At 41.0% G+C, this 72089-nt stretch overlaps 2 protein-coding genes across 2 annotated transcripts; one reads left to right on the top strand and one right to left on the bottom strand.

The window, feature by feature from the left end:
- Positions 1–17279: 17279 nt before the first annotated feature.
- Positions 17280–40461, bottom strand: LOC307137041 (uncharacterized protein). The gene is made up of 4 exons (XM_079834521.1): positions 40330–40461; positions 32762–33046; positions 18416–19279; positions 17280–18332 (listed from the first exon to the last, which is right to left on the bottom strand). The coding sequence occupies exons 2-4, from the start codon at positions 32844–32846 to the stop codon at positions 18259–18261; spliced, it is 1023 nt and encodes a 340-aa protein (XP_079690647.1). The 5' UTR covers positions 32847–33046; positions 40330–40461; the 3' UTR covers positions 17280–18258.
- Positions 40462–44847: 4386 nt separating this feature from the next.
- On the top strand, positions 44848–49364 carry LOC307137178 (uncharacterized protein). Its single transcript, XM_079834676.1, has 3 exons — positions 44848–44973; positions 45976–46242; positions 46781–49364. Exons 2-3 carry the CDS (start codon positions 46158–46160, stop codon positions 47884–47886), a joined length of 1191 nt encoding a protein of 396 aa, XP_079690802.1. The 5' UTR covers positions 44848–44973; positions 45976–46157; the 3' UTR covers positions 47887–49364.
- The last annotated feature ends 22725 nt before the right edge of the window (positions 49365–72089 follow it).

Raw genomic sequence — 72089 nt, 5'->3', positions numbered from 1 at the left:
AGAGGCTGCTGGGGCATGACGTGGAGACACTGCTGGGGCATGACGTGGAGACACTGCTGGGGCTCAACACAGAGAGGCTGCTGGGGCATGACGTGGAGACACTGCTGGGGCATGACGTGGAGACACTGCTGGGGCTCAACACAGAGAGGCTGCTGGGGCATGACGTGGAGACACTGCTGGGGCATGACGTGGAGAGGCTGCTGGGGCATGACGTGGAGACACTGCTGGGGCTCAACACAGAGAGGCTGCTGGGGCATGACGTGGAGACACTGCTGGGGCATGACGTGGAGAGGCTGCTGGGGCATGACATGGAGAGGCTGCTGGGGCATGACATGGAGACACTGCTGGGGCTCAACACAGAGAGGCTGCTGGGGCATGACGTGGAGACACTGCTGGGGCATGACGTGGAAAGGCTGCTGGGGCATGACGTGGAGACACTGCTGGGGCATGACGTGGAGAGGCTGCTGGGGCATGACGTGGAGACACTGCTGGGGCTCAACACAGAGAGGCTGCTGGGGCATGACGTGGAGACACTGCTGGGGCATGACGTGGAGAGGCTGCTGGGGCATGACGTGGAGACACTGCTGGGGCATGACGTGGAGACACTGCTGGGGCTCAACACAGAGAGGCTGCTGGGGCATGACGTGGAGACACTGCTGGGGCATGACGTGGAGATGCTGCTGGGGCATGACGTGGAGACACTGCTGGGGCTCAACACAGAGAGGCTGCTGGGGCATGACGTGGAGACACTGCTGGGGCATGACGTGGAGAGGCTGCTGGGGCATGACGTGGAGACACTGCTGGGGCTCAACACAGAGAGGCTGCTGGGGCATGACGTGGAGACACTGCTGGGGCATGACGTGGAGAGGCTGCTGGGGCATGACGTGGAGACACTGCTGGGGCTCAACACAGAGAGGCTGCTGGGGCATGACGTGGAGACACTGCTGGGGCATGACGTGGAGAGGCTGCTGGGGCATGACGTGGAGACACTGCTGGGGCATGACGTGGAGACACTGCTGGGGCATGACGTGGAGACACTGCTGGGGCATGATGTGGAGACACTGCTGGGGCTCAACACAGAGAGGCTGCTGGGGCATGACGTGGAGACACTGCTGGGACATGACGTGGAGACACTGCTGGGGCTCAACACAGAGAGGCTGCTGGGGCATGACGTGGAGACACTGCTGGGGCTCAACACAGAGAGGCTGCTGGGGCATGACGTGGAGACACTGTTGGGGCATGACGTGGAGACACTGCTGGGGCATGACGTGGAGACACTGCTGGGGCTCAACACAGAGAGGCTGCTGGGGCATGACGTGGAGACACTGCTGGGGCATGACGTGGAGACACTGCTGGGGCTCAACACAGAGAGGCTGCTGGGGCATGACGTGGAGACACTGCTGGGGCATGACGTGGAGACACTGCTGGGGCTCAACACAGAGAGGCTGCTGGGGCATGACGTGGAGACACTGCTGGGGCATGACGTGGAGACACTGCTGGGGCTCAACACAGAGAGGCTGCTGGGGCATGACGTGGAGACACTGCTGGGGCATGACGTGGAGAGGCTGCTGGGGCATGACGTGGAGACACTGCTGGGGCTCAACACAGAGAGGCTGCTGGGGCATGACGTGGAGACACTGCTGGGGCTCAACACAGAGAGGCTGCTGGGGCATGACGTGGAGACACTGCTGGGGCTCAACACAGAGAGGCTGCTGGGGCATGACGTGGAGACATTGCTTTGGCTCGTCGTGAAGACGTTGCTGGGGCTCAGTGTGGAGGCAATGCCAGAGCAGTTTGGTAAATGACTTAAGAAATCTTTTCTCCTTATCCTTGTGTCTATACAGCCTGGGCAATGGAAATGGGGCGATACCCTGCAGTGTTGGTGGCATTTGTATATTCTGAAACCTAAAAAGTATTTTTACATAATAAAATAACATAATTAGTAGTACTTGTGGTGGTAATGATGTTTAAGGTTAAGTTTAATTGTCAACTAAAACATAAGAGTTTTGATATACTGTTGAATTTGTTCAATTGTCAAATGAGCTCTTACCTGTATAGTCCAAAAATGTATTTAAATGCACAATAATATGTGCTTTTCCCTCAGACTCAAGTCCTGTCTGGAAACGACAGACAGGACAGTGGAAGGATCCATGCTTATACTGTACGGAAAGTGTCTGCCCAGATGAAATTATTGATCCATGTACCTAATATAAAAATCAACATTAACACACACTAAATTATCACACTAATTTATCACTCACTATTAACAACACAAACTGCATACTGTACATTTCTTAAGCGTTAAAAGTTGAGGAAAAAACATGATAGAAACTCCATGAATCATGCTGTCTAAGAATCGTCGTTAGGATTCTATCTTTCCCTTAATATCAATGTCAACTACACACCAGAAAACAACATTACGCTTACATTTGTCATTAAAACGAAAAAAAATACATAAACTTTCAAACTAACGTTATATCAAACGATCTCGTATCGCATGATCGACTTACCTTCGGTGTCATTTTCTTTAGCGTGCTTTGAGTGTCGTGTAATCATGAATCATGCTGTCTAAGAATAGTCGCTATCATTCTATATTTCCTTTAATATCAATGTCAACTACACACAAGAAAACAACATTACACTTACATTTGTCATTAAAACAAACAAAAATTACGTTAAAAATAACGTTATTTCAAACAATCTCGACTTACCTTCAGTGTCATTCTTTAGCGCGCTTTGAGTGTCGTATTTTCCTGTCAGTGGGAAGCCACGCCCCCTTTTGGAGCTCCCGCCCCGTTTTGGAGTTCCCGCCCCCATTTGGAGTTCTCCAAGCTGCAGACATACCTACTTGGTCTCTCGCGCTTCTCTCTTCTGCGCATGCTCAGTGCGCGTCATTTTTCTTAAAGGGGCCGCATATTCTTAAACAGTATGGCAAGCCGTCTTGGCATTTAAAAGCTAGGTTTGGCTATCTGGAATTAACATTGTGGATATCAACAACGTCTTTCTGGCTAGTCCTAATTACATTTTGGATATTTGGAATTGCCATTCAAGATATCTGTAACGTAATTGCGACTAGTCGAAATGACAGATAGAGATATCAGTAATTCAGTTTGACTAGGCAAAACTGAATTACAGATATCTGCAATGACATCATTGAAACCGACATTAAACTCGTCACACATCTTAAATGACAATTGCAGATATCTGTAATTCCGTTTTTCCTAGGCAGAATGAAAGTCAAAGATATCTCAAACGTCATTATGACTAGTGCAAATTATTGTGCATGACGTTGTTCTATTTTAGATATCCATATTCCCCAGCTCCCGCCATAATCAAATAGGAAGTGGGTTCATTTCCTTATTTCTATGAATGGAAGAAGAAAGAAGCAGTCTTTTTTTTTTTTTTTTTTTATCCTTTATTTTACCAGGAAATAATCCCATTGAGATTCAAAATCTCTTTTTCAAGGGAGTCCTGGCCAAGACGGCAGAAAAATAAAATACATATACACACAAATAACCGAAAGAAGACATTTAACACTTTAACATCATCTCAACAAAATCACCAGCAGCACTCAATAACATCACATGTGCATTTAGTACTCAAATAGTCCTTTATTCTAGTTTTAAACTGTGTCATTGTCGGTAGATACTCAAATTTGAGCTGTTTCTGCAATGTATACCAGGAAAAAGGTGCAAAAACTTTAAAAGCACTTTCACCGAAAACAGTTCGCGTTCGTGGGATATCATACATGATTTGCCCATATGATCTAAGATTACAATTCCTCGTAGTGACTTTTTGAGTCAGAAGAGTACATAAGTAAGAAGGCAATTTACAAAGTATGGCCTTAAAAAGAAAAGTATACCAGTGCTCCAGCCTGCGATTGTGCAAAGATGGCCAACCCACACTCTCATACAAGCTACAGTGATGAGTACGGAAATTTGAATCAGTTACAAATCTCAGTGCTGCATGATATACTGAATCCAACATTTTCAAAGAAGATTGATTTGCATGCATGTATAAAATATCACCATAATCCAGCATTGTCAAAAATGTTGTTTGTATAAGTGTTTTTCTCGTACTAAAAGAGAAACAGCCTTTGTTTCTATAATAGAACCCCAACTTTACTCTAAGTTTTTTTGTTAAACACTCTATATGCTGTTTGAAAGACAAATTTTCTTCTAAAAGGAAACCAAGATATTTATATACTGATACTCGTTCAATTACTTTCTCATCTAGTGTAACAATTTGACAAGCATCTTCTATTTTCCTTGATTTATAAAAGCACATCATTTTAGTTTTATCTGCATTTAATACAAGTCGCAATTTATTAAGATTCTTCTGAATAATTATAAAAGAGGATTGCAGATGTTCTATTGCATTTTTCAAGGATGGGGCAGAACAAAACAAAACCGTATCATCCGCATAAAAATGACACTTTACTTTTGTTACATTCTGACACAAGTCATTTATATAAATAGTAAATAAAATGGGACCCAAAATGGACCCCTGGGGGACACCTTTTTGTATAAGTAATGAGTTTGAGGACACACCATCAACATATACACTTTGTGTTCTGCCATTCAAATAGTTGCCAAACCATTTGACAGCCTTTGAAGACATCCCAATATCCACCAATCTCTGTGACAGAACATAGTGGTCAACTGTATCAAACGCTTTTGAAAGATCTAAGAATAGAGCAGCACAATATTCTTTAGAATCAATAGCACTTATAAAATCATTTAACACTTTCATAGTAGCAGTAACGGTACTGTGTTTTTTACGAAAACCCGACTGTGAATCATTTAAAATATTTTTTGTTTCTAAATAGTCTTTCAACTGGTCACTTATAAGTCCTTCTAGAACCTTGGCTAAAGCAGATAGCTTAGATATTGGCCTATAATTGTTTGGATTTGATCGGTCCCCACTCTTTAATAAAGGAGTGACATATGCTGACTTCCATACACTCGGTATTAATCCAGTTTCAATAGTCAGATTGAAAATGTGTGTCAAAGGTTCTGCAATATGTTCAGCAGCAATATTTAAAAAGTAGGGATCCAACCCATCCGGACCTGCAGATTTCTTAACATTTAGCCCTCTAAGAGCATCACATACCTCCTGTGTCGAAATAGGAACAAGTTCAAGATTGATTGGTACATTTTCCCTAAACAAAGAGTAGTCCTCTGGTCTCCTCTGTTGTTGTGTTGCATGCTCAAACAACAACCCAGAAGATATAAAGTGCTGATTTAGGGAATCTAGCATACTTTTCCTATCTGTAATAATTTTATCATTGAACTTCAATATATTGGGCATTACAGCATCCCGAGAGTCAGAAGAAAGTGATTTTATAACTTTCCAAAATTTAGAAGGATTAGCTGAACTATCACATAATTCATGTACATAAAAATCAGATTTTGCTTTACGTATTTGAGAAACACATTTGTTTCTCAGGTGCCTAAAATGTTGCCAGTCTGAGATATTTTTCGATTTCTTTGCCATTGACCAAGCAAGATCGCGGTCATGAATTAAATCAGACAATTTCTCTGAAAACCACGGATTATCACGCCCTTTAACCTTATATTTCCTAAATGGAGCATGCTTGTTTATAATGTCCATAAATAGTGATTTAAAATATTTCAATGCTATTTCCGGCTCCGGTATCAAAATCACCCTGGTCCAGTCACAGAGATTAAGATCAATAAAAAAAGCTTGTTTACAAAACGACTTCAGATTTCTCTTAATTATAATACGCGGTTTACATTTTGATATCTTGGGATCTCTCACACCAGCAATAACGCAGTGATCACTCATATCATTTGCAAAAACAGCAGTAGATTTATATTTCTGCGGTACATTTGTTAAGAACAAATCAAGGAGCGTAGACTTTTCTGGATGTTTAGGATTTGGCCTAGTTGGTGAATCTATAATTTGAGTCAAATTCGCTGAATCACAAAAACTTTTAATTTGGTCAGATGCAGATGTTAGCCAGTCCCAATTTAAGTCCCCCATTAGAACCAATTCTGTATATTTTATAACTGACAAACAATCCGACAATGTGGACAATGTGTCCTTTAGCGCAGAAGGAGGTCTATAACATCCCGCAACTGTCAAAGCATAATTCTGTGATAATTCAATTTTCAACACTAACAATTCAAATTGTCTAGGCACAGACTTGGATAATTGTACTGTTGCATGCAAACAATTTTTTACATAGATCGCCACTCCTCCGCCTTTAGTGCGACGATCAGTACGGAATAAATTATACCCCTCCATATTAATATAACTATCAGGAGTGGATCTACCCAGCCAAGTCTCAGATAACACCATTATATCAACATTTGTCGATTTGGCCCAAATTCTGACCATATCAATTTTTGGTAGTAGACTTCTCACATTTATATGCACAAAACCAATACCTGACCTCTTTAAAAAATCAGCAGGGGTTTGCAACGATATCATATCTGTCACAGGACCTGGGTTAGGTTGCACATTTCCTGACATCAGCAACATAAGTGTAATAATACATTTCAACATGCGCATATTAAGACAGTGCTTTCTGCAGTTTTTAGAGTCCCCATTCATTATGATTTTGGGCCAAGAGTTTCTTTCTGCTGTAATAAAACAATCACTTAAAAGAAGCAGACTTAAGAGATGTTTTAAATTTCCCTGTTGTGAGACCAGCCTCATGCCATACATCCAGCTCCTTGACTGCCAAATCCAGACTGCTGTCATGTGCATAATCCGTGACCTTTGATCGTGATAACATATAAAGTACATTTAAAGAAACATTATAGTTACTCACTTGGACCTCACGGTGCACTTCATGCTCTGAGATTTTAGGCAGACAGAGCAAAGACAGAAAGGCAAGAATCATACTCGCCATACTAGAATTTGCACACCACCGAGCAGGGTAGCCGGAGTGTAGTTTGAAGAGACAGAACAGGGTATCCAGAGTGTAGCTAGTAAAAATCCCCAGGGTTAAAGCTGATAGATAGTGGAGACCCAGGCTGTAGATGTTTGCAGGTTTAATGGAGGCCAGATGGAACTGTAGATGGAACAAGGGACAGTCATGGCGTTGGCTGTAATCGAAAAAAACACCAGAAAATGACATGAAATTGAACGAGCCCTCACACAGGGGATTTGTGGAGAGAGAGAACGTCGTTCTATTGAAAACTGTGAAAGAAATCTCGGAAGAATTTAACATTTGCTATCACCTGACACAAACAACGAACTCAAAAGCAGTTTGGCTCAACTGAAAACTCTAATAGACGCACATTTTTGTTGTAGAAATTAATGAATCATCATTTCTTGCTGCCAGCCCCTGTCTAGCACGGGTTGCAGCATTAAAAAGATGATTTAAAACACTTTCTGGCTGCTCCGACATGCTAATCAGTGTAAATACAAGTTAATAGTTAACAGGTGCTATGTGATTTGATGCTTTGAACAACAAGCTCTGCTCCCGCCTAAAGTGGGATGTGGGTCTAATTTGCATTCAGATATCTGTAACGTCATTTCGAAGAGTCAAAACTCCAATTCAAGATATCTGTAATTACATTTTGACTAGGAAGAATGAAAGTTACAGATATCTCAAAATTCAGATATCTATGATCAAATTTCATTTAAAGATATCTATAACTTGATAACAGATATCTACAAAAATTACGACTATCCCTAACTCCAGTTTGAGATATCTACAAAGTCATTTTGACTAGTCATAATTCAAGTTACAGATATCTACAATGTCATTTCGCCTAGTCAAAACTTGATTTAAGATATCTGAAAAGGAACATGTAGATATCTTGACTTATGGTGAATTAAAGATATCTTGAACTTATCAAATTGTAGATATCTCAAACTGGAAATACAGATATCTACAATTCAGTTGCAGATATCCACTGTGTGAATTACGGATATCTGCAACTGAATTGTAGATATCTGTAATGATAAACCCCATACAAATGAATGGCAAACATGACATCATTTGTCCTAGGAAGAATGTCTTTGTTGATATCTGAAATGACAATTATGGATAGGAAGAATGTAGTTGCGGATATCTGAAATGTTCTTTTTGACTAGGCAAAACTGAATTACAGATATCTGCAACACATATCCAGTATAGCTTTTAAAAGTTAAAATTGCTTGCCATTATAACAGGCCCGGTTCCAGAATCAAATCACGCGTCCGAAAACCCCAATAGGTTGTTTGCACGTGACGTCACTGCTGTAGCGGGGAGCGATTTTCTATATAGGAATCACTAACACAAACTCAAAATGCCTATGTTTTGTGTGGTTTATTGTTGCTTAAATGGATCAAACCGAGAAACCACAAAGAGCTTTTACTGTTTACGTAACTTTTATCACTTTTTTTTACTTTAAAATGTGCCACCTTTAATGGCGTTTTGCATCTGCTGATACTGGACTTAATATGGATATCGGCTTACCTTTGTTTTTGACTTGGTTAAATATTCACTTTCTTCTTGGTATCGTTTGCAGGGAAGAAAATATTTTATTTTATTGCATGTTCATTTGATGTTTTCACTGACGTTTTGAAGAATTTGGTTCACAATGTTGATCTGGTTAATGTTACCGTGAAAACAGTGTCACATGCTGTGCTCTCGCTGCTGCTTCAATTATATGGTAGAAATAAAAATGTGTTCAACAAGCTGATAGAAGTCGATCTATTTCTTTGTTGGAAAGGTGTCAATGTAACTGAAGCTTATTGTTGTCATTGTAAATATTCACTTTCCCATATGGCCGCGCAGGATAATCTGAGAGGATCACATTCAGCGGACAGACACAAAAACTGTATTCTTTTGTAAATATTTATTTAAACAAATTACAACCAAAATCACATCTATGGAAGCTTCTGAACAGTTTTGAAGTGGCTGTGGCAAGTTTTGTTAATTCACAAGCCGAGTGAGAATCATACTCGCAAATGTAATGTTAATTAAACCAAATAAAATACAGACCTTTCAAAAGCAATGTGATTTTTTATTGAGTGACTGGCAGTGGGTTTAATCAGTGACATTATTACTAGATTTGCTATCCAGCATCTTACTGTCACCTCCTCACGCTGTTTTCCACCTGAACGATGGTGTGAGTTCATATGGAAATAGTCGATGCAGCATGAATGACCTACAATTTCACAATTACGAGTCGACAGAAAATCAAAATAACCTAAACTCACTTGCAGAAAGGCAGCGCGATATAAACAAACCAGCCCAGAACTCAACACGGCGTGGCAGCAGCTTCACATTCTCTATATCAGCCGTCTAGATGGCAGGCAAGTAGAAAAACTCGTCCTCTTCATAACATAAGGATCACGTCCAACATATGTTGTGATTTTCTGTTTATAGCTTTCTAAACCAGCACAATACGGACTTTCCTCCATCTCGTCCATTCTGTTTTTCACTTCCTGCCCTTCATCTGAATTTTGCGCGTCATCAGAACCACGTGATTGCAAACAACCTATAGTATCCAGCAGCAGCCAGTTTCAGAACCGCATTTCCAGAACCGCGTCCACAGAACAGGAAGTGAGCGACCCATATACGTTATTTCAGACGATTCCAGACGATGAATAAGGGTCTTATCTAGCGAAACAATCAGTTTCTGCGAGAAACCGAGCAGTATTTATGCTATCATTTTACCTCTTATCAGACGAACGTGATCATCTCTGAGCTCAGCCATAACTTCCGCTAAGTGAGGTCAAAATACGAGCCTGGTAATAGATATATCGATTGTAGATGCCTCATTCTACTGATCTGTGTAAGCGCTAATGAGGCATCTACGTATACATCTATGACCAGGCTCGTATTTTGACCTCACTTAGCGGAAGTTATGTCGGAGCTCAGAGATGATCACGTTTGTCTGATAAGAGGTAAAATAATAGCATAAATACTGCTCGGTTTCTCGTCAAAGCTGTATTCACTAGCAGAGACACAAGCAGATCTTTCAGCGCTGCAATTATTAACAGACAGTGTCACTCCAAGATTCTTAACTTTAGGAACCAAGGACACAGTTGTTAGGATAAATTTTATGGTACAATAATAAGAGAATATCCCTGTCAGATTCTTCAAACACAACATCCTGGAATGAGGGTAACAGCTCAATATTTTCAACATCCTCTAAAGGAAGAGTTTCAGATGAGAAGTAGCAATGCTGTTTTATATACAACATGTCAGTGGCACCATTAAGAGACATGGAATAATTTTTTTTGTCTTTTAGGATGTTGATAAATTCACCACCGAAATCGCAAGGCAATGGCATTCAAAGCTGTTGGTTCTGTTGAAAATGCCTCACTATTTGAACGTCAATATTTCTGTTGTTATTATGATACTGCCCTAACATTCCATTGAACCGTTCAAAAGAGAAGCACCAAAATAACAGGTCCATAATCTAAAATGCAGTCTTTCAGATGTAAATGCAGATGCATGTTAGGTGTGCATTTCAATGGCCCATAGAGCAACAAACTTAGACAAAAATAATAATAATTTGTTACATTTATATAGCGCATTCTAGGCACTCAAAGCGCTTTACATAGAAGGGGCGAATCTCGTCAACCACCACCAAAGTGCAGCATCCACCTGGATGCCATATTGCGCCAGAACGCCCACCACACACCAGCTTATGGTGGAGAGGAGTGATGATACCAATCATGTATATATATGGGGATGATTAGAAGGCCATGATGGGGGACCAATGGGCAAATTTGTCCAGGATGCCGGGGTTACACCCCTACTCTTTTATCGAAGGACATCCTGGGATGTTTAATGACCACAGAGAGTCAGGACCTCGGTTTAACGTCTCATCTGAAGGACGGGGCTTGTTACAGTATGGTGTCCCCATCACTATACCCACACAGAGCACAGGGTGAGCGCCCCCTGCTGGCCTCACTAACGCCTCCACCAGCAGAAGCCTAGTTTTCCCAGCTGGTCTCCCATCCAGGTACTAACCAGGCTCAGGCCTGCTTAGCTTCAGTGGGAAACCAGTCTTGGGCTGCAGGGTGATATGACTGCTGGTCATGATGTCTGCAAAATGACATCATAAAATGTCTGCAGATACCCGTCAGCTACTTCTAGCCTGTTTCTGGAGATAACTCGCGGGCATATGATTATGCATGCTTGTACAAAGTCAGACCACATACAATAATGTCTTCAATCAACCCCTTCAAACAAAACAGAGCATATATAGTAGTCCATTTTTTCCACTGATGTGCAGTAAATCCACTAAATCCAGAGGCAATTTTCAGAGGTATCCTCCCTACATCCTGAGGCACCTTCAAAGAGTCTATTCTTCTTTGCATTTCATCAAGGTTTTGGGTGCTCAATCCACAACCTGAATATGTGCCTGGCTGTTCCAATTATCCGATTATGCATTGGATCAATAACTACAAATCGTATAGCGTCGTAGTACTTGAGGTGAAAAATTTCAGACCATCTTGCACCATCTTTTCTGGGCTGCCTTGGTTGTGGCCTTCTCGGTCATTAGTGCCTTCAGTAATAGATGATAAATCAAGAAGATCTGCTGAATCTTGGTCCTCATGTAAATGCATGGCTTCTTCAAATATGCAGAAATCCCCTTGCTCTTGGTCTCCAATGTACTCTGTAACAATAGCTTACAATTAGCTTGATAACATTATGTATTTTGTCTCTGGTGGTTACTGTGATGGCCAGCTTATTCAAGCTGAAAATGTTGTGATTCTTGCAGATTGTGAATCAATTTTAACGCATTTTAATTTCAAACTTTACAGAAATCTGTAAGGCGCCTCCATAATTCGGAGAACAAGCCACACAAATACGATCCACAAACCGAGTAAGACTGCTTCTTCTATACTGTAAATGTTAGTTGAACATACAACTACAGGGATTTTAAATGCCAAAACTGAATTTCATTAATTATAACAAGGTGTCCTGTCCTCCAATAGCAGTCTGGGTTTTGGGAGTGGTTTTAAAAGAACAACCAATCCAGTTTGAGTTGAAGGACAGTACTCGGGTGCAGTGCTCAGATGTGGAGCAATGGAGCAATTGCCTTTGTGGAGCAACTGAATACTTTTTATGCAAGGTTCAATGTGAATAGCCCTGAGAAGGTCTAGGTCCAGAAAAATGCCAGTAATGTTCACACTCCATTCAGGGTGGATGAGCAAATAGTCATTTCCATTCTTTCAGGGTTGAAGCCAGGAAAAGCTCCTGAGAGCCTTATATTGAAGGAGTGTTGAGCTCAGTTAGGGGGAATGGTGGCTCAGCTGTTCCAATTGTCATTGAACACTGGCTATGTTCCCAACGCATGGAAGGAGACTATTATAATTCCTGTACCAAAAAAAAACAATACTAGAGACATGGAGAATTTTAGACCGGTGGCACTTACTTGGGTTCTTTGTAAATGTATGGAGAGGGTGGTAGCACTGCCAGTGTAGGTCAGTGGTTAAACCCACTTCAGTTTGCATACCAGTCGAAAAGGGGAGTTGAGGATGCTTGTCTAACTCTTTTAGACACTACCACTAGACATTTGGATGCTCCAAATTCACTTGTAAGGATTTTATTCATGGATTTTACATCCGCTTTTAACACAGTCAATATCTATTTATTATTGGACCGTCTTCAAAGTCTACAAGTTAACTTAACTCTGGTGCAATGGATTAAGGACTTTTTAATGAACAGACCACAATGTGTTAGAATGTATGACCATACATCCAGTAGTATTATCATAAATACTGGGGTTCCACTTATCTCCCATCTTATTTTCCATATACACAAATGAAATTATAAGTGGAATTAAGGGGATGTCACTTTTGAAATATGCGGATGACATGGCTTTGGTGGCCTGCATGATAGATAAGCAATCCCTGGCTGTATACAGGCAGTTTGTTGAATCTATGGTTGGATGGTTCCTTGACAGTTCCTTAATGCTGAATATAAGAAAGACCAAAGAGCTGTGCAGCGGGGGAGTTTGTCCATCCAAAACTACTACTTCTGCCCTTTCTGAACCACTTATGTTGGGGGTGGGCAGGAAGTGGAACAGGTTGAGTCCTTTACATATTTGGGGACTGTGATTGACAGCAAACTGTCCTTTGCACATCATGTGAACTGTATCTATAAGAAGGCTCAGCAACACTTATTTCCTCTGAGAAAGCGGAAAGGATTTAATGTTAGACAGGATATTATGACAACGGTGTATAGGTCACTTGTGGAACCAGTTATGACTTTTAATATTGTTTCGTGGTATAGCTTGATTTAATTAATCGATTGACAGTCCTAGTTCATCTGTGATAAAAGATGTCTCCCTTTACAATCACTAAAACGCTGTTGCTTTGTCAGTTCATCTCACAAAGTTCTGTTATAATCAATGAAGCTGCCAACAATGCTCAATAAATCTCTTACTTACATCCTGTCAACACTTTGTTTGTTAATGAGAGGTTTCGTGAGCCTGCTGCATAAAAACTCTGGTGTTTTGAGCATTGGGTGGATTCTGATTGGCCACTGCGTTCAAGAGATCAACAACTATGTCTGTGATTGGCTACATTGCTCACCACTGCAAAACCATACTGTATTATGCATTAATTTAAGCCAGAAACAGTGAACTCATTGAAGTATTTATTACAAGTTGTCAACATAATGATTACAATATATAGAAAATATGAGCACTTGTAAGGTTTTTCTCCAGTATGAATTCTTTGGTGCTGTTTCAGCCAGGCCCGGATTGGCTAATCGGGAGCACCGGGTCTGTTTTTTTGGCCGCGAGGGCCGTTGTTGTCATGGCACTGGGTGGAAATATGGATGCTGTCCCTAGGCTGCCTGCACTCACAGCAGCCCCAGTTTTTTATTTATTATTTTACTGCAGTCCCACTCTTTTTTATTTAATATTTTCTCGCAGCCTGCAGGTTAATGATGACGTGAGTGTCTTTTGACTCCCTGGCCCCGCCCCCAACACCGCACCTTGCAAGTTGCTCAAAATAAAATAAGTCAGATAAAAATAGATGATAGGAAGCGCAAAGGCGGCACTGAAAAGGCCAGAATAAAAAAGAAGAAAGCTTTGGAAACTGACGCGGCCAAATGTTCTAAGCTGAGCACATTTTTCCTCAAAAAAACAAAACAAATGAAGACGACGAGGCCGGTAAGTAAGCTAATGTTAAGGTAGTTAGGAGCAGTGCAAGATGCTAGCGACCGTGCAAAACAACATTGTCTGCAAACCACGTTCATGTATCAAACTTTTTCTTGTAGCTCTTCAGCAGCCGCCTTGCTGCTAACAGTGAAGAGCAAGGCCCAGTAACTTTACCAAGCTCCAGTCATGAGCCCAACACACCAGAATGGGCAGGTAGGATTGTCATTCAGAAGAAATAATAGTATTGAAGAGCCCTGCTCAATGAAAAATGCCCTGAGATAAGTAATGATACCTGATGATTCAGCAATAAACTTACTTGACTTGATTTGAAAGCTTTGTAAAAAGGGTATATTTGTGGTGAGAAATAAATGCAACAAATTTCATTTAGTGTCAGAAAGAGAGCCAGGACCCAGTTGTGAAGAGACTTATGCTCTCACTGTGAAAGACAGGTAAGCTGCTATTGTACCATAGTGTGTGAATAAGCAAACATTATCACTGAAAAAATGCTTTTCTTACTTAGTATCTAACTTGTTTCCAGTTCAAATATATAAATTATTCTTAATTCAAGATACATTTACTAGTGAAATGTGAAATGGCATAAGAAATTATGTCTTGTTTTCTGGAAAAAAACATGAACCTAACCTAAAAATGAACAGTGCAATACTTGTTTAATTCTTTAACTAATGTTCTCATATTTGTGAAAAACATTTGAAGTTGTAAAGCTGCTGTTTCCTTGAAAAAGAGATGCTACTGTCATTAGAAAGTGCAATACATTTTATTTTAATCTTTATTTTTTATATATTTATTTTTGTTATATTTTTCTTCATTTCAATGTTTGGATATTTATGAATACTAATTCTTAAAGAAAATAGATTCTGATACTGATAATGTTATTTACTGTTCTAATAAATCTTCACTGTGAGCAAAATTTACATTTACATTTACATTTACATTTAGTCATTTAGCAGACGCTTTTATCCAAAGCGACTTACAAATGAGAGCCATAGAAGCAACTACAACAGTCAGAGGCTACAGTATGCAAGTGCTGTAACAAGTCTCAGTTAATCTAACACAGAACACACAGGATTTTTTTTTTTTTTTTTTTTTTTTTTTTTTTTTTTTTTTAAATAAATTAGACAGACAGAAAAATGAATAGAATGTTAAGTGCTATTCTTGATTGGTCAGGTGCTGCTGGAAGAGATGCGTCTTTAGATGTTTTTTGAAAATGGCTACAGACTCGGCTGCTCGAATTGAGATAGGCAGGTCATTCCACCAGGTGGGGGCAGTCCAGGAAAAGGTCCGTGACAGTGATTTCATGCCTCTCTGGTATGGCACCACAAGGCGTCGTTCACTGGTAGAACGCAAACTCCTGGAGGGTGTGTATGTCTGAACAAGCGAGTTAAGGTAAATTGGTGCAGAGCCAGTGGTTGCTTTGAAGGCGAGTACCAGTGCCTTGAATTTGATGCGAGCGGCTATTGGTAGCCAGTGGAGCCTGATGAAGAGAGGCGTGACGTGCGCTCTCTTCGGCTCGTTAAAGATCACCCTCGCCGCTGCATTCTGGATCAGTTGCAAGGGTTTGATAGTGCATGCCGGAAGGCCTGCTAGAAGAGCATTACAGTAGTCCAGTCTGGAGAGAACAAGAGCTTGGACCAAGAGTTGTGTGGTCTGCTCAGATAGGAAGGCTCTAATCTTCCTAATGTTGTATAATGCAAATCTGCAGGACCGGGTTGTTGCAGTAATGTGGTCAGTGAATTTTAGCTGATCATCGATCACAACTCCAAGATTCCTGGCTGTCCTGGACGGAGTTATGGTTGATGATCCTAGCTGAATGGAGAGATTGTGATGAAGTGCTGGGTTGGCTGAGACCACAAGCAGTTCTGTCTTTGCAAGGTTGAGTTGCAGGTGATGTTCCTTCATCCAGGCAGAAATGTCTGTTAGGCAGGCAGCAATACGAACACCAACCGTGGGATCATCTGGTTGAAATGAGAAGTAGAGTTGAGTGTCGTCTGCATAGCAGTGATAGGAAAAGCCATGTTTCTGAATGACCGATCCCAGTGATGACATGTAGATGGAGAAGAGAAGTGGTCCAAGCACTGAGCCCTGTGGAACTCCAGTGGCTAGATGATGTGACTTAGACCCTTCACCTCTCCATGACACCCTGAAGGACCTACCTGAGAGGTAAGACTTGAACCACTGGAGAGCAGTTCCTGAGATGCCCATCTTCATGAGAGTTGACAGGAGGATCTGGTGGTTAACTGTGTCAAAAGCAGCAGACAAATCCAGTAAGATAAGTACTGTGGATCTGGAAGCCGCTCTTGCCTGCCTCAGTGCCTCCGTAACCGAGAGCAGGGCAGTCTCAGTTGAGTGGCCGCTTTTGAAGCCTGATTGGTTGATATCCAGGAGGTTGTTCTGTTCAAGAAACGTAGAGAGCTGGTTAAAAACAACTCGCTCGAGTGTCTTTGCAATGAAAGGCAGAAGGGATACCGGTCTGTAGTTTTCTAAAATTTAGGCTACTGTTTTTGCACTGAATTGGAAATTATGGTATTTTTCAAAAATACAAAGAATTACAAGGCTGTAGAGAACAGTGCGCCTATTGCAGACTTGTATTCTGAGGTTTTAATTACATTATTTTAATATATTCAGTCGTGAACTAAAGTGGGCCGGTCTAAGGCATGAAACTCCAGGGGCCCGTTCTTCATACGTTGCTTATTACATCTGAGATGATTTGACAGATCCCAGATCTTTTAATCGTGATAACTGATCTCTGTCTAATTTGGTTCTTCCAACGAATTTGCGGATTGAATTAAAATATCTGGATTAAATTATCTAAGATCACTGCGCGTTCTTGTGTTCCCTGAAGAGGGCAGATGCATCGATACTCGAAAGCTTTCCTGTAGCTCAAACGGTAGAGCATGGCGCTAGCAGCGCTAAGGTCATGGGTTCGATTCCCAGGGAAAGCAAGAACTGACAAAAATGTAAAAAAAAAAATGTGTACCTTGAATGCAATGTAAGTCGCTTTGGATAAAAGCGTCTGCCAAATGCATAAATGTAAATGTAAATGTAAATGAAACCACGATCAGTATTGCAGCGATTGGCTGGCGTCAAGACAGCAACGTAATGACGTCATATAATTAAAAAACCACCTGGCAAAAAACTTGACAAATTACACAAAAAAAACACGAATTTCTGGACCCAATTTATAAGGAAACAGCCAAACCACCAAACCAACATAAAAGTTATAATAGATCAATGATAAATGTTTTTTTTAACATGATTACCAATTATTTATATTCATGATTTTATACAGTATTTGTACACCCTTTACATTTTTATTTCAATGTTGTAATTTAATTTTTAATTCAATTTGAAGCAGATCTGTAACGTGACAGTATTCAAGTTTCTTATGGGTCAAGATCAAATTATCCTCTCTTGCGCTGCATCAAATCACTCCCATAATATCCGTGATCACTTAAATTAATGCACGGCTCATATTAACTGCACAACATGTGTGTAAACCAATAAAAATAAAATTATATAAAGTAATTATTCCATCACAAATAAATCGCTCAATCAAGTGTCTGTCTATAGTATTAACAATATACATTCTCATATACATAGCCTATACAATATAAAATTTTTATATTATTATTTAAAATGATTATTATTGCCCCTGGTTCAGTAATGAACTCTTGTAATAAAGTAGCAGTGGCTGGGACAGATTTTAAGTATCACCTCAAGATGCAATCTAATCCTGTTTACATGAAATAAGCCGCTCCCGAGCAGGTTTAAGCTCACGGACCTGTCACTATGACAGCAAGTCCAGGATGAGCTTCGAAGAACCAAACAATCCAAGATTATGCCAAATCGTCAACAATCAAATCCAGCTAACTGAGTTAGCGAGGTACGAAGAACGGGCCCCCAGGCTGAAAGCGAGTCCCAATCCGGCCCTGGTTTCAGTTGACTAGATGTAGTAAAGCTCTTCCCACAGTCACAACACATGATCTCTCACTCCTGTGTGTGTGTTTTCTGGTGCAGTTTAAAACTGCTCAGGCATGAGAAACTCTTTCCACAGAGAGAACACACATGAGGCTTCTCACCTGAATGAACTATCAGGTGTTTTTTTAGATCTGATGATGAAATAAAATCTTTACCACAGTGATCACACTTAAATGGTTTTTCTCCAGAGTGATAGAGCAGATGATCCCTGAGAGTTGATGCTTGAGTAAAACTCTTTCCACACTGAGAGCATGTGTACGGTTTCTCTCCAGTGTGAATTCTCATGTGTCTGATGAGGTCTTGTTTTTGTGTGAAACTCTTTCCACACTGAGTGCATGTATACGGTTTCTCTCCAGTATGAGTTCTTTGGTGCCGTTTCAGATTATTAGATGTAGTAAAGCTCTTCCCACAGTCATAACACACATGATCTCTCACTCCTGTGTGTGTTTTCTGGTGCAGTTTAAAACTCTTCAGCCATGAAAAACTCTTTCCACAGAGAGAACACACATGATCTCTCACTCCATCATGTGTTTTCTGGTGCTGTTTAAAACTGTCCAGCCATGAGAAACTCTTTCCACAGAGAGAACACACATGAGATCTCTCATCTGAATGAACTATCAGGTGTCTTTTTAGATGTGATGATGAAATAAAATCTTTACCACAATGATCACACTTAAATGGTTTTTCTCCAGAGTGAATGAGCAGATGAACACTGAGAGTTGATGTTTGAGTAAAACTCTTTCCACACTGAGTGCATATATACGGTTTCTCTCCAGTGTGAATTCTCATGTGTGTGTTAAGTTTTTGTTTTTGTGTGAAACTCTTTCCACACTGAGTGCATGTATACGGTTTCTCTCCAGTGTGAATTCTCATGTGTGTGTTAAGTTTTTGTTTTTGTGTGAAACTCTTTCCACACTGAGTGCATGTATACGGTTTCTCTCCAGTGTGAATACTCATGTGTGTGTTAAGGTATTGTTTTTGTGTGAAACTCTTTCCACACTGAGTGCATGTATACGGTTTCTCTCCAGTGTGAATTCTCATGTGTGTGTTAAGGTGTTGTTTTTGTGTGAAACTCTTTCCACACTGAGAGCAGGTGTGCAGCTTTTTGGCTTCTGTTTCTTGAGTTTTGAAGTCACAGAGTTTCTTTACATCATTTAGTTTGTGTCTTCTCTCCTTCTCTTCCATCTGGTCTAAAATAAACATATAAAGTAGTCAGAATCAGTTCAATGAGGTTAAATGTGAAAATTAAAAAAACTCAGCAGAAAACAAGAAATCTGGGCCTGTAATTATAAAACCTTTAAGGTGAGACACAGCAGGTTAAAACATCGTTTTTTCATGCAGTGGTCAATTTTGAGATTTTGGCCCAGTTTGCTCCCTTAACATGTGAGCTTTCATGTCAAAATAAAAAAAATGTCAACATTACACATTAAGGTGTTTATTTAATTATATTTTGTCACCGTGCGCCTTTAGATTTCTACCCAAAATCATCCAAAGTTATTCTAACGCGAGCTCCCGTGCGTCTCCATTCACAGAAACATGTCATGCCTGGTCTCATTTTAAAGCTCTCAGTCTCACAGACAGCACTGGCTAATCCAAATATGGACATTTCCTTTGTAGAACTAACCAACCGCGAAAGTTTGCAGACGAAAACCACATCTGATTTGTCGATGTGAATTTCTCACTACGCGCTGCCGCTTGCTTGTGTATTCTCCGCCTGAGAGAAAGTGCACACAAGCTGAAATCGGCTCATAAACGCTCACAGAAAAGATCAAGTAGCAAGAGCTGGTAAAAAGAAAGTAAAAAACAACATTAGATGACGAAACCCCGTCAGAATTAGATTCAAATAGTTATAGATGGACATATACAACAAACAGGGACAGCTCGTCTGCAGTGTGTGACTGTTGTTATGTGTGTTTGTTATGGTAGTTCTCTAATAGCTATTGCTATTAATAATTTATTAATTTATCAATTTACACGTGTTTTAAATATTATACACTACTGATATTAATGAACTGAATATATATTTTGTTTGTAGGTTGGGGGTTTTATAGAAATGTGCAGTTATACAGTATAAAACTTTAAAGGCCGTTTTCTCAAAATTAGTTTTTTCTTTTCCTGAGTTATAGGTCCTTTAACTCCAAAAAACATGGTGAATTTTTTTTTTAAAGGCTATTGTCAGTATTCTCTAATTTACTAAAGCACAAAATAAGATATCCAGAATCTCCTCAGTAAAAGCCCTCTCCTCTAATTTGTCAACAAATAGAACCAAGAATTTTAAACATGGTCATTTCCAATTTCCAGATTTTGTTTTTGGAAAAGTATGCAAATGAGCATATATTTAAGTATATAAGGCCTCATTTGCATATTTAAACATTAATTTACACAAAACATGTAATACATTTTTTTCTTATGTTTATGCCAGTAATAAACTGGTGATATCTTGTAATTAAAAAAAATTCCCTATTCACCTGTAGTGTCTCGCCTTAAGAAATGCTCTAAAGAATAGTCTTAAGCTTTAACTTAAGTGTCAAAAGATTCTCAGTAAAAGTTGTCTAAGGATGCGCTAAAGAGACGGGTCTCAGTCCACTTCCAAACCAACCCTGGAGCGCACCAAACAAGCAGAGCGAGACGCTAAAGAGACGGGTCTCAGTCCACTTCCATCCGGACCCTGGAGCCCAAACAAGCGGAGCGAGACGCTAAAGAGACGGGTCTCAGTCCGCTTCCATCCCAACCCTGGAGCCCAAACAAGCGGAGCGAGACGCTAAAGAGACGGGTCTCAGTCCACTTCCATCCGAACCCTGGAGCCCAGACAAGCGGAGGGAGCCGCTAAAGAGACGAGTCTCAGTCCGCTTCCATCCCAACCCTGGAGCCCAAACAAGCGGAGCGAGCCGCTAAAGAGACGGATCTCAGTCCACTTCCATCCCAACCCTGGAGCCCAAACAAGCGGAGCGAGACGCTAAAGAGATGGGTCTCAGTCCACTTCCAGCCAAACCCTGGAGCCCAAACAAGCGGACGAGACGCTAAAGAGACGGGTCTCAGTCCGCTTCCATCCCAACCCTGGAGCCCAAACAAGCGGACGAGACGCTAAAGAGACGGGTCTCAGTCCACTTCCAGCCGAACCCTGGAGCCCAAACAAGCGGAGCGAGCCGCTAAAGAGACGGGTCTCAGTCCGCTTTCATCCCAACCCTGGAGCCCAAACAAGCGGAGCGAGACGCTAAAGAGACGGGTCTCAGTCCACTTCCAGCCGAACCCTGGAGCCCAAACAAGCGGAGCGAGCCGCTAAAGAGACGGGTCTCAGTCCACTTCCAGCCGAACCCTGGAGCCCAAACAAGCGGAGCGAGCCGCTAAAGAGACGGGTCTCAGTCCGCTTCCATCCCAACCCTGGAGCCCAAACAAGCGGAGCGAGCCGCTAAAGAGACAGGTCTTAGTCCACTTCCATCCCAAACCTGGAGCCCAAACAAGCGGAGCGAGACGCTAAAGAGACGGGTCTCAGTTCACTTCCATCCGAACCCTGGAGCGCACCAAACAAGCGGAGCGAGCCGCTAAAGAGACGGGTCTCAGTCCACTTCCATCCCAACCCTGGAGCCCAAACAAGCGGAGCGAGACGCTAAAGAGACGGGTCTCAGTCCACTTCCAGCCGAACCCTGGAGCCCAAACAAGCGGACGAGACGTTAAAGAGACGGGTCTCAGTCCACTTCCATCCCAACCCTGGAGCCCAAACAAGCGGAGCGAGCCGCTAAAGAGACGGGTCTCAGTCCGCTTCCATCCGAACCCTGGAGCCCAAACAAGCGGAGCGAGCCGCTAAAGAGACGGGTCTCAGTCCGCTTCCATCCGAACCCTGGAGCCCAAACAAGCGGAGCGAGCCGCTAAAGAGACGGGTCTCAGTCCGCTTCCATCCCAACCCTGGAGCCCAAACAAGCGGAGCGAGACGCTAAAGAGACGGGTCTCAGTCCGCTTCCATCCGAACCCTGGAGCCCAAACAAGCGGAGCGAGACGCTAAAGAGACGGGTCTCAGTCCGCTTCCATCCCAACCCTGGAGCCCAAACAAGCGGAGCGAGACGCTAAAGAGACGGGTCTCAGTCCACTTCCATCCCAACCCTGGAGCCCAAACAAGCGGAGCGAGACGCTAAAGAGACGGGTCTCAGTCCGCTTCCATCCCAACCCTGGAGCCCAAACAAGCGGAGCGAGACGCTAAAGAGACGGGTCTCAGTCCGCTTCCATCCCAACCCTGGAGCCCAAACAAGCGGAGCGAGACGCTAAAGAGACGGGTCTCAGTCCACTTCCAAACCAACTCTGGTGCGGTTCCACTGATATATGAACGCAACAAGGTCCAAAGACATATAATCGAACCAAAAACAGGACGTGATGTCAAGATGCGCCGCTACAAGTTTTTGCCAACGCGGAGAGATCAGTGTATCTACAATGAGTAGAGGGCAAACGTGGAGCAGCGAGAGGTGAAGAGCCTCATCAATATATGCAGATCTGCGTTTCTGCACACCGGAGGAAATCCTGCTGCTGTTCTGAATGTGTTGAGCATTTGATTAGCTCCTTGTGAGTTCTCAGCTGGTAAAGATAAAACCACACGCATGAGATGATGGTGTTTAGTCCAGCACACAGCATTGTTCTGAATGTCCGGTGAGCAGCTCTATCGCAAAATATACGTCATAAAAGCCGACCAATCAGGTTGTGAGTGTATCCCTATGCCTTTGGTTCGGTAACTTTAGGTTCGCTGTTAAAGATGCCAGTGTGAACACTAAGCGGACCAGGACTATATGTTTTGTTCTTGTTTTTTGGTCAGGACCAAACGAACCAAACTACAAGTGTGAACGCACCCTAAGAGACTTTTATAAAGTATTCTGAAATCCACTACCGCTTCAATATATTTATATATATCCTAATTAAATGTATAATCAAAGCCTCAATTAATATTCATCCTCCTATACGATTATGATTTTAATGATTCTTTCCAGTTATGAGTTAGCTTATATCAATAGGACCCATGATTGTTTCTTCCTTTATAATTTCTAACGTGTGTATTTGGTCTCTGAGTGGTGACTGAGGGTCTGTCCTGGTGTGTGATGTTTGGCAAAAACACTTGATTTTAACATGTTGTCGTGTGTTTGGATTTTAGAGGCATCACACACCTCCAACTCGACAGGAATGCAGTAACAGAGATTGCTCATTTAGCCCGGCTTCCAGAGATGAAATATGGATTTTATTTTCCTTTTATTGAAACCCTAAAGAATCAAGATGAATATGGTCTGTACTATTGTCTGTATCTCTCACTGAGAGAAAAGCACATGTTATCAATATGTTTTGGAAAACTTTCTCTGGTTGGGACCAGATCTCACCAACTCCAACCTTGGAGAGACTGTGTATGTGTGTATGTGAACAGTATTCGGTGTTACAGATCAGTATTGGAGGTGGATTACGGGCATCCTAAAAGATGAGGGGCTTGTTGTTCTGGACAAGCTGGCGCCTGCTCCAGAATCTGGAAGGTCATTACGTGCCTAATTCCGGGGTGAAAGCGTCAACAAGTGATATCTGTACACGTGAATCTGATTAACTGGCAGTGTGTGGAAATTTACCAAGACTGTCCATTTTCTCTGAGCCAATCAGAATCATTCCACATGGCAATAATGACGAGGTTAGACCTTGAAAACAGTAGAACTGTTCAGAAATTGTATGTAGGATAGGTGGAGGTGGGGAGACTGTTAGAGGGAGCCGCGGCCTTCGAACTCCTCGTGAGACTTGACGCTGCTTCTGCTGATGAAACTGCAAACTAGGGATGCACCGATCCACATTTTTTCACTTCCGATCCGATCCCGATACCTGAATTTGGATTTGACCGATACTATTCCGATACCAGAGCTGTGTTTGCTTTAATATTATTATTATTATCATTATTTTTGATTTTATATGATGCTGAAATAAACTCCTCTCAACAGGCAAGTATGATATGTACACATTAGAGATGAAATGGTATGGAAATTTCACGATTATAGTGACCCAAATTATCACGGTTATCAATATTATCACGGTTTTGTTCAAATAAGATGAAAGTGTTCAAAAAGTACAGATGCGCACAAACATTTCAACAAGTTTTATATTTGAAAATCAACAAACAACAAATAAATTAAGCAGCTCTAAGCACTTTTTTAAGCTAGATTAAAAATATTTTTTAAGATAGATTAAAAACATCGTTCGACACCCGTAAGACCTCCGTTCATCTTCGGAACAGAAATTAAGATATTTTAGTTGAAATCTGATGCTCTGAAAGGCCTCCATTGGCTCAATGGTACTCTACACTCTCAAGACCCTTAAAAGGTACTAAAGACGTCGTTACAAAGTCCATCTCACTACAGTGGTTCTAAAAGAACTATGAATCGGCGACAATAGTTTTTGTGCTCAAAAAAACCCTAAATAACGACTTATATAGTGATGACGATTTCAAAACAAAGCATCATGAAGTTTCGAAGCGTTATGAATCACTGAGTCGATTCAGTAGTTTGAATCGCCAAATTTCAGCAGTTTGGCGGTTTGACACGCGATCCGAATCATCATTCGGCTCAGTGATTTATAACGCTTCGAAGCTTCATGAAGCTTTGTTTTGAAATCGTCATCACTATGTAAGTCGTTATTTAGGGTTTTTTGAGCACAAAAACTATTGCAGGGCTCCAGAGTGCGACTAAATGGTCGCATTTTGCGACTAAAATTTGAGAGTGTGCGACTGAATTTTACGTCCAGTCGCACATGTGCGACCAGTAAATTTGCCTGCTGTCGGTACTGGAGAAATTAAGAAAATACACTTACTAATTATAATTGATAGACGTTATGTCTGGCAAATTCTATCTTTGCCAGCCGTTTCTATATGAGATAATATTAAATAATTTGTCCGTGATGCATTTTTGCCATTCGCAATCCAGAAGAGAGAGAGAGAGAGAGAAAGCGAGCGATCTTTCTCACGTGGAGCTGCAGCGAACACAACACCACAGTCAGCTTAATGAGTGACGATGGCCAAGAGAACTACATAGACGTTTAGTCTGCTTAAACTTTAGGGATGTGCTGTGATATTAATCTAATTTTATTTTCGATTTTGGCTTCCAAGAATTATAAAAAGATGATATGAGGTAAAACTATTCCTATAGCCGTGTTCAGTCGAGCGCGACATCCTTCCCTTCACAGCCTTGCGCTGTCATTTCTCAGTGTCAGATTCAGTGATTGTTGTAAACTGCAGTCTCTCTACTGTTGCTAAACTGCGGGATGTGTTTGATAATAAAGAGATATTAAATGCACAATAATCCGCGCAAGAGACGCTGTTTCCAACTTCAAGGCGGCTTATGTGTGTGTGCTGCGAAATGGACCGACTTGCACTTAATATTTTAGGCTTCATGTGCGCGTCTAAACCATCAAATAAACAACAAATAGCCGGTGTCAAATTGACCGGATTGGAGAGTAGTTATTTTAACAGTTTATATCTTAAATGGGCGTAAATAGTTTGGAGAAATAGGAGAATGTGATATTATTAGTTCTACATTCGATCGGTCTTAAAGGGGCAGCGTCTAATAAACCTGCTGACCATTGAGCCATTAATTCGAATCGAACAAAAGGCAAATAGAAAATATTCACATCTCTTGAATTAATAACTTTAGCTTTTATAAGCATTAATCTATCAAATTATACAGTGAAAACTATGCAGTGTTATTTTACATTTCATTACTTTATTAGATTTCTTTGTAGGTTTGTTCTTTACTGTAATATTAATGTTAGCAGACCTTCCGAATGCCTGCACACTGGTCCATTTACAAATGGATGTTTTATATTTTTGTTCAAACTTTGCGGTTTCTTTTGCTATATATATTTTACTTTTCAGATTATAAAGCCATGTTAATTATGTTCTTAATTATGTTTTTTTTTTTTTTATAAAAAAAAAAAGTATAATAAAAAGAACCGGTAAGAAAACTGTTAAAGTACCGGATCGATAAGCAGTATGGGGAAGAGTAGTAATACCATTAAAACCTTAACGATACCGATCCCTATTAGTAATACAGTGGACATTAGTAGATTTGGTTAGCATGTTGATTTACGGTGTGCGCCCCTAAAATTTCTGGTTGTGCCCCTAAAATTTTCAGTTGGGGGCCACTGTGCTCCTAGTGAAAAAAGTTAGTCTGGAGCCCTGTATTGTCGCCGATTCATAAAGTTATTTTAGAACCACTGTAGTGAGATGGACTTTGTAACGACGTCTTTAGTACCTTTTAAGGGTCTTGAGAGTGTAGAGTACCATTGTGCCAATGGAGGCCTTTCAGAGGCATCAGATTTCAACTAAAATATCTTAATTTCTGTTCCGAAGATGAACGGAGGTCTTACGGGTGTCGAACGACATGAGGGTAAGTAATTAATGACAGAATTTTCATTTTTGGGTGAACTAACCCTTTAAGGGCTTTAAAATAACTGGCAAGATATTGTTAACGCGTAACATAGTTTAAAGCAGCTTGTCCTGTCACTGTCAGACGCTCTGAGAGATACTTGTGATTACAGACAGATAGATACCTGCGGTGTTTAATGCGTTTGAAATGTGGTGCTTTCCTCAGTGCATAACTTACATTTCACAGGGATATTCTCCATCTGTAAATGTTAGAAAGTCATGCAAATATGTCCATTTTTCTGTCAGGAGACGACGAGCCTTCTGCATGTAAATCTCCGCTAAAATTCAGACTTCCGCGAGCGCCGCCGCGTGCATCATAGTGATGTGTCGTTCATGAACGATTCGTTCATTTTGAACGAATCTTTATTATGACTCGGGACTACCGAGTTGTCTCAGAGAGTGATTCGTTCATTTTGTGTTGACCGCGCATGCGCATTACGCTGAATCTGTACTGGAAAGAACAAAAATGATTAGTTCATCTTTCGAGTCTCGAGTCTCGAGTTCGGGTTTGAGTCTTTCGTTCTTCCTGTCAGTCCCATAGAGTCTATGCTGTCAGTAGCGGAAACAGAAAAGATTCGTTCTTTCGAGTTCGGGTTTGAGTCTTTCGTTCTTCCTGTCACTCCCACAGAGTCTATGCTGTCAGTAACGGAAACAGAAAAGATTAGTTCTTACGAGTCTTTCGGGTTTGACGTTTGAGTCGTTCTTTTGACACGTGACTTTGTCACTGTATTGAACACTAGTTCACAACCTTTTTACTAACAAGCACGTAGTTATTTTTTTATTTTATTTTTATTTTTTTATATATAATTCTCAGTTAATATCAGACATATACAAATATGGGAAATATATTGACTATTCAAGTCTAACATCACAAATTCAAGTCAATTAGACTATTACTTGTTTTGAATCAACTGTATTTTATTTTTCTCTATTGAGTTATATTATTATTTTTTGTCCTTGTGTTATTAATGAATAAAAATCAGTTTAAAAATGTTACCTAAACCTTTGTAACATAGCTTATAGGCCTATAGCACCTATACAAAAACATATTACACACACATATATACATATATTTCATATATTTGAATTTGTGTTTCATATATATATATTTTTATATTTCATATATATATATATATATATATATATATATATATATATATATATATATATATATATATATATATATATATATATATATATATATATATATATATATATATATATATATGTATATATATATGTATATGTGTGTGTGTGTGTGTGTGTGTGTGTGTTTGCGCTATATGATTCAAAATGAGTAATAGTCTAATTGACTTGAATTTGTGATGTTAGACTTGAATAGTCAATATATTTCCCATATTTGTTTATGTCTGATATTAACTGAGAATATGACAGGAAGAACGAAAGACTCAAACCCGAACTCGAGACTCGAAAGAACTAATCTTTTCTGTTTCCGCTACTGACAGCATAGACTCTATGGGACTGACAGGAAGAACGAAAGACTCAAACCCGAACTCGAGACTCGAGACTCGAAAGATGAACTAATCATTCTGTTCCCGGACCTGTGTCACATGGCCCGGTCCAGGCCCATCAGAGTCAGACACAGACGAGTCGACAACTAACATCTCGAGGAGTTCGAAGACACGAGAGGCGGAGAACAAACGTGATAAATATGAAGTTGCAAAAGAAAGAATGTCTCGGATCAGGAGGTGAGGTGAACTAACAGAGTTAGACTGCAATAGCCTGACCCAACAACTAATCAATTAATTAAACGTTTCAGTTTCTTATCATTTGGCTTTGGTTGCAGTACCCTATAGTTTATTTTTATTTAGTTTTACAAATGTAATCAACATTTTCATAAGTACTAGATGGGTTGGGCTATTTAACATGTCATTTTAATTATATTTTTCTGAAATGAACGAAATGACTCGAAAAAAGATTCGTTCATTTTGCTGAACGAGACTCAAAGATCCGAGTCAGTAAAATGATCCGAACTTCCCACTACTAGTGCATCAGCGCATCAGGTTGCCAGGTTTCACAACAAAACCCTCCCCGAATTTGGGGGGTTAAAAAAAATATGTGTTTTTTTGGCATGGTTGCCTACTAAAATTTGCATTCAAGGGGCTAAATATCACATCATTGGCATCTCTTCAACCCGCGGACATGAAAAACAGCCCGCGGCAACAGTGTTGAAGTAGCCCAATTCCGCTGGAAAATGGCGGACTTGGCAACACTGATCCGCGCCAAACAGACGGAGAGCTATAGGATAGGAACGCAATAATTCTGACTTAAGTATACATATTTCTAAAATATTTGTTGTTGGACAATAAATGTGCCATATGTAGAATTTAAACCTACAAGTATGTATATTTTTATGGAAGTGACCATTAAAATTGGGTAATCAAATATAACCTCATATGCTTTTGTTTTTATATTTTTAGTTCAGTGAATTAAAAAAACAAAATTATTAATACAATGCCTTCATTACATTCACTGTATTTGTTTATAGCCTTCTATATCAACATTGTTTTTAGGACATCATTGGGCAGGATGTGAAAAAATTATTATTAAAATAAATACAGATAAAAAAAATAGAAAATACAGCCCTATTAAGTATCCTGATATGCATAGTGTTATGCAGAAACCCCATTTAAAAGGCATATTAAAATGTTCACTGTATAATGAATAATATTTGTGATAATTTAGTACCCTGTTAAAACAAGTTACATTACTGTACATAATTACCATAAAAAGTAACAAAAATATAATAAAGGCAACATCTATAGTTTTTTTTTTAATCTGAAAAAAAAGGTCAAGAGTGATCAGAGAGCTTACAAATCAGTGAAGCATTGGAATCGGTATCGGCCGATCACCATGACAAGAAATCGGTACTCGGTATCGGCAGCAAAAATCCTGATCGGAGCATCCCTACATAAATCTTTATTATATATCTAATCTCTAGGGCTGTAATCTCCCAGTCGATTAGTCGATTATTAGTCGATACGTTCTGGCTCGGCCAAAATTCTGATTGGTCGATTTTTTGCCGCGTTCATTTAATCAGTTTTGCCGCGCCGTGTTCATTTCATCAGGTGGAAAGCACTAATTGCTAATAGGGGTGTTTTGAGAGCACCCCTGTTTCACAGGTAACAGACTGTCTTCAGAACACCTCTCTTGTTTTCACTTCTTTTGGATTAGTCCAACCAACTGGCGAAGAGAAGTCTCTCGCGGGTCCTTTTTTTTTCATTCCCGCTGGCTCAAACGCACGCCCATAGCGGTAAACTTGAGGAACGCCCATCAACATACACATGAGGGGAAGCGACACAACACCGCGCTAAGTGGATCTGTACTGTCAGTTTTGCCGCGTTCATTTCATCAGTTTTGCCGCACCGCATTCATTTTCATCAGGTGGAAAGCACTAATTGCTAATGGGGGTGTTTTCAGAGCACCCCTGTTTCACAGGTAACAGTCCGTCTTCAGAACACCCCCTTATTTTCATTTCTTTTGGATTAGTCCAACCCGCTGGAGAAGAGAGACAGATTGAAGAAGGCTAGTTTTCTTGTATATTATTTATTTAATTGTGAGCGTTTTTTCTGCTCTTGATCTGGCTTGTTTAATAAATATTCCCTTTTTATTAAAGTGGACGTGCCTTTTGTGTTTAAGAGTAAAAGCTTTAAGTTAATAGTCTATTTGTGTCTCAGCCGCGAAGCTGAGCTGATCCTGTTCGAGCTGCACAGAGCGGCTGAAATGATACTGTCTGTCAGTTATTATAATACATATGATAAAAACAATTGTCTAAATTATGTTGCATATTCCTCAAAAGTTCTTGTGATGATATCTAGTTGACAACACATACTATATTTTCCGAAGTCATAGGCTATGATATTGCGCAGGTGCACGTGATGCACCGCTGTCAGAGCCGACAGACTCGTGTGTCAGACTCATTTCAGTGCAAAATAATCCGGTCAAAAACTATTTAATATTCTGCAAATAGCCTACTAGTTTTTTATGTTTATTTATAATTAATTTAGGCAGACAACAAGGCTACCAAGTACTGCACACAGTGCGCAGCTTATTCATTTAACGTTTTTTTTCCTAACGTCATTTTAGTCGATTTTTAGTCGAAAATTTCAGGACTTCAGTCGACCAAGATTTTCTTTGGTTGATTACAGCCCTACTAATCTCTAATATTATCTCTGTAATATTCTCAAGCAATATTCTCATCAGTGTTCTATCAGCTATGACCACTGATCAGTGGCTATGACACATTTAAATCTAGCATATTTTGTGTAAGAGCCCAAACAGTACACTAGTGAAATAAAGCATATATTGTCATATGATTTGAGTTTATTTTATTAAATAGCAAAAATCCAAAAGGTGTGCGTCATACCTGACACCTATACACTTTACAGTCAGTTTTGACTAAGTCATTCTCTTCAAATGCCATTTAAGTTAGAAACTTGTATAGCCTATACCAATGTTTTATGTAACTTTAGAGACGGTCCCTAATTCGCGAACGTCAAGCCGACTTTATGGCAGTCATGTCAGATGCGCTGTGGTTCTGCTGTGTTTGTTTGAAACTATTTTCACTGCTGAAATAGAACAAAAACTGTCAATCACTGTGGATGAATGAATCTCTTGCGTACATCGTACGTTTATCTCTGCTTTGAGTGCAGATTTCAGCGAGTGAGAACGGCGCGGCTCTGAACAAAACTCTGCTAATCTGACCACCTCTGATTATTATATTCATAAACTCGATAGAAACACGTGTGAGTGGTTATAATGCGCAACGCGATTATAAGAGATGGCTTTTGAGAAGACCATAATAAGTTCAAAGTGGCTAGTGTGAGTGTTACACGCCACAGCCGAAATACACACATTATCTCTTAAATGTCACCCTAGTCTTGAACTTGTCTGCTTTTGTAAATGTTTGATTGCGTTCGTTGTGTTCTACGACGCGAGGGAGCTTCCACTTCTCTAAATTGCGGTTTTGCAAACATTGTCTTGCTCTGCGGTGTTTCCAGTGTGAAGTATTTCCACACAACTGACATGTTGGCTAGCCACAATGCTGCTCAATGTTAGCTGGCTGCAAACTGCGGAATGGATTTCCTGAGCGGGGGCATGTCTCATAACTCTGTGTCCCATTGAGCCGCGCCTCCGATCAGGAAATCCATTCCATAGTTTGCAGCCAGCTAGCAGACAAGCCGGCGGGAATCACTTTTGGAGTCATTTCAGCAGACAATGTTAAAGCGCAGACATGGTTCATGGATATCGGATTTCTCCGCAGGTTGGATCGGGAAAATCCGATACGTGAATTACGCTGATATCAGTCCCAATACCGATACTGGATTGGATCGGCCCCATCCCTACTGCAAACTATTCTTCATTACATTTTTCTTTAATTAATCTAACTCCTGACGCTTCACTACTGGTCCTGGGTCCTAAGCTGTTACCCCAACAAAGCTTAAAGCAAGTCTAAGACTGATTGTTAAATGCTGACTAAAGTGGCACTTAAGTGTTACAAACTCAGGACTATGATGTCAACACAAAATGGCCGCCCTTAACCACTGAATCAGCCAATAGTGAGCCTGCAAGGGTGAAGTCACAGCAGCATGACACCAATCATTTAATACAATTATAGTAAAATAATTTATTTAAGATTGAAACTTTAATATTTAAAAGTAACGCTTCAAGTTACGTCAAGCGTGAACTCAACCCTCTCATGATCATGCTGATGACCGTTGGTCAGAGACGATAGTCTACAGTTTAAAATATTGGTATTTTTCATACAAGCACGTATCATTTCACTTCAGAAGACATTGATTCCTCCATTGGGGTCGTGTGGATTACTGTAGTTATTGCTGTATGTGCGGTTTGATGCGTCAACTTTTAGGAACCCAAATGAGTTTACATAAGCAGAGAATATTTATTTTTCGGTGTTCATCTGAAGAAAGAAAGTCGTATACATCTCACATGGCATGAGGGTAAAAAACTAGGTAAACGGTAAGGACACTTTATGGCTGTACTGTATCTTCTTTTAATGCATTATACAGAATAGCAGATGTCACACTTACCCTGTAAAAACATGGAACAAGAGTATATTTTCCCAGTATTAAAAAAAAAGTTACTTGACTTGAAACACGAAAGCCCAAACTAAAAAAAGATGCACTTTTGCTGCTTATTATTTACTGGTTATTATTTCACAGCTACTAAAGCAGTCAATAATAAAGAATTAAGAATGGACACCAACCTATTTGTTCCTCAGTATCTTCATGTTTTATTCTGGATGGTTCTGGATAACTCATGTCTTCAATCTCCTCTTTAATAAACTCCATCTTTAACAGTCACACAGATTTCAGCTGCTACACCTGGAGTTTGTCCTTCTCTTGTAGGATGATGGGAATATTCCCAGTATTTATTGGTGAATTGTTGTGGGAGGGGCTTCACTGGTGGGAGGGGCTTCACTAGTGGGAGGGGCTTCACTGCAGGTGTGAACTGTGATCACTGTGAGATACTGACGCCCACAGGACCAGATCTGGAAAAATCAAGACAAGTTACTGAATTTATACTGAATTACCAGACCTGGCTTAATTTTTATTTTGTTAATATTTTTTATGAAGAAAGAAAAACATAAATATTAATTAAAGCTGCAAGCAGCATTTATCGGGGTTCAAGCAGTTTAAGGCCTTTAAGCACATATGCATAAAAAGATAAATATACGCCATCTGCAGAGGCGTGACAAGCTTTTCAAAAGTGTGGGGGATGGATGTGGTTTGTTTGTTAACAATAAAAACGATGAATACAATGACAAAAGGGTACAAAAGGTATAACATACAAGATATATATATATATATATATATATATATATATATATATATATATACATACCTCAGGGTTTTTTTAACCACAGTGTTCGGCTCGGTTCTGATGGCTTGTCACATCAGTTTTTTGCTATTCTATTCTTAGGCGACGGGAACAGAAAGAGGTTAAGGAGAAAAAAAAATGCTTATAAGACTTGAAAAACCTGGACACATTCCTAGTGTATAGTATAATATACAACCCCAAGTCAGAAAAAGTTGGGACAGTATGGAAAACGCAAAAACAAAAAAAAAAGAAGTGATTTCTAAATTTACTTTGACTTGTATTTCATTGCAGACAATATGAACAAAAATATTTCATGTTTTGTCTGGTCAACTTCATGTCATTTGTAAATATGCATCCTTTCCTGTCATTCAGACCTGCAACACATTTCAAAAAAAGTTGGGACAGTAAAGAATTTACCACTTTGTAATGTTGCCATTCCTTTTCACAACATTTAAAAGACGTTTAAGGACGGAAGACACCAATTGATGAAGTGTTTCAGGTGTAATTTTGTCCCATTCTTCCTGCAAACAAGTCTTAAGGTGGGCAACAGGACGGGGTCTTCGTTGTCGCATTTTGCACTTCAAACACATTCTCTATTGGAGACAGGTCGGGACTGAGGCAGGCCAGTCAAGTACCCGTACCCTCTTCCTCCACAGCCAGGACTTTGTAATGTGTGCAGAATGTGGTTTTGCATTGTCTTGTTGAAATATGCATGGACGTCCCTGGAAAAGATGTCTTCTTGAAGGCAGCATATTATGCTCCAAAATCTCTATGTACTTTGCAGCATTAATGGTGCCTTCACAGAAGTGCAAGTTACCTTTGCCAAGGGCACTGACACAACCCCATACCATGACAGACCCTGGCTTTTGGACTTGTTGCTGGTAACAGTCTGGATGATCCTTTTCTTCTTTGGTCCGGAGCACACAGCGTCCATTCTTCCCAAAAAATAGCTCAAATACTGATTCATCTGAGCACAGTACACGTTTCCACTGTGTGATGGTCCATCCCAGATGCCTCCGAGCCCAGAAAAGTCGACGGCGCTTCTGGACACTGTTAACATAGGGCTTCCTTTTGGCACAGTACAGTTTTAACTGGCATTTGTGGATGGAACTACGTATTGGGGTACTTGACAAAGGTTTGCCAAAGTAGTCCTAAGCCCATGTGGTGATATCGCTTATAGATGAATGACGATTCTTGATGCAGTGCCGCCTGAGGGATCGGAGATCACGGTTGTTCAGCTTAGGCTTGCACCCTTGTCCTTTACGCACTGAAATTCCTCCAGATTCCTTGAATCTTTTAAATATGTTATGCACTGTTGAATGTGAAATATCCAAATCTCTTCCTATCTTTCTTTGAGGAACATTGTTTTTAAACATTTCAATAATTTTCTCACGTATTTGTTGGCAAACTGACGATCCTCGGCCCATCTTTGCTCCTAAAGAATTAGACCTTTCTTGGATGCTGCTTTTGTACCAGATCATAATTACAATCACCTGTTGACATCACCTGTTTCAAATCACATCATTATTTAACCATTTTACCTCATTACTAGCCCTAAATTGCTCCTGTCCCAACTTTTTTTGAAATGTGTTGCAGGTCTGAATGACAGGAAAGGATGCATATTTACAAATGACATGAAGTTGACCAGACAAAACATGAAATATTTTGTGTTCATATTGTCTGCAATGAAATACAAGTCAAAGTAAATTTAGAAATCACTTTTTTTTTTTTTTTTGCGTTTTCCATACTGTCCCAACTTTTTCTGATTTGGGGTTGTAAAATAAATATATATAAAGACTTACACTGGCAGCTCAGAGCTCAGCAGCATTTAAGTATGAAATTTAATGAATAAATGTAAAAATAAAACACTACATAGACTTCACTATAAAATATACATTGATTCTTATTAAAGCTACTGTATTAATGTTTTTCAGTCAAGAACAGAGAGTGCTTTTCTATGTCTTTTGTAGTTTTATTAACATTAAAGTCCCCATAGTAGGAAATAATATGGAAGCCAATGGCTACCATCAATTGTCTGTGTTCAAGAGAAGAAATTTATACAGGTTTGGAACAACATTAGATGAGTAAATAATTACAGAATTTTAGAGGTGAACTGTCCCTTTAAGAACAGCGTGTTCACTATAGGCTGCGCTGCTGTCAATTTATGACGTGCATCTAATATACAGACACGCAAATTTATTTTCACTTTACACATAACCGAATGTGTTTGTTAACCTTGTGTGTATTTGACAGTATTAGCACAGTAAGACTACTTAGTCCAGTAATCAAGTGTTTGACAGGCTTTTGGTGCGCGCGCTCTGCGCGTTAAAACGGTGCATAAGCACGCGAATAACCCGCAAGGCTTTAAAACGCATGCAAATAATGAACTTTCGTGATTGTGAATAACTATAGTGTTCCGTGAGTATAACTCTCTGACACCAGCATTGCAAGCGTGTCTAGTGATTGGATATTTGCTCATATCAGCGTGTAGACTCACAGGCACACTGCAAAAACAACGCAATTCATAAGCGCTTATTGAACCGTGAATGCCGTACCGAACGGTTCAATATTATAATGAGAATTGTGGCATCCCTAAAGCGTTTGTGCAAAATTGCCATCTGTATATTTATTGCCATCTGTATATTTATTGCCATCTGTATATTTATTGCCATCTGTATATTTATTCACTGTACATATTCACCTGTAAATTCTGTTTATAGTAATAACCATCTCTCTATTTATAGATATATTTATATATATATTCAGTACATATCCATGTCCTGCACTTATGCAAACGTTGTATATCCTGCACTTGCTGCTATTGCACTTCTGGTTAGACCTAAACTGCATTTCGTTGCCTTGTACTTGTACTTGTGTAATGACAATAAAGTTGAATCTAATCTAATCTAATATTATGTTTTATTTAGCAAGCATGTAACCCCTTCAAAAACCAAAAGTAACTTATAAACAATCATATAAGAGATTCAAAGGGTACAGCCAACAGAACTGGGAGCAAGGAGGACTGGGAGGTCAATTGCAAATTAAGAATTTAAGTAAGGAAAATTAATAGGAAAAAGAAAATAATGTTTTAAGTTACATTAAAATAAGTGAACGTAAATATGATCAATAAGTTTGCTAATGGTTCTTAGCAAAGTATTGGAAACAATAGTTTGTGAGCAAATGTTTAATAATTTTCAGCATGCACATTGAGAAGGAAACTCAACAGGCACAGCATTAACACAGATGACAGACGATTGCTTGGCACAGATTGATGAAAATAAATTAGGCACAGTATTGTTAGATTTTATTTTACAATGACTTCATACTGTACATTGGTTTAAAAGTTATCTGTTTAATAGGGGACATTCTGTATTTTATATTGGACGTTGAGGTTATAGCCATTTTCATGACATTTTTTTCTCTTACAGCGCCACCAAGAGGCCAATTATCAAAATATTTTTCAAGTGACCGAAGTTTGAGGTCATAGACATGTGACCCGAATTTTGCGAAAATATCTTGTTCCGTTCACAAGTTAGTCATTTTAGTAAAAGTGGCCCCTGACACATTGAACTTTTTCAAGTAGTTCACAAAACTCCCTTCCATTCATCGGTCCATTCATGAACCGGACGCTCGCCACTGACGCTGAGGATCAGAACGGATTGATTGATTATGGTCTGGAAAATTACAGAAGATCAGCTAAATGGTAGGGATGGGCGATATGGACTTAAAAATGTATCCCGATATTTTCTAGTATTTATTGCGATAACGATATCAATGACGATAAATGTAGTATCATTCCCCATGTTTTATATATATATATATATATTTTTTTTTTTTTTTTTTTTTTTAATTAATAATTTTTTAATAATTTTTTTATGTAAAATTCCACACCAGCCTTTTCAGAAATGGAAAAGTTGCAGATATAATTGTCTTCTGTAAAAGTGCAGGAAATGTTTAAATAGTGCAACTGTGCTAAAAAACGTCACACAATACAAACAAAAATAATTTTTAAATCAATGAAAAGTTTTACATGTAAACCGATTCTGTATTTATTCATACATGGTGCAAACAGTGGTAAAAATAGCAGAAACAGCAAAAGTAATTATCCCAAAAATGTCTTCAGATTACAAAAAAGTTGAAAATAATGATTTAATGATAGAACTTCAGTAATTTGAGTTGATAATATAATAATACCACGAATTATTCTACTAATAAAAATAAACTGCACTAAGGATTAATGAGCTTCTGGGTTCATGAATATTAATCACGTTGTCAGCGCTCATTCCAACTGATTTGCTGAAATCAAAACAGGCACAGTAATAGGTGCGCGCCAGCCAATGAGATTCCCGTTTGTGCATTTGTTTCTTCCTGTTCATGAAAGGCTGAATAATTCCAAATAAACGCCATTACTTTACAGGAAAATGCAACAAAGGATATTGTTTACATGTAGCACGTCAATTCTGTTTGGTATAAGACTCTCTCGCTCTCTCTTTGAGTGTGTGAAACACTGAGCGCTCTCAGTCGCGCGCCTCACACTAGTGTTTAATGTGCGTCAAATACACTGCGCATTCATTGAGATTAACTGAAATAGTGTGCTTTACCGATCGATTGAGAAAGAGTAAATCTCTTAAGCGCTCAGTCCAAGTGCTCAGCGAGTGAAAATACATCTGTATGGTTCAGATTGCCCTCAGGTGCCCCTCGTTTATGAACTCTTCCGCAGCTTCCACCATAGTTGTTTTCGTTCTGCACGTGAGATGCGGATTCAGTGCCGCCGCTCCTATCAAGCACTGCGCGTAGAGCACCAAGTGCTGCGTGGGGCACCCCAAGAAATTCTCTCTCCAACCCCCGTTCAGCTATACAGAGTGACGAACGCAGCCACCGCGGCCATCATAAAGTAATAACGTTTAGGGCATCAAGAGACGGCCAACGGTGGCAAACGATAAGATATCGCCCATCCCTACTAAATGGATTAAGATATTTTCCCTCATCCCAACGTCCAGCCTGTCCCTATCTCTCGGTTGGGAGGTCAGCTTGACAGCTGGGTCCTGCTATCTTGCTTTCGTTCCCTGTGCACGGCCATATCTCCTTTCAAGGACAAGCCACAGAACTGAACTTTGAAAACATCTTAAGTTATGGCTAACATTCTCACACAACACAGGAAGCTTCAAGACTCTTACTCGCATCATACACACCTCACCCCATCCCTGCCCCCCATCCAACCGTCTGCCTCCCCTTTCCTCCTTCCTATCTCCCTTACTATTCCCAACAAAAAATACCATCACGTGACCACGTGTACTGTGTGTACTATGTATGTAATGTTTGCATGTATGCTTAGCAATCTGCATTTCTTTATTTCTGGAGAGCGTGTGGCGGCGCTTTAAATAGCTGCGGCTCGGAGGCTTGCTCCAAACTTCATTTCGTTGCATTGTACTTGTACATGTGTAATGACAATAAACTTGGATCTCATCTCATCTCATCTCAAAAGTAGGTTTTTCAAAAAACCCAAAATTTCTCGAAATTGGCGCCTAAAGGGCAAGCCAATCCGACACATGCATATTATCCGCCTTGAGCCAAGGATTCCAAGGATATAAGACACTTGAGCCCACGCCTAACGGTTTATGGGTTTTGAGCCATTTTGTACTTTTGCTCGCTGTAGCGCCCCCGTCAGGCCGGTCGGGCGTGCCTCAGTGACACTGGTAGTGGTTGTGAGTACCACATACGTCTCTACGACTTACGGTTTGGTCTGCCCGATCAGTTTTAGATGGAGAATGATGCATCATGGGAAAATTAACGAATACAATAGGGTTTCAGCACTTCGTGCTTGAACCCCTAAAAAGTCAAAATATTAAATGTCATGGATGTATATGTACTGAGTAATCTACAATTCTTTAGAGGGGGGTCAATATGACAATTTTCACCTGAGATTCAGAGCCAAATTACAGGAGGGTAAAAATGACTTTAAAAAAAGATGGCAGCTTTATTTTACTTTTAAACAGAGATTGGTAGGACTATTAGTAAAATCTGTCGACTTTAGCGATCTTTGTTGCATTATACCAACAGTGACTGTTCAAAAAAATGTGTTTTTTGCCCCAAGTTTGCATGCCTGTAACTCAAGAAGTATTAATGATATCCTAAAATCCCCTTAAATTCTGGTTCTTATCAAGCATTTCTTTTAGTTTCTTCATTTTAAAGGCCCCATATGGTAAAATGCAGAGATCTGGAGATCTTAATGTGGTTTCATGAGTAAATTGGTCAATTGTTCACATTTTCAGTGGCCAAAAACCAAACGTGGGTCACTTTACACACAGCTGATACTTTTGTCTTTTACAGAGGAATATCTGAACAACAAATAATGTTGAAACTAGAAATGCATCTCGTTTTTTCTATAAACACACTTGCATAGAATATACCTGAGTGCCATACATTTTTTAAAAGTTTGTGTGCCTGTTATTCTAAAATTATTAAAGATATCTTGATATTCTTCTATTCTTAATTCTTTTCAATGGGTAAAATGGTTGATTTGACATGGAATGACCCATTAATTACATTTAAATTAAGTGAACATATGTTTTCTGTCAGGAATATGGAGTCTTTTGATACAAGTTAGATATTAATTTCATTTAAAACAAGGTTCGTTGAACTCCTGTCCAAAGTCTGAGAGAAACAACAGGATCATCATGTTAATCTGAGCTGCTGAAAAGCCTCTTTGTCTCCTAAAGTTCCCTGTTTTCCCCTCATTCATTATGCTGATGTCTGAGATCTTCAGTAAAGTGGCACATTAAGCACATTTTATTGGTGTAATAGAGTCAGAGTCTGTGAAAAACTCTCTGCCAACATATTATTACACTCATAATAAACCAGGACACACAACGCATTTCATTACATTGGTCCTTAAACATGTAAACTCTGGAGCTAATTAATGTTAAACTCTGTAATCTGAGAAACATCTCTCACCTGCAGACTGGAAATATAAGGCATCCGGAGAAAATATTCCACTTTTGTCCTTCATTCACGATCGTTAACAGCGTCTCTTTCAGCTTCAACTGATCTCAGCTCGTCTCTCGCGCTTCTCTCTTCTGCGCATGCTCAGTGCGCGTCATTTTTCTTAAAGGGGCCGCATATTCTTAAACAGGCCCGGTTCCAGAATCAAATCACGCGTCTGAAAACCTCAATAGGTTGTTTGCACGTGACGTCACTGCTGTAGCGGGGAGCGATTTTCTATATAGGAATCACTAACACAAACTCAAAATGCCTATGTTTTGTGTGGTTTATTGTTGCTCAAATGGATCAAACCGAGAAACCACAAAGAGCTTTTACTGTTTGCGTAACTTTTATCACTTTTTTTTACTTTAAAAGGTGCCGCCTTTAATGGCATTTTGCATCTGCTGATACTGGACTTAATACGGATATCGGCTTACATTTGTTTTTGACTTGGTTAAATATTCACTTTCTTCTTGGTATTGTAAGGTGGTGCCAATCAGTCTGAACAGAGAAACCGTGGTTTCCCGGAAACAAAGGACTTTTCCAAAGATTACCATTTGAACACTTCCCCGCAAAGACAACAGCCCCACCCGAGACACATCACACTGAGACACACACACACCTCACATTCACACTCTGCACATCACCCTCTGTATAACTCACTCTCACCCACACTGAAAACCCATTCAAAATCTATGCAACGTTAAATGTGTACAATGTGTAACTATGCATGTTTAGTATCATTTGAAACGTATCGGTGTGTCTGGTAAAATGGTCTCATTCTACTAATCCAGTGCTTTAAGTGGGCCGGTACGCGCCGGTACTCAGTACCGCCACTTCCAAATATAGCTCTTGAGCGTACCGCCACCTCTCCGTGCGCCCAGAACGTGCTTTTAGCGTACCGGTACGCTCATTTGCGAGCAGAGACTACATTACCCATACACCCTTGAGTTTAACAAGTGAAAAGCGCATGCGTCGCTTTTGCCGCTGTCAGTGTCAACAACTCAAAGTGGTCCGGAGAGGGTGAGTGAAACGCGCAACCATAGCTGCTCGTTTAAAATCTATGGTTAAAATACAAAGCACTTGTGCCGCGGTCGAGGACGAGAGTTCTCCACTTCTACTGATGACAACAGCCGCATGTTGTAGCTGGGTCGTTCCTGTTATACAGTGACTTTTCTGTCTTTATGATTTACTTACTCATATTTTCTATAAAATGAGTCACATAAGAAACATAAGTCACATAAGAAATGGCTTAAATTATAAATGTAGGTCTTCTTTATCACAAACAGATATAATAGGTATTAAAAATACTATTTTGTATTTTGCACACCTTTTTATTGATATATCAATTTTATCATGTCCTCAGTGCAAAGTAATCAACTTCCACAAGAACTATAAACCATGAAATTATGAAAATCTCAAAATATTTTTAGATTATGTTATAGAATAGGCTAAACTACCTCTAGTTATATTATACATATAAATCATGTGAAACTATAGTTATTTTTTTTTTTTTTACAATTGTCTTCATTTACTGTGTCCCTGAAGTCATCTTCCACCCTGTTAGTATGTATTTCTCGACTTCCAAAAAAGACCACAATTTCATTGAGACAATTTTCAGGAAATTACATAATTAGTTTTTCCTGCTGGAATTCAACCGTACAAAATTAAGTAAGCTTCAACTCACCTCTACCTTTTTTTTTAGTTTTTGAAATGTTATCCTGCTTGTCCCACTCTTAAAGTTCCTCCTGTTAGGCTCTGTTATGAAGAATGTTTGTCCGGTCAAAAAAATGTTAAAACATATCTGACATAGTTATAAAAGTTCTGCTTATCTGTAAAAGGTTAGTTAGCTAAACGTTGATCCCTCAAAGAGCTACGGCTAACTTATCTTAAAATTGTCCACCCTGTTGATTCCGCCCTGTTAGATCTATAAACCTAACAGGGTGGAAATTCTAATAGAATAAATCGTATTTTGTGTATATTGCAAATTCTATAAACACATATATGCATATATAAATATTATATATAAAACCATGTTATATAGGGGCAGTGCCACACATTACTGATGGCAAATCATGCAGGACAATGAGGGAAAACTCATCCACTGTTATGGTCTTCCACCCTGTTAGGCCAGCCATTTTTAAATAATAATTTGACAGCAACGTTAAATGTTTTGCATACTTATGTTTCATTTTGGGAGGTGAGGATCATTAAAAGCATATACAATATATGTTTTAAACACATTTTTTTATTATTTACCATCCTGTTGGCAAAAATGGGTACAAAAAGTACCTGTTCTTAATAATCAAGACATTCTATTCATCAATAATAGTTTTGTTATTGTTTCAAGAATTTAAAAAAAATACCATGATGGCATTAGGGACATATACTATCCAAGAAAAACTTGTTATTGTTTAACATTTACATTATTAACATTTTGTGATAACTATGTATATGTCCCTAACAGGGTGGAACACCTTCACGGGCCGTGTCTGAACAATGAAACTACCCATAATTATTATTTTTTTAGTCCCTGAGCTTGACCAATATGTATTCCGACTAGTTAAACATGTCACCATTTTGGTAGAATGCTAAAAACATGAAAATCATGTACTTTTTTTTCAAACCTTTATGAAGCCAAAATGTTACCGCATACCAGGAATGACCCAGCTATAGTTTCTAACTGTGTTGCTATTTGATTAGAAAAAAGAAAGAAAAAAGTGAACATTGGCCTGCATGGTAGCCTAATGAGGTGCCGTCAATGGTCTTGCTTTGTAAATAAACCCTTATTGTAAAAAATGATATATTTACACAATTACAAGAACTATATGTAAGTTCTAAGACTGAGAACAAGTTAGAAAGAGCTTTAAAATACGGACCTTCTTGAATTATTGACTAAACAATCCCCCCATAACCACGCCCCCAACAAAGCCCCGCCCCCTCTGGTGAGTACCGGCACTTTATTTTTTCCACTTAAAGCACTGTACTAATCATAATGCAAACCTCCAAGAAGTTATATAAGTTGATAAAAATGCTGTATATCACCAAAATGTGACCCCCCCACAGATCATCCACTCAAGTGCCTCCTGTATGTAAATAAGTGCCCTCCTTTGCAGATGTCTAGAACCCATTCAAACACAGATCCTGATCTCATTTGAGACCCCCCTGAATGAGGGACCAAAATCTAATTATAATCTAAAACACCACCATTTGTGGACTTATTGAATTATCTGGGTATTTAAGAGAAGGGGATACAAGAATCGGGGAATCTGTATTGAGATTTCCCACACTGCTTGTGTGTAGTTTTTCACCACCAGGTAAAGATTTCTAGAATCCTTGATTCTTGAATTATTGTTTTTGTATATGATTGATTGATGCTCTTTACTCTTTGAGTTGAATGTTGATTGATGTTTCTTACCTGGTTAATAAATCGTTATGTTTAAACTTACTGCAACGCATTTTGTGTTATTAACTCAGTATATCATGTTGTACCCATAACATTACGGATAAATGCTCAGGTTAGTTTAACACAGACTGAGATACAGTTTTGGTGAAGCTTAAAGAGCACACCAGACTGATGCTTCAGTAGCCTGACAAGCCAGACCCACATCAACATGTTGGGTCTGGAAACTCCCCATTGACAATGATTTTTAGCAACACACTTATTTGCATACGCAAGCTCAATACAAATATTTAATTTAAACAGTGAAACATCACAATACCAATTTGATCAATAACTGCAGCTGTGCATAACTTTGTCTAGCATATCTTAAGGTTATCAGCTTTTCACTAAAATCACCTGTTAAGTATCATGCACTTTACACTTCATCATCACGTGTATGGGTCATGATGGGCCAAGTAAACGTTAATGGGCCATTCATAACGGTTTATCCAAATACCATTAGTTATTGTTATGAATGGCCCCTCATGCATTAATGTTCAAATAAGTGTGTTGCTAAAAATCATTGTATTGCTCTTTAATTGTTACAGAGGACATTGGAGACCAAGAGCAAGGGGATTTCTGCATATTTGAAGAAGCCATGCATTTACATGAGGACCAAGATTCAGCAGATCTTCTTGATTTATCATCTATTACTGAAGGCACTAATGACAGAGAAGGCCACAACCAAGGCAGCCCAGAAAAGATGGTGCTAGATGGTCTGAAATTTTTCACCTCAAGTACTACGACGCAATACGATTTGTAGTTATTGATCCAATGCATAATCTGCTTCTTGGAACAGCCAGGCACATATTCAGGCGGTCATAAAGCTCTTTGTGGTTTCTCGGTTTGATCCATTTGAGCAACAATAAACCACACAAAACATAGGCATTTTGAGTTTGTGTTAGTGATTCCTATATAGAAAATCGCTCAGCAGTGACGTCACGTGCAAACAACCTATTGGGGTTATCGGACGCGTGATTTGATTCTGGAACCGGGCCTGTTTAAGAATATGCGGCCCCTTTAAGAAAAATGACGCGCACTGAGCATGCGCAGAAGAGAGAAGCGCGAGAGACGAGCTGAGATCAATAGAAGCTGAAAGAGACGCTGTTAACGATCGTGAATGAAGGACAAAAGTGGAATATTTTCTCCGGATGCCTTATATTTCCAGTCTGCAGGTGAGAGATGTTTCTCAGATTACAGAGTTTAACATTAATCAGCTCCAGAGTTTACATGTTTAAGGACCAATGTAATGAAATGTGGTTTATTATGAGTGTAATAATATGTTGGCAGAGAGTTTTTCACAGACTCTGACTCTATTACACCAATAAAATGGCTTAATGTGCCACTTTACAGAAGATCTCAGACATCAGCATAATGAATGAGGGGAAAACAGGGAACTTTAGGAGACAAAGAGGCTTTTCAGCAGCTCAGATAAACATGATGGTCCTGTTGTTTCTCTCAGACTTTGGGCAGGAGTTCAACAAACCTTGTTTTAAATGAAATTAATATCTAACTTGTATCAAAAGACTCCATATTCCTGACAGAAAACATTTAAATGTAATTAATGGGTCATTCGATGTCAAATCAACAATTTTACCCATTGAAAAAAAGAAGAATAGAAGGATATCAAGATATCTTTAATATTTTTAGTGACAGGCACATAAACTTTGGAAAAATAATATTTATGGCACTCAGGTATATTCTATGAAATTGTGTTGATAAAAAAAACAAGATGCATTTCTAGTTTCAACATTATTTGTTGTTCAGATATTCCTCTGTAAAAGACAGAAGTATCAGCTGTATGTAAAGTGACCCACGTTTGGTTTTTGACCACTGAAAATGTGAACAATTGTGAACAAAGATCGCTAAAGTCGACAGATTTTACTAATAGTCCTACCAATCTCTGTTTAAAAGTAAAATAAAGCTGCCATCTTTTTTAAAGTCGTTTTTACCCTCCTGTAATTTGGCTCTGAATCTCAGGTGAAAATTGTCATATTGACCCCCTCTAAAGAATTGTAGATTACTCAGTAAATAAACATCCATGACATTTAATATTTTGGCTTTCATTAATATTTATGTTTTTCTTTCTTCAGAAAGAAAAAAATAACAAAATATTTTTTTTAGCCAGGTCTGGTCAACTCAGTATAAATTCAGTAACTTGTCTTTGATTTCTCCAGATCTGGTCCTGTGGGCGTCAGTATCTCACAGTGATCACAGTTCACACCTGCAGTGAAGCCCCTCCCACCAGTGAAGCCCCTCCCACAACAATTCACCAATAAATACTGGGAATCTTCCCATCATCCTACAAGAGAAGGACAAACTCCAGGTGTAGCAGCTGAAATCTGAGTGACTGTTAAAGATGGAGTTTATTAAAGAGGAGATTGAAGACATGAGTTATCCAGAACCATCCAGAATAAAACATGAAGAGACTGAGGAACAAATAGGTTGGTGTCCATTCTTAATTCTTTATTATTGACTGCTTTAGTAGCTGTGAAATAATAAGCAGTATATGGATGATAAAATAGAGAAATGCATCTAAATGATCATATTTTATCAGTTTTAATCGTAGTGAATGACAGAACTGACCTTTGCACATTAAAGATACTTTAACACTTTACAATAAGGTCTCATTTGTTAACATTAGTTAATGTATTAACTAACAATCAACAATACATTTGTTACAATATTTATTAATCTTTGTTAATGTTAGTTAATAAAAATCCAGTTGTTCATTGTTGGTTCATGTTACTTTACAAATGTTAACAAATACAACTTTTGTAAATGTTGAAATTAACATGAACTAAGATTAATAAATGCTGTAGAAGTGCAGTTCATTATTAGTTCATGTTAACTAATGAAACCTTATTGTGTTACCGATACTTTATACTCACACAGACTGTGTCTTGTTTTCTGCTCAGTGTTTTTAATTTTCACATTTAACCTCATTGAACTGATTCTGACTACTTTATATGTTTATTTTAGACCAGACGGAAGAGAAGGAGCAACAACACAAACTAAATGATGTAAAGAAACTCTGTGACTTCAAAACTCAAGAAACAAAAGCCAAAAAGCTGCACACCTGCTCTCAGTGTGGAAAGAGTTTTTCTCATTCATCAGCTCTCAGTAAACATTTGCGCATTCACTCTGGAGAAAAACCATTCAAGTGTGATCATTGTGGCAAAGGATTTATTTTATCATCATATCTAAAAAAACACCTGATAGTTCATTCAGGTGAGAAGCCTCATGTGTGTTCTCTCTGTGGAAAGAGTTTTTTATGGCTGAAGAGTTTTAAAGATCACCAGAAAACACATGATGGAGTGAGAGATCATGTGTGTTGTGACTGTGGAAAGAGCTTTACTACATCTAGTCAGCTGAAACAGCACCAAATAATTCACACTGGAGAGAAACCGTATACATGCTCTCAGTGTGGAAAGAGTTTTTCTCGAGCATCAGATGTCAGGTATCATCTGCTCCGTCACTCTGGGAAAAAATCATTCAAGTGTGATCAGTGTGGCAAAGATTTTATTTCATCCTCACATCTAAAACAACACCTGACAGTTCATTCAGGTGAGAAGCCTCATGTGTGTTCTCTCTGTGGAAAAAGTTTTTCACGACTGAGCTGTTTTAAACTGCACCAGAAAACACATGATGAAGTGAGAGATCATGTGTGTTGTGACTGTGGGAAGAGCTTTACTACATCTAGTCTTCTGAAACGGCACCAAAGAACTCATACTGGAGAAAAACCTTTCAAGTGCTCATATTGTGACAAGAGATTCACTTGTTCTGGACACCTGAAATCACATGAGCAACTTCATAATGGAGAGAAGCCGTACCACTGTACTCAGTGTGAGAAGAGTTTCAGACAGTCTGGAAACCTGAAAGCACATGAGCGAGTTCATACAGGAGAGAAACCTTTCAAGTGCTCATATTGTGACAAGAATTTCACTAATTCTAGATCCCTGAAAACACATGAGCGACTTCATACTGGAGAGAAGCCGTACCACTGTACTCAGTGTGAGAAGAGTTTCAGAGATTCAAAAGGTTTAAAAAATCATCTGCTCATTCACTCTGGAGAAAAAGCCATTTAACTGTGATCAGTGTGGTAAAGATTTTAAATCGCCATCAAGTCTTAAACAACACCTGATAGTTCATTCAGGTGAGAAGCCTCATGTGTGTTCTCTCTGTGGAAAGAGTTTCTCACGGCTGAAAATTTTTAAACTGCACCAGAAAACGCATGAAGAAGTGAGAGATCATGTGCTGTGACTGTGGGAAGAGCTTTACTACATCTAGTCAACTGAAACAATAATGCATTATAGCTCTAGACATCTGGCCGGATGGAACTCCTCACAGCCTCTCGTGACTTTTCTAATCAGATCATACATAGACAAAGGGCCTTTGTGTTGATGTGACTCTACACTAATTAGATCCAGGCGCCACCGTGTCTCCGCAAGAGATTGGAGCGTTGAATATTATAGCCCCAAGGCATTCACGTGCCTTTACACCCTCACACACACACCCTTTGTGCGAATGGGCGCACATACTTAGACAAGACACAGGACTGTTTGTGCGACTCACACACATTGATCCATGTGGACCAAAACTGCCTCCATAACGTTTAAATATATATATTTAGTTGATTTAATGTCGTTATACGATCTATTAAAAGAGCGAAGATGTTTACTGTATGTAAATCAAACTTTGTACGCCAGTAACTGTGGAAATACTGTAATACTGCACTCTCAAATCGCAGAATGACGGTGTGTGGTATCTTCTCAATCGCAGAAACCCGACTGTACCGAATCTCCTTCACAAATTACAACAAGATGCATTATTGCAAAAGTACCAGCTTTCTAAGAATAGAGGCTTAAAATGAGCACCCCGTTTGATTAGCCAAGAGGAGGGGGGTCCAGGAACAAAGGAAAACTCGCCCCTTCTGTCTCCCGGACGTGATTGGATCCCTCCAACTGTTTGGGCGTCAGTTATCTCATCTATAAGAACGAGAACTGACCATTGACTCTTTGCATTTTCGCCACTGAGAGAAGGACCCCATGGCATTTCACCATTGAGAGGAAGACCACCCTGGCCTTCGCCACACTGAGAGAAGGCATCCCTGCCACGGAGAGAAAGACCGGCAGCTTCCTCGAACGACTTTACTAAGCTTCAGAGAAATTCTCCCTGGACCCGAAGATCCTTAACGAACTTCCCTGACGATTCAAACTCAGACACTTACACACGAGAAGCCATAGCAATGCAAGTATTCTATTTCACAATCAAACTGCGTGTAAAAGGTTGTCTGAATTATTCCTGTTCACGGGATTGTTAATTTCTTGAGGTCTTTTGTGAAAGGGCTGTGAAGCTGTCTCTCTCTCTCTCTCTCTCGTTAATTCTCTCTCTCTCTCGTTAATTCTCTCTTTCCATTCTTTCCCCCTTTATATTATTCGTTAAGTTTGATTTTTCCTTGTTTTATACTATGTTGTTTTTCTCCTACATATATATGCATATTTACCCTGTGTGACTCGTAGCTTTGTATACTTTAGTTGTTTTATTAAAACCCAATAATTTCATTGAATTTAATCCGTATTGTTTTGCTCACAAAGATCAAAGTCAATGAGACGTTGTCACGTCAAACATAAAGGAAAACTGGTGCGAGGACTCAAGTGCAGTAAAAATAGGATTTATTAACAAAAACAAACATAAATACAAAACAAAAACCCACGAGGGGGCAAAACACATAATAAAACATAAAATAACACAAAAACATACCACAAGAAATCACGGGGGGAAACGGGAGACGTAGACATAACAAGGATCTGACAAAGACTGACAAACACAAGGGGTATATAAAGGGGAGAATTCAAGCAAGGCAAAGGGGGCACAGGTGGGGCAAATTAAACCAATAATCAGATAACAAGGGGGAGGGATCAAACAATGACAGAGGCACATGGCCACACTAACAAAACCCACATGTGCACACAAGACAGGACAGGCATGTGACATAACCCCCTCTCTACGGAGCGGCTACCAGACGCTCCATCAGCCGAGGGCGGGCCAAGAAAGACAGACCAGGGAGGGACGGGAGGGACAGACCAGGGAGGGACGAAGAGGGACAGACCAGGGCGGCACGGGAGTGACGGACCAGGGCGGCACGGGAGGGACGGACCAGGGCGGCACGGGAGGGACGGACCAGGGCGGCACGGGAGGGACGGACCAGGGCGGCACGGGAGGGACGGACCAGGGCGGCACGGGAGGGACGGACCAGGGCGGCACGGGAGGGACGGACCAGGGCGGGACGGGAGGGACGGACCAGGGCGGGACGGGAGGGACGGACCAGGGCGGGACGGGAGGGACGGACCAGGGCGGGACGGGAGGGACGGACCAGGGCGGCACGGGAGGGACGGACCAGGGCGGCACGGGAGGGACGGACCAGGGCGGCACGGGAGGGACGGACCAGGGCGGGACGGGAGGGACGGACCAGGGCGGGACGGGAGGGACGGACCAGGGCGGGACGGGAGGGACGGACCAGGGCGGGACGGGAGGGACGGACCAGGGCGGGACGGGAGGGACAGACCTGGGCGGGACGGGAGGGACAGACCTGGGCGGGACGGGAGGGACAGACCTGGGCGGGACGGGAAGGACAGACAAGGGTGAAACAGAAAAGGAAGGAGAAAACAAGGGAGAGACGGGGATCACAAAAAATTCAGGCGGCCGGGGGGGCCGGGGTGACCAGCAGAGTTCAGGCGGCCTGCAGAGTTCAGGCGGCCGGGACGGCCGGGGTGGCCAGCAGAGTTCAGGCGGCCAGCAGAGTTCAGGCGGCCAGCAGAGTTCAGGCGGCCGGGACGGCCAGGGTGGCCAGCAGAGTTCAGGCGGCCAGCAGAGTTCAGGCGGCGCAGGAAGAGCAGGGCGCTGGGGCGGCGCGGGGAGAGCAGGGCGCCGGGGCGGCGCGGGGAGAGCAGGGCGCCGGGGCGGCGCGGGGAGAGCAGGGCGCCGGGGCGGCGCGGGAAGAGCAGGGCGGCGCGGGAAGAGCAGGGCGCCGGGGCGGCGCGGGAAGAGCAGGGAGCCGGGGCGGTGCGGGGCGCCCGAGCGGTGCGGGGCGCCTGATCGGCACCTCCGGCACAGCAGAGTCCGCCGTCCCTGATACCACCGGCACGGGGACCACCGGCACAGGGATCACCGGCACAGGGACCACCGGAACCCGATCCACCGGAACACGATCCACCGGCACAGGGACCACCGGCACACGATCCACCGGAACAGGGACCACCGGAACAGGGACCACCGGAACAGGGACCACCGGAACAGGGACCACCGGAACAGTCACGGAGCGTGCTTTCCCTCTCCTCCTCCGCTTACGGACCCCAGGGACAGGATCCACCGGAATGGGGACCACCGGAGCGTGGACCACTGGAAGTGGGTCCACCGGAGCTGAGACCACTGGAGTGGAGGCCACCGGAGCAGGGACCACCGGCACAGGGACCACCGGCACAGGAACCACCGGAGCAGGGACCACCGGCACAGGGACCACCGGCACAGGGACCACCGGAACACGATCCACCGGCACAGGGACCACCGGCACAGGGACCACCGGCACAGGGACCACCGGCACAGGGACCACCGGAACACGATTCACCGGAACACGACCCACCGGCACAGGGACCACCGGCACAGGGACCACCGGCACAGGGATCACCGGAACAGGGACCCCCGGAACACGATCCACCGGAACAGGGGCCACCGGAACACGATCCACCGGACTCGGAACCTCCATAGCAGTCACGGATGGTACCCTCCTTCTCCTCCTCCGCTTAGAGACCACCGGAAATGGAATCACCGGAGCCGTGACTACCGGTACTGGGGTCACAGGAGCAGGGACCATCGGAACTGGGACCACTGGAGCTGGCCGAGGATGTTCGGACTCTTTCAGATGTTGCACGAAGTCCCAGAATCCCAGCTTTCCCAGCCTCTCCATCACTCCCGGACAAAGTGGCATGTCCAAACAAAGGTTAAAAGTCTCCTTACACTCTGCCTCGTTGAGCATAAAGTGGTCCACCTCGCTCAAAAACTGACATGCGAACTGTCCTGCATCCGTCCCCTGTTGACGGATGTACCTGGAGTTAACGTGACGCATCACCAGTAGGCGTCTAGAAAACTCCATAGAGAAGTATGGGGTTTCTACAGGAAAATCAAAACAAAACAAAAACAACTCCTGCTGAGTCCTCTAGTTGGTCAGATCCTTCTGTCACGTCAAACATAAAGGAAAACTGGTGCGAGGACTCAAGTGCAGTAAAAATAGGATTTATTAACAAAAACAAACATAAATACAAAACAAAAACCCACGAGGGGGCAAAACACATAATAAAACATAAAATAACACAAAAACATACCACAAGAAATCACGGGGGGAAACGGGAGACGTAGACATAACAAGGATCTGACAAAGACTGACAAACACAAGGGGTATATAAAGGGGAGAATTCAAGCAAGGCAAAGGGGGCACAGGTGGGGCAAATTAAACCAATAATCAGATAACAAGGGGGAGGGATCAAACAATGACAGAGGCACATGGCCACACTAACAAAACCCACATGTGCACACAAGACAGGACAGGCATGTGACAGACGTAAGATCTTAGCTACCAATCAAGTTTGATTTTCTTGTATTACTACTTCAGTAATACAAATTGTACAAACATAAGAAATATTATTTGTCCTGATCAAGCAGATTAATGTTTCTTAAAGTTCGTAAGATTGATAATTGATGAAGAAATCAATTTGGATAAAGGTTACTTTTACTTGATTAAAGGTTCCGTTATAAGATAATATTGTCTGCACAACAAGCTAATCATATTCATAGACTCATGAATATTTTTACCATTTGAATTAATTATTCCCCGAAACTCAATGTTGTTACACATCTCAAATTCATACGGGAAAAAAACCTTTCAAGTGCTCATATTTTCTATCCGCAAGTTTCCGGGGGGCGCTACTGTAAAAAAGAACGTGGGTACAACTTCCGGTGAGGCAATCTGTTTGTGTGCTCATTTCACTTCGTTGACAAGGAACCAACACAGGATAACCCGTACCCAACGCTTACGTTACGAGAAGCAAGTGGAGAAGAGACGCCGACCCAGGACTCGAAATGTCACAACAAGAGCAGGTAAGTTAACATTATTTTGATGTCACGTAGCTTCCTGTTTTTGTTTATACAGAGTTTTTTATACCTTAAAGGGTTAGTTCACCCAAAAATGAAAATTCTGTCATTAATTACTCACCCTCATGTCGTTGGACACCCGTAAGACCTCCGTTCATATTCGGAACACAAATGAAGATATTTTAGTTGAAAGCTGATGGCTGAGAAAGGCTTCACACAGGCCTCCATTGGCATTCAGTACATTGACACTTCCAAGATCCATGAAAGGCACTTAAAACGTCGTTACAAAGTCTATCTCACCACAGTGGCTCTACAATAATCATACAATGCGACGACAATAGTTTTTGTGCGCAAAAAAAAATCAAAATAACACCTTTATCCAACTTGTTCTCGACTTCCGTGTATGCCTCCACGACGCATGCGCGAGAATATGACGCAGATCCGGCGTTCGGACATATGACCCAGAAGCGATTTGTTTACGAGCAGAGGAAGACGCGCGTGTCTAAGCTGTTGGATTCTACATTGATCGTGCTTTAGGTCTCGGCGTAGTGCTCAAAATGGAGCTTAAGTGTGTATTTCATCGATTCCCGAACACCGGCGCTACGTAGGGTTGCCACCCGTCCCGTAAAATACGGAATCGTCCCGTATTTACAAGCAAAATGACGCGTTCCGTATCAAACCAATACGGGACGCGATTTGTTCCGTATTTTTCATAGGTCCACACATAGTTCAATAAACACACAAGGATTTTGTAGTGTGGAGAATACTGATAGCAAATATAAACACATCAATTTCACAAGTAGTACAGGAGCTCATTTGTGCGTGATTGCGCTTTAGCGGCTTTGTTGTCATAGCGGCGGAGTCTCGAGAACATGCGCTGTGCCGTGTGTGCTTGTAAACTTGTGCGTTTTTTTTTAAAAACATGTCGAGCTCGCGTCGCGTGCGTCCACCGGTTAAACGCAAGAGGATCTCCAGATATAGAACTGAATATCAAAAAGGTATCAATGGGTCTGTCCAGTAACTCATGATGAACCTCAGGCGAACTGCACACTTTGTGAGAAGCATTTCAGTGTCTCAGACTGACTGTCTTAAAGCAACAGCGCTGACAGACACATCTGTGCTTCTAAAGGTAGCCTATAGTTTTTTTTTAATGGATAATATATTAATATAATATTCCATACATTATCAGAGCTTGGCAGACAGAATTATTATTTTTTAGGCAGGTTAATTAATAGATTATAGCCTAAAAAATTTAATTATTAATTTATAATTTAGCTACGCTATAATCATACATAACCAATAATCCTGTCATATAAAGTTTATGACATTTAAAAAATTTTAGATAAAAATGGGACAAATAATTACATGATAATATAGTCATAATTTAAGTAAATTAATTTTAAAAAATTACATTTTTGAAATTCAAAAAAGTGATTACTGGTTCAGAATGACTGCTTAAAGGGACAGTTCACCCAAAAATGAAAATTCTGTCATCATTTTCTCACCCTCAAGTTGTTCCAAACATGTATACATTTCTTTGTTATGTTGAACACATAGGAAGATTACTATGAAAGTCAATGGTGCCCCCAAAGAAGCCTGGTTACAAACATTCTTCAAAATATCTTCTTTTGTGTTCGGCAGAACAAAGAAACTCATACAGGTCTGGAACATCATGAGGGCGAGTAAATTATGACAGAATTTTCATTTTGGGCTGAACTGTCCCTTTAAAGTGCACCAAATAGGCTACTAAAGAGTTCTTTAGAAAAAAAAAAAAAAAAAAAAAAGTACAATAATATAAAATGTGTTCTGTTGCAAGTTCACATACTTGATCTCATGTTTTCTTATGGTTTATTATTGAGCTGTCAAGTTGTCAATGTAGAAATAGCCTAATAATTTCATGACGTGTTTTTTTGGGGGGGGGGGGGGGGGGGGGGGGGGGGGTTGTGAACGGGTGTCCCTTATTTTGCCACACCAAAGGTGGCAACCCTAGCGCTACGTCATATTCTCGCGCATGCGTCGTGGAGGCGCACACGGAAGACAAGAACAAGTTGGATAAAGGTGTTATTTTGATTTTTTTTTGCGCACAAAAACTATTGTCGTCGCATTGTATGATTATTGTAGAGCCACTGTGGTGAGATAGACTTTGTAACGACGTTTTAAGTGCCTTTCATGGATCTTGGAAGTGTCAATGTACTGAATGCCAATGGAGGCCTGTGTGAAGCCTTTCTCAGCCATCAGCTTTCAACTAAAATATCTTCATTTGTGTTCCGAATATGAACGGAGGTCTTACGGGTGTCCAACGACATGAGGGTGAGTAATTAATGACAGAATTTTCATTTTTGGGTGAACTAACCCTTTAACTACTTGAATTGCTTATTAATATAAGATAAACTGTCTGTATGGTGGTAGACGGTTGGCCTGATATTTTTACCTTGCATAAACTTTTATCGTGACGAGCTTGGAGGGCACAATTGTACACAGTGACTGGTGCTAATTTCATTCTCGCTTTTAGTTAACATTTAACGTTACAGAATATCTATTTGGAGAATATTAAATGCAGTCTATGTGTCTAGATTTTAGCTCATTGTTTCTGCCTTAATTAATACATTGTTTAAAATAATAATTTATTACCTAAATGCGTACATTTCTGAAATTCATACTTTGGACACTTTACACTCTAAATTGTAATGTAGACGCATGTATTTTCTGTAAAGTTGCTTTGAAACTATATGTATTGTGAAAAGCGCTATACAAATAAATGTGAATTGAATTTGTTTTTTTTCTGTCACTAAATAAATGGTCATTGAAAGACAAACCACGGACCGCCGCTGCTAAATATGTACTTAATGTTTTCCCTACAGATGAGCCTGATCTGACGAAGGCTTCTGGAGAGCCAGATCCTACTTCACAGACCTTCCATGATGCCCAAACACAGAGGTCAGACCCAGCAATGGAGGACCACACCTACTCAAAAGGCACCATCACATTATGTATGACAACTGCACATCACAGTATGACAACTGCACCATCCTCTGCGAGGTCGCTGCCTGTTGCAGATGTTGTTTTGAAAGATGATGCAGACTGTCTGTTGTACACAGGGATTCCACTACTTGAATTCAAAACCCTTGTGTCTTGCTTGTAACGTTTTGCCCCCACATTGTCAGCAGAGGACCAAATCCTGTTGACATTGATGAAGCTTAGACAGAACTTTGTCATAGCTGATTTAGCAAGCCGCTTCAAAATGTCACCTGGTCAGGTCAGTAAAACACTGACATTTTGGATAGATGTTATTGCTGAGCACACCCAGGATCTCATTCCATGGCTGCCTCGTGAAACAATAAAGGCCACTTTGCCGCAGGTTTTTATGGAAAATTTTCCGAACACATGTGTCATTGACTGCACAGAAAGTGTCTTGCAGAAGGCTAAAATCTTGACTCAAGAACTGAATCTTACAGTCACTACTATGCCAGCAATACTGTCAAGTATCTAGTAGCAACTGCTCCATCCAGAATTATGTACATTTCAGAGGCTTATGGTGGTAAATGTAGCGATCGATTCATCACACAGAACTCTGGGTTTCTTGACCATTTAGATTAGATTAGATTAGATTCAACTTTATTGTCATTACACAAGTACAAGTACAAGGCAACGAAATGCAGTTTAGGTCTAACCAGAAGTGCAATAGCAGCAAGTGCAGGATATACAATGGTTGCGTAAGTGCAGGACATAAAAATGTTCTGAATATATATAAATATGTATAAGTAGAGAGATGGTTATTACTATAAGCAGAACTGAATTTACAGATGAATATATACAGTGAATAAATATACAGATGGCTATTACTATAAACAGAATTTACAGGTGAATATGTACTATGAATATAATATACAGATGGCTATTACTATAAACAGAATTTACAGGTGAATATGTACTATGAATAAATATACAGACGGCTATTACTTTGAACAGAATTTTACAGTTAGAGGTATACAATAATATGTTAGGCTAATATGAGGAATATAGCAGTGGATTAAGTTAGTACAATAAATTATGGACAGAAGCTATCCGAAAGAAAGTGTAAAAGTGCAGTGGAAAGTGGTTGCATATTACAGTTAGAAGTACGGTGCAAAATGCAAATGTAAACATTGTTACTGTAAATACAGTCGGCAGTGCAAATGAGCATAATCCAGTTAAGGTATGGTGGTGCAGAAGAATGCATAAGTAAACAGTTGTTACTGTAATAAAGAGTCGGTAGTGCAAATAACAAAGTGAAGGCAGATGTGAGGTAGGAGAGTTATCAGTTTATGAGGGAAGTGGATCAACGGGGGTTTGAGTTCAGCAAAGAGACAGCTCTGGGGAAAAAACTGTTCTTAAGTCTGCTGGTCCTGGTCCGGAGGATCCTGAAACGCCTGCCGGAGGGCAGGAGAGAAAACAGTCTGTGGGCTGGGTGAGAGGAGTCCTTGAGGATGCTGCGAGCTCGATGCAGGCAGCGTTTCCTCTGGATGTGCTCGATGGCAGGTAGTGGAGTCCCTGTGATGCGCTGGGCAGTTTTCACCACCCGCTGCAGTGCCTTGCGCTCCGCAACAGAGCAGCTCCCATACCATACTGCCACACAGTTGGTCAGGATGCTTTCTATTGCGCAGCGGTAGAAGTTCACCAGGATAGCCGAGGAGAGCTGATTCTTCCTCAGTGTCCTCAGGAAGAAGAGGCGCTGGTGAGCCTTCTTGACCAGGCTGGAGGTGTTGGTCGTCCACGACATGTCCGCCGAGATGTGGGTCCCCAGGAACTTGAAACTGGAGACACGCTCAACAGCCATTCCATTGATGTGGATGGTGTCGTGTGTGCCTCTTGACTCCTTCCTGAAGTCCACGATGAGCTCCTTCGTTTTGGTGGTGTTGAGGAGCAGGTTATTGTCAGCGCACCATGTGGCCAGGTGCTGGATCTCCTCCCTGTAGGCGGTCTCATCGTTGTTGCTGATGAGACCAATCACCGTAGTGTCGTCCGCAAACTTGATGATGGAATTAGTTCCATACACAGGCTTGCAGTCGGAGGTGAAGAGGGAGTAGAGAAACGGGCTTAGCACACAGCCCTGTGGTACGCCAGTGTTGAGTGTGATGGATGTGGAGCAGGTGGATCCTGAACGAACATTCTGGGGTCTGTCAGTTAGGAAGTCCAAAATCCAGTTACATATTGAAGTGTTGATGCCCAGGTCTCCAAGTTTGGCAATTAACTTGGATGGGATGACAGTGTTGAATGCTGAGCTGAAGTCAACAAACAGCATGCGTGCATAAGTGTTTTTACTGTCCAGATGGGTGAGCACAGAGTGCAGTGCCATGGAAACGGCATCCTCTGTGCTCCTATTGCTGCGGTAGGCAAACTGGTGTGAGTCCAATGTGGATGGTATAGAGTCTTTTAGGTGTTCCAGGACCAGCCGCTCAAAGCACTTCATGACGATGGGTATGAGTGCTACAGGGCGGTAGTCATTAGGGCACCTCGGGCTGGAGTGTTTCGGCACTGGCACAATGGAAGTGCGTTTAAAGCATGATGGTACAGCTGCTTGGGCGAGAGACAGGTTGAAAATGTCTGTAAAAACCCCAGCGAGCTGCTCCGCACATGCCCTGAGCACACGTCCAGGGATGTTGTCTGGTCCAGCAGCCTTGTGTGCGCTGATCCGGCTCAGTGCCTTGCAGACATCTGTGGAGGAGAGTGTGATTGGTGGGTGGTCAGCTGAGGGTTTGAGCTTGGTGGCAGTTTCTCTGTTGTCTCTTTCAAAACGAGCATAAAAGTAATTTAGCTCATTCAGGAAGTTGACATCAGTGGCTGCGGGGGTGGAGTGGGGGGGTTTGTAGTCACTGATGGCCTGGATGCCCTGCCACATGCGTCGAGGGTCAGAGTTGGAAAAGTGACCCTCAATCTTTAGCTTGTAGCAGTGCTTGGCCTTTTTGATGCCCCTCTTCAGGTTTGCCCTGGATGCGCTGTAGGCTTGTGCATCTCCTGATCTGAAGGCAGTGTTGCGTGACTTCAGCAGGAGTCGTACTTCCCTGTTCATCCAAGGCTTCTGATTTGGGTATGTGGTGATCTGTTTCTGGGTTGTAACACTGTCGATGGTGGTATTGATATGATCCAATACTGAGGAGGTGTAGGAGTCAATGTCCGTGTGAGCACCACTGGTGGCTTGAGAAGTAAACATACTCCAGTCTGTGTTTAGAAACCTTTCCTGGAGTGTGGAGTCTGCCCCCGCAGGCCACACCTTGATGGTTTTCATTGATGGCTTCACGCGGTTGATGAGGGGTGAATATTTGGGTCTGAGAAACAAAGAGAGGTGGTCTGACTGTCCCAGGTGGGGGAGGGGTGTTGCAACGTAAGCTCCGGCCATGTTTGTGTAAACATGGTCTAAGGTTTTGTTTCCTCTGGTGTGGCAGGAAACATGCTGGTGAAACTTGGGTAGCACTGACTTTAAGTTTGAGTGATTAAAGTCACCTGCAACAATAAACGCAGCTTCCGGGTGATCAGTCTGTTGTTTACTGATGGCTGCGTGAAGTTCTTTCATAGCAAGCTTGGCATCAGCATCGGGTGGAATATAGGCTGCTGTGATAATGGTGGAGGTGAACTCCCGGGGTAGATAAAACGGTCTACATTTAACCATGAGAAACTCCAGGTTAGCTGAACAATGACTCCCAACAATAGCAGAGTTTGTGCACCAAGCTTTGTTAATATAAATGCACAATCCGCCCCCTCTGCTCTTCCCGGAGCCATCTAATGTTCTATCCGCCCGGAGTGTGTGGCGTCCCGCTAGCTCGATAGCGGTGTCCGGTATTCCGCTGTTTAACCAGGTTTCCGTGAATATTAGGACGTTACAGTTCAAAAGTTTCTTACTGTGTGTGATGCTGAGTCGAATCTCCTCCATTTTGTTCACTAGCGACCGTACATTGGCAAGGAAAATGCTGGGTAAAGAGAGCCGATGAGGAGTAAGCGTTAGCTTAGCACGCGTTCCTCCACGCCTCCCCCGCCTTTGTTTACGATCACGCCGCCTTCTGCGTGCACTTCCGCCCGGCCGGGTAGAGTGCAGAGTCACCGGTGTCTTAGCGATCTCAGGAAGGAGTTGTAGATTGTCCATAAAACTGTCGGAAATTCGCAAACCAATATCCAAAAGCTCAGCGCGGGTGTACGTTGTAAAGGCACAACTGTTCTGTGCGAACAGACCCGAGAAGAACAGGAAAAATACCGCAAAATTGCAGAATCTGGAGAGAACCAGAGCCTCGCGATCTACTCGCGCCGCCATCTTGGTTAAGAAGCACATTTGCGTGCTGGACATGAGGTGATGGGAGACCGTGGCTTCACCATCAGGGATTTATTTAACGGAAAGTTTGTTTGATCACACCAGCCTTTACGCGCAAGAAATGCCAGCTAACAAATGAGCAGGTCACCCGCACAAGACGTATTGCTAATGTCCGCATACACATTGAGCGAGCAATCAGGCGTCTTAAGGTGTACAGGATCCTCTCTCAAACTGTGCCTATTAGTTTTGTGCCTAAAATCGACAAAATACTAAGAATCTGTGCAGCACTTGTAAATCTGCGAGGGGAGCTTATTTCTAGAACATAGCCACTATATCTTACATAATCAACATGATTAAATGTAAATAAGTAAACATTACGAAATAAAGAAACCGAGCAGTATTTATGCTATTATTTTACCTCTTAACAGACGAACGTGATCATCTCTGAGCTCCGACATAACTTCCGCTAAGTGAGGTCAAAATACGAGCCTGGTCATAGATGTATACGTAGATGCCTCATTAGCGCTTACACAGATCAGTAGAATGAGGCATCTACAATCGATATATCTATTACCATGCTCGTATTTTGACCTCACTTAGCGGAAGTTATGGCGGACCTCAGAGATTCAAGATTCAAGAGTTGTATTTGTCACATACACAGTTATATACACAATATACAACTGGCAGTGAAATGTAAACAGGTCCGCTCCATGGACAGTGCAAATAACAGTTACAAGAAACACAAGGGGAAATTAAAATAGAAATAGAATAAAATTAGAATAAAAAGTATTAACATAAGTAGAATTATAAATAAATCAAGTAAAGATAAAAAATAGGAAATAAGATAAAAATAAAAATATAAAAATAAGTGGATATGATAAGTGAGATAAACTGTAGACTTAAAAATAAGTGGTTAACATAAATATATATATATATATATATATATAAGAAGTATGTGTGTAAGCAATAGGTATAATTGCAAACAAGAGTATGATGTGCGAACAGGTTTATTACAGGTTGTTACACAGTAACAATAGGAACGTAAAGTGCAGTGCAATGGCAGTATGTGGATGTTAATGTTTAAACTGGATGTTTATGCGTGTGCGGGGTGAAGTGAAGTCACGTGACTGAGTTCAGGAGTCTGATGGCCTGGGGGAAAAAACTCCTCCTGAGTCTTTCAGTCTTTGCCATCAGGCTACGGAAGCGCTTACCAGATGGCAGCAGGGTGAAGTGAGAGTTTGCAGGGTGATTAATGTCTCTGATGATTTTAGTAGCTCTACCTCTGCAGCGTTTGGTGTAGATGTCCTGCAGAGACGGGAGAGCTGAGCCTGAGATGCGCTCGGATAAGCGCACCACTCTTAGCAGGGCTTTGCAGTCGTGACTGGTGCTGTTCGTGATGATCACGTTCGTCTGATAAGAGGTAAAATGATAGCATAAATACTGCTCGGTTTCTCGCAGAAACTGATTGTTTTGCTAGATAAGACCCTTATTCATCGTCTGGAATCGTCTGAAATAACGTATATGGGTCGCTCACTTCCTGTTCTGTGGACGCGGTTCTGGAAATGTGGTTCTGAAACTGGCTGCTGCTGGATACTATAGGTTGTTTGCAATGATGTGGTTCTGATGACGCGCAAAATTAGGGTGAAGGGCAGGAAGTGAAAAACAGAATGGACGAGATGGAGGAAAGTCCGTATTGTGCTGGTTTAGAAAGCTATAAAAAGAAAATCACAACATCCTTATGTTATAAAAAGAACCAATTTTTCTACTTGCCTGCCATCTAGACGGCTGATATAGAGAATGTGAAGCTGCTGCCACGCCGTGTTGAGTTCTGGGCTGGTTTGTTTATATCGCGCTGCCTTTCTGCAAGTGAGTTTAGGTTATTTTGTTTTTCTGTCGACTCGTAATTGTGAAATTGTAGGTCATTCATGCTGCATCGTCTATTTTCCATATGAACTCACACCATCGTTCAGGTGGAAAACAGCGTGAGGAGGTGACAGTAAGATGCTGGATAGCAAATCTAGTAATAATGTCACTGATTAAACCCACTGTCAGTCACTCAATAAAAAATCACATTGCTTTTGAAAGGTCTGTATTTTATTTGGTTTAATTAACATTACATTTGCGAGTATGATTCTCACTCGGCTTGTGAATTAACAAAACTTGCCACAGCCACTTCAAAACTGTTCAGAAGCTTCCATAGATGTGATTTTGGTTGTAATTTGTTTAAATAAATATTTACAAAAGAATACAGTTTTTGTGTCTGTCCGCTGAATGTGATCCTCTCAGATTATCCTGCGCGGCCATATGGGAAAGTGAATATTTACAATGACAACAATAAGCTTCAGTTACATTGACACCTTTCCAACAAAGAAATAGATCGACTTCTATCAGCTTGTTGAACACATTTTTATTTCTACCACAGCATGAGCCACTGTTTTCACGGTAACATTAACCAGACCAACATTGTGAACCAAATTCTTCAAAACGTCAGTGAAAACATCAAATGAACATGCAATAAAATAAAATATTTTCTTCCCTGCAAACGATACCAGTGAAGAAAGTGAATATTTAACCAAGTCAAAAACAAAGGTAAGCCGATATCCGTATTAAGTCCAGTATCAGCAGATGCAAAACGCCATTAAAGGTGGCACATTTTAAAGTAAAAAAAAGTGATAAAAGTTACGTAAACAGTAAAAGCTCTTTGTGGTTTCTCGGTTTGATCCATTTGAGCAACAATAAACCACACAAAACATAGGCATTTTGAGTTTGTGTTAGTGATTCCTATATAGAAAATCACTCCCCGCTACAGCAGTGACGTCACGTGCAAACAACCTATTGAGGTTTTCGGACGTGTGATTTGATTCTGGAACCCATAGACATAATAAATACATAGACGCCCTATTGGCCGTTTTAGAACGTTGCAGCAATACGTCAACGCGTCCGCCATATTGCTGAGGGCAAGACTGCACTGTAAACAAATGCAAGTAAACGGGTGAGCTGAGGTTTTTCTGGATAAAAACAAAAACAATGTTTACATTTATCCACCGATTTCAGTGGTTTATGATGTACGTGGTATACTAAAAAGTTGTACTAAAAAGTTCTATTCTATAGTTACTTAAAATCTTGATAGTTAGACTTATAAAATATATATTTTAATAAGGAATTGTCAAAGGCTTGTAATGCATTTGGAATTTTATACTTGAATAAGAATTATGAAGACGCCCATACTGAGATATAATTTAATTTTCACATTAAATTAAATAAAGTTTTCTTATTGTGGAAAAATCATTTTCTGTATTTAACTGATTTTTGATTTTCTTGTGCTTAGAATTGACCATCATTGAGAAAAGGAAACATCGGCAAATACAAATCACACTGGCAGGCTGCTCTCTGTTTTTTTATAGCACTAAAATGATTGATATTTACAGATAGATACTCTAAATATACAATAACAAAGATAACTTGTGGATTCTTTATACATATGATATGGTACAACTACACTGCAATGCAAATAGAAATACATGATAAAGTGAGAAGTAATAGTAAATAGTTTATAGTCAATAAAAAAAATTGTCAATGAAATAAACAAACAGTATACAGCAAATAAAATAATGAATAGTATAATTATATAATATAAAAAATACAATAATATAATATATTGATAATAGCATAGTTTGTATAATACTATAATAATAGCAATACAATATGAAATATCAATTACAGAATAGAGACAATAATAAAACATAGTTAAATAGTGACTAGTGAACAGTACAATAATTTACCAGCATAACTATAATAGAGTGATAATCGCAAGTGGTATAATATAATAACAATAATAATAATAATAGCAAATACAATGTAATATCAATTGAATAATATAGACAATAACTAAAAATAGTAAATTAAATAGTGACTGGTAAGTACAATAATAGTATTGGTATAATAATAATAATAATAATAATAACAATAACAAAAGGCTATATATTAACCATCAATCATCTATAATCAGACATCCTTTGTAGGGTCACCAGGGGTTAGAGCTAAAACCCTTGAAAAGCTAGCATGGCACACATCACAGAAAAACACAAAACCTGAAATGTACACCAGGGCATTATCCACAAGGCTACCAAAGCGGGTTGGCAGGAAGCTGTGGTCACACACAAGTGCAGAAACATTTACAAACGGGGATGGAAGCTCCTCAGATTCTTCTACTGCTAGAGCTAACATTTCAACAGCTGGGGTCCGTTCTTCGTACCTCGCTTAATACATCTGAGATGATTTGACAGATCCCAGATCTTTTAATCGTGATCACTGATCTCTGGATAATTTAGTTCTTCAAACAAATTTGCGGATTGGATTAAAATATCTGGATTAAGTGATCTGAGATTACTGCACGTTCTTGTGTTCCCTGAAGAGGGCAGATACTCGAAACCACGATCAGCAGTGCAGCGATTGGCTGCTGGCAAGACAACAACGTCATGACATCATATAATTAAAAAAGCCACCTGGCTTTTAACTTTACATGTGTAAACCTCTGATAAAATTTGTATATATTCCATCACAAATAAATCTCTCAATCAAGTGGCTGTATGTATAGTACTATACACAACATTATAGTATTATAATATTATTTTCAAATACTCATTTTTATATTATTTTTATATTATTATTATTTAAAATTATTATTGCCCCAGGTTCAGTAATGAACTCTGGTAATAAAGTAGCAGTGGCTGGGACAGATTTTAAGTATGCAACCTAATCCATCCATCCATCCATCCATCTTCTTCCGCTTATCCGGGGCCGGGTCGCGGGGGCAGCAGTCTAAGCAGAGATGCCCAGACTTCCCTCTCCCTAGACACTTCCTCTAGCTCTTCCGGGGGGACACCGAGGCTTTCCAAGGCCAGCCGGGAGACATAGTCCCTCCAGCGTGTCCTCGGTCTTCCCCGGGGCCTCCTCCCGGTTGGACATGCCCGAAACACCTTCCCGGGAAGGCATTCAGGAGGCATCCGGAACAGATGCCCGAGCCACCTCAGCTGTCCCCTCTCGATGTGGAGGAGTAGCGGCTCTACTCTGAGTTCCTCCCGAGTGACTGAGCTTCTCACCCTATCTCTAAGGGAGCGCCCAGCCACCCTGCGGAGAAAGCTCATTTCGGCCTCCTTCATCCGGGATCTTGTCCTTTCGGTCATGACCCAAAGCTCATGACCATAGGTGAGAGTAGGAACGTAGATTGACCGGTAAATCGAGAGCTTTGCCTTACGGCTTAGCTCTTTCTTCACCACGACAGACCGGTACATCGACCGCATTACTGCAGAAGCTGCACCGATCCGTCTGTCAATCTCCCGTTCCATCCTCCCCTCACTCGTGAACAAGACCCCTAGATACTTGAAGTCCTCCACTTGAGGCAGGAACTCTCCACCAACCTGAAGTGGGCAAGCCCCCCTTTTCCGACTGAGGACCATGGCCTCGGATTTGGAGGTGCTGATCCCCATCCCAGCCGCTTCACACTCGGCTGCAAACCGTCCCAGTGCATGCTGAAGGTCCTGGTTAGAAGGGGCCAACACGACAACGTCATCCGCAAAGAGCAGAGACGAAACCGTGTGGTCCCCAAACCTGACACCCTCCGGCCCTTGGCTGCGCCTAGAAATTCTGTCCATAAAAATTATGAACAGAACCGGCGACAAAGGGCAGCCCTGCCGGAGTCCAACATGCACAGGGAACAAGTCTGACTTAATGCCGGCAATGCGGACCAAACTCCTGCTTCGGTCATACAGGGACCGGACAGCCCTCAGCAAAGGACCCCGGACCCCATATTCACCCAGCACCCTCCACAGGACGCCGCGAGGGACACAGTCGAATGCCTTCTCCAAATCCACAAAACAAATGTGGACTGGTTGGGCAAACTCCCATGAACCCTCCAGCACCCTGTAGAGGGTATAGAGCTGGTCCAGTGTTCCACGACTAGGACGAAAACCACACTGTTCCTCCTGAATCCGAGGTTCCACTATCGGCCGAATTCTCCTCTCCAGTACCCTGGCATAGACTTTCCCGGGGAGGCTGAGAAGTGTGATCCCCCTATAGTTGGAACACACCCTCCAGTCCCCCTTTTTAAAAAGAGGAACCACCACCCCGGTCTGCCATCCCAGAGGCACTGTCCCCGACCGCCACGCGATGCTGCAGAGGCGTGTCAGCCAAGACAGCCCCACAACATCCAGAGACTTGAGGTACTCAGGGCGGATCTCATCCACCCCCGGTGCCTTGCCACCGAGGAGTTTCTTGGCCACCTCGGTGACTTCAGCTTGGGTGATGGACGAGTCCCCCTTTGAGCCCCCAGCCTCTGCTTCCTCAATGGAAGACGTGACGGCGGGATTGAGGAGATCCTCGAAGTATTCCTTCCACCGTCCGACAACATCCCCAGTTGAGGTCAACAGCCGCCCATCGCCACTGTAAACAGCGTTGGTAGGGCACTGCTTCCCCCTCCTGAGGCGCCAGACGGTTTGCCAGAATCTCTTCGAGGCCAGCCGATAGTCCTTTTCCATGGCCTCACCGAACTCCTCCCAGGCCCGAGTTTTTGCCTCCACAATCACCCGGGCTGCAGTCCGTTTAGCCTGCCGGTACCTGTCAGCTGCCTCAGGAGTCCCACAAGCCAGCCAGGCCCGATAGGACTCCTTCTTCAGCTTGACGGCATCCCTTACTTCCGGTGTCCACCACCGGGTTCGGGGATTGCCGCCTCGACAGGCACCGGAGACCTTGCGTCCACAGCTCCGAGCAGCCGCTTTGACAATGGAGGTGGAGAACATGGTCCACTCGGACTCAATATCTCCAGCCTCCCTCGGGATCCGGTCGAAGCTCTGCCGGAGGCAGGAGTTGAAGATCTCTCTGACAGGAGACTCGGCCAAACGTTCCCAGCAGACCCTCACAGTACGTTTGGGTCTACCGAGTCTATCCAGCTTCCTCCCCCGCCATCGGATCCAACTCACCACCAGGTGGTGATCAGTTGACAGCTCCGCCCCTCTCTTCACCCGAGTGTCCAAGACATACGGCCGCAGGTCAGATGAAACGACCACGAAGTCGATCATTGACCTACGACCTAGGGTGTCCTGGTGCCATGTGCACTGATGGACACCCTTATGCTTGAACATGGTGTTCGTTATGGACAAACTGTAACTAGCACAGAAGTCCAATAACTGAACACCACTCGGGTTCAGATCAGGGGGGCCGTTCCTCCCAATCACGCCCCTCCAGGTTTCACTGTCATTGCCCACGTGGGCGTTGAAGTCCCCCAGTAGAACGACGGAGTCCCCAGTCGGAGCACTCTCCAGCACCCCTCCCAGGGACACCAAGAAGGTCGGGTACTCTGCACTGCTGTTTGGCCCGTAGGCACACACAACAGTGAGAGACCTATCCCCGAGCCGAAGCCGCAGGGAAACGACCCTCTCGTTCACCGGGGTAAACTCCAACACATGGCGGCAGAGCTGGGCAGAGCAACCTAATCCTGTTTACATGAAATAAGCCGCTCCAGAGCAGGTTTGAGTTTACGGACCTGTTGCTATGACAGCAAGTCCAGGATGAGCTTCGAAGAACCAAACAATCCAAGATCATGCCAAATCGTCAACAATCAAGTCCAGCTAACTGAGTTAGCGAGGTACGAAGAACGGACCCCTGATAGCGACAGGGTCTCTTCCTGTGGTTCCACATTCCCTGAAGTGCTTGGAGAGACACCGCACCGGACCATGAGACACCGGAAAATGCCCTGGAACTGGCCTGCAGTTTGGATGTTTATTCCATCCCCCTAAAAACCACACACACACACACACACACACACACACACACACACACACACACTTACTTAAGAATAGTTCACACAAAAAATTTAATTAGCTGATAATGTATTCACCCTAAGGCCATCCAATATGTATATGTCATATAAACATAGATATATACAGGGGCGGTTCTAGGATTTTCATTTTAGGGGGGCTTAGCCCCCAGTGAGGGTCCAAATTGCGCTATTAACTAGTAGCTTACTAACATGCATATCCATAGGATGGCTGTTTATTAATACTTATAAAGTAATACTTATAAAGCTCCCCCGAGAAAATGTTTATTTCTCTGATTTACATATGTGCATTTTAAGATGTTCTGAAGGCCAAAAAATTAGATATTAGTAGCTTGAAAACCATGTCACTGGGCAGTAGATTATTTGTCTTTCTTATCTCCACATCTCTTTTTCTCTGTTTTTATCTTGCCCAGTCTCTTCCGCTCCTAACGCTGAGCTTTAACTGATATAGTTTTTCCATTTTCGTCAGAGAAGAAAGTAAATATGGTTTACATACTGATATTTATATGTTTTATGAATACTTTTCTTAGACACGTTAATTTACTGTTTATTAAAGTTTTACGTTTATTCAATTAATTCACAAAATAAACACATTCATTAATCTTATGCCCAATACAGGCTGAAATAGCTGAGCTTTTTTATTTATTTACTGAAGGCTACAAATGGAATAATATTAATTTACAATATGTACACATTCATTATTAATCTTATGCCTAATCTGAAGAAAACGGTTTTGTTAATATATCTTGTTTGTTAATTACATTATGAATCACATTGGCCTATTTTCAATTCAAATTGGCGAAATTAGACAAAAGTGTAGGCTATTCATTTGCCTGAATATTTTTGTCTTTGTTTAACATTTCTGACTTAAAGAAGTAGAGTCTTAGCTTACATTTCTCTCACTTGACGTCGAGTCGTGCTGCTAAAATTCGCGTTTAGCCTCAGCAGATTCTGTGTGAACATAAAGAAGCCCCCCAAAAAGGGTCTAGAACTGCCCCTGGATATATATATATATATATTGTGACGAGTCCACCCAGAGGAATCAGCGTCGCCCTGGCAACAACGCACCTGCACGTCATCACCATGGGCTGATCGGTCACAGCTGCACCTCATCAGCCCGGAGACATAAAAGCAGCTACGGATGAGCAGACAGAGAGACTCTGGTCTCGAGCTGAATGCACTGCTGGACTAACCTCTCTTTGTTGTTCTCCCCCAGAAAGCAGCGAGTGACCGACAGCCCACTTCACTGGAGCACGTTTGGACACCCACTTTCACTAGGATTGAGCACCACCGAGCACGAGGATCACCAGCCACCACGCACCGGCTCACTGACTGTTTTCACCTTATTATTTGCACTGTAAATAAAATCCACCCTCCGGGGCCTTCTTCACTCAGCCTGCCTTGTCGTGTGATTCCTCACCCCGTGACAATATATATATATATATATATATATATATATATATATATATATATATATATATATATATATATATATATATATATTGTTAGAATAATGATGAAATTAATTCTTTTATTCCCAATATATACACAGGAATAAGGCCTGATGTAAGGAGGTCTTACTCCCAATGTGTAACCAAGGATGATGCCAAATGTAAAGAGGCCTATGTTAGCCACACAGATATGTTATGCATGGTTTTATGATGTTGGAAATATATAGAAAATGTAGTGGAGGTTTTATAGAGAACCTTTATACTGGACTTTATAAGAGCCACATGTAGAACAGAAGCAGCAAAGTGAAATAAAGAAGTTGTTTATATGGCCAAGAAACTTTTATAAGAAGTTTTTATTTTACAACTTTTATGTATAAGCTGTTTATAAGGCCGAGGAGCCTAAAGGAGGTTTTTCTTATACAACTTTCATAAATGACTTTGTAAGCATGGAAAAACATGACAACATGATATTGTAAAAATGTTTTACTTTGGTTCATAGCAAGAATACAGACCCATGGTTTGGTAAAAATGTTTTATTTGGTTTTATAGTAAAAACACGGAAGCATAGACTTGTAAAAATGTTTTATTTGGTTTTATAGTAAAAACACGGAAGCAAAGACTTGTAAAAATGTTTTACTTTGGTTCATAGCCAGAATACAGACACATGGTTTGGTAAAAATGTTTTATTTGGTTTTATAGTAAAAACACGGAAGCATAGACTTGTAAAAATGTTTTATTTGGTTTTATAGTAAAAACACGGAAGCATAGACTTGTAAAAATGTTTTATTTGGTTTTATAGTAAAAACACGGAAGCAAAGACTTGTAAAAATGTTTTATTTGGTTTTATAGTAAAGACATGGAGACAAAGACTTTGTAAAAGTATTTTATTGAATAATTGAAATGAACACGCTGAGATATGTTTTAGGCAATCTGCTTTATTAAAAAGATGAAGAAAAACAAGTCATATGTATAAAGGTCATTTATAAATGTAACCAAGTATTGAATGAAGAAACAGGTTTTACCCAGGATGATGTCTTGCAGACGAGACGAAGGAGGGGATTAAGGAACCAAGCCAGAAGAAGAAGAATGAAAGAATACAGAGCATTATATACTAAAATGTTGAAGGAATTGAGGGAGTTGACAATCGTTCAAAATCTAGGATTGGATGAACTGTGCCTATGTAATTGAATATGTGATGAAGAGGTGTGATAATGAAATGGTATATAAGGTATTGATCTCTGTATGAACACCAGAAGCTGAGAGCGTTATGCTGCTTCTCCATTGCTTGATGATCCGAGCCTGACATCTGCTGGTGACACTTGTGAACTGCCGTTTTTGTTACTTAGGACTTTTCTTTTTGTAAACTTTTATTTGATTGTATGTAAAACTTTTTGTTATTGGAAAAATAAATCTACTTATAATTGATTTATAAAAATTAACCGTTTGCCACGTCTCTGCTTTCTAAACGAGTTGATCTGAACCAGACACGGAGGGGGTCTGTTCTTCTAGAAAGTGAGTATGAATATATATTTATGATCTAGTTAAGGATTCGACCTGCTTTACCTAGCCTGAGGTTGTAAACTAAAAATAGGTAGAAGGTGTGTGGGATCTAGGCAGATTGTACACCAAATAACATGGCGCCCAACTAGCGGGGCACGATTGCTTATTGATTTCTGGCCAAAATCAATAAACAAAGTGCTGACGAAAAACGTGACTATTGTATAGAAAGTACAAAAGAAAGAAGCTTAAAAATAGGATTAGTGAAAAATCCTAGAAGGACTTATAAAGTCAAACGAGAATATAATTTAGAAACGAATTATATTAAACCTAATGAAAGGTTAAAACTAACAGTAGTTTTGAAATCTCGAAGAAAGAGATAAAAGTCTAAAAAGGAAGGTATCCTGTAGACGAAAAATAATTCAGGGAAGAATTATTATTATAACCTGGGAATGGGTTATTAAAAAGCCTAAAGATAGGATTAAGGAAAAAATCCTAGAAGGACTTATAAAGTCAAACGAAAATATAATTTAGAAACGAATTATATTAAACCTAATGAAAGGTTAAACCAGTAGTGTTGAAATCTCAAAGAGTGAGATGAAAGTCTAAAAAAGGAAGGAATCCTGTAGACGAAAAATAATTCAGGGAAGAATTATTATTATAACCTGGGTAGGGTTATTAAGTGCATGCACGACACTACTAAAATCTCTATAAGTATTGAGTCGGAATATAGAAAAGCGTTGAGAGCTCATATAAGAGAAGCGCGCTCCGATAAATACATTAATAGGCTGAAAAAATAGAGATTGGCTAAATCTTTAGTGAAAGAGATTTAGTATAGACTATGTGAACTGTTCAACGAAGTGCACATCGTTGAATGGGAATCATAGTGAAAAGAAGATCCATATTAGAGTGTAATATCAAAGATATACTAAGTACTGATATGGATAGAGAAAGCTTGATGAAGTAAAATCGACAATAAGAGCAAATTGCGATTTTAGCTGTGACTTCCATCCAGAAAGTTGTTAAACAAAAGTATATGAAATCAATTAAAAAGTTTCTGAAGAAAATGTCCGAAGAACAAAC

The sequence above is a fragment of the Gobio gobio genome (genome assembly GCF_949357685.1).
Source record: "Gobio gobio genome assembly, chromosome: 14".
Classification (NCBI taxonomy): domain Eukaryota; kingdom Metazoa; phylum Chordata; class Actinopteri; order Cypriniformes; family Gobionidae; genus Gobio; species Gobio gobio.
This window is presented reverse-complemented; position numbering and strand designations above follow the sequence as displayed.

What these genes read in the sequence shown, in the direction of transcription:
- LOC307137041 (XM_079834521.1), bottom strand. Translation starts at nt 32,846, where the DNA reads ATGGAGTTTATTAAAGAGGAGATTGAAGACATGAGTTATCCAGAACCA. An exon ending in AGATACTGAGGAACAAATAG is followed by an intron (nt 19,280 to 32,761) that starts GTTGGTGTCCAT and finishes TGTTTATTTTAG; the next exon opens with ACCAGATGGAAGAGAAGGAG. An exon ending in ACCGTATACATGCACTCAGT is followed by an intron (nt 18,333 to 18,415) that starts GTGGAAAGAGTT and finishes ACATGCTCTCAG; the next exon opens with TGTGGAAAGAGTTTTACTCA.
- LOC307137178 (XM_079834676.1), top strand. Translation starts at nt 46,158, where the DNA reads ATGGAGTTTATTAAAGAGGAGATTGAAGACATGAGTTATCCAGAACCA. An exon ending in AGAGACTGAGGAACAAATAG is followed by an intron (nt 46,243 to 46,780) that starts GTTGGTGTCCAT and finishes TGTTTATTTTAG; the next exon opens with ACCAGACGGAAGAGAAGGAG.